This window comes from Lactuca sativa, chromosome 5 (assembly GCF_002870075.4).
Source record: "Lactuca sativa cultivar Salinas chromosome 5, Lsat_Salinas_v11, whole genome shotgun sequence".
In the NCBI taxonomy this organism is placed as follows: Eukaryota; Viridiplantae; Streptophyta; class Magnoliopsida; order Asterales; family Asteraceae; genus Lactuca; species Lactuca sativa.
This window is the reverse complement of record NC_056627.2, coordinates 320,318,337-320,390,425: the sequence shown is the minus strand read 5'-3', so window position 1 is coordinate 320,390,425 and position 72,089 is coordinate 320,318,337. Positions and strand designations below refer to the sequence as shown.

General features: G+C 38.3%; 1 protein-coding gene across 1 annotated transcript; it reads right to left on the bottom strand.

The window, feature by feature from the left end:
* Positions 1-31,392: 31,392 nt before the first annotated feature.
* On the bottom strand, positions 31,393-32,504 carry LOC111889453 (transcriptional regulator SUPERMAN). The gene has a single exon (XM_023885601.3). The coding sequence runs from the start codon at positions 32,422-32,424 to the stop codon at positions 31,891-31,893; it is 534 nt and encodes a 177-aa protein (XP_023741369.1). The 5' UTR covers positions 32,425-32,504; the 3' UTR covers positions 31,393-31,890.
* Between the last annotated feature and the right edge of the window lie 39,585 nt (positions 32,505-72,089).

The window sequence follows — 72,089 nt, the reverse complement described above, 5'->3', positions numbered from 1 at the left end:
ACTCCGGTTGAACCAATTGAAGAGTCCTTACCTCTTAGACGTTCCGAAAGAGTTAGAGTTCAACCCCAGTTTTATGGTTTTCATATTACTACCGAAGGGGACACGTATATTAGTGATGGTACACTAATAAATCTAGATGAACCTAATAGCTATAAGGAAGCCATGGCAGGCTCGGAGTCTGTAAAATGGAAGGAGGCAATGAACAGCGAGATCCAGTCCATGTATGACAACCAAGTTTGGAATTTGGTTGATAATGTGCCCGGACGTAAGACCGTTGTGTGCAAATGGATCTTCAAGAAGAAGACCGACGTGGATGGAAACGTACACACATATAAAGCGCGATTGTTTGCGAAGGGCTTTACTCAAACTCCCGGAGTTGACTATGATGAGACCTTCTCACCAGTTGCGAAGATAAAATCTATTAGAGTGATGCTAGCTATTGCCGCATTTCATGATTATGAGATCTGGCAAATGGATGTCAAAACCTCTTTCCTTAATGGAAAGTTGGCCGAGGATGTTCACATGGCTCAGCCAGAGGGTTTTGTCGATCCAAAGCATCCGAATAGAGTGTGTAAGTTTGAGAAGTCCATTTATGGACTTAAGCAAGCGTCTCGCAGATGGAATCTTTGCTTCGATAAGAAAGTCAAAGAGTTTGGATTTGTACGAAGCGAAGATGAATCGTGTGTATATGTCAAAGCCAGTGGGAGTATAGTAAGCTTCCTCGTTCTGTATGTCGACGACATACTACTCATAGGAAACGACGTCTTGACTCTGCAGGAGGTTAAGTCCTGGCTCGGGAAGTGCTTCGCTATGAAGGACCTCGAAGAGGCTTCCTATATTTTGGGAATAAGGATAGTAAGAGAGAGAATTAAGAGACTAATAGGACTTAGTCATAACACTTACTTAGATAAGGTACTAAAACGTTTTAGTATGGAAAACTCGAAGAAGGGAGAATTACCGATACAAAGTAATGCCAAGTTGAGTAAGACTCAAAGTCCGAGTACCAATGCTAAAATAGCAGAAATGAGCCGAGTACCATACGCTTCCGCAGTTGGCTCAATCATGTATGCTATGACTTGTACTCGCCCTGATGTAGCCTTTGCTTTGAGCATGGTTAGCAGATATCAAGGGAACCCTGGCAAAGCCCATTGGATTGCGGTTAAGAATATCCTTAAGTACCTTCGGAGGATGAAGGAATGGTTCTTAGTCCTCGGAGGGAGTGATGACTTGAAGGTGCGAGGGTATAGTGACGCCAGCTTTCAGACCGACAGGGACAATTATCGTTCGCAGTCGGGCTGGGTCTTTACACTGAATGGAGGAGCAGTGACTTGGAAAAGTTCCAAGCAGGAAACTATAGCTGATTCAACGTGCGAATCAGAGTACATTGCAGCGAGCGAAGCGTCGAAGGAGGCAATATGGTTAAAGAACTTCATCGGTGATCTTGGAGTTGTACCCGCCATAAAGGAGCCCATGGAGATTTTATGTGATAATGAAGGAGCGGTTGCCTTGACCAAGGAACCGAGGGATCATGGTAGATCTCGGCATACCGACAGAAAATATCACTTTATTAGACATCGTGTAGAAGAAGGACAACTTGTAGTAAAGAGGATATCATCAAAAGATAACCCAGCAGATCCACTTACGAAGGGACTGAGTAGGGTTAAGCACTTGCAGCATGCTAGGAGTATCGGGCTGAAGGATGATATTAGTATAGATTAGATAGTAGTAGAAACGTGTAATAGATAAATGTAATTAACATATGATGATTAAATAAAAGAGTATTATTTATGAGTAATGTTACTGTCTTATGTTAATTGTTTAACTATTGTTTCATTTTGCATGTTTTGACTTCCAGAATAATTGAATTTATTAAGAATAATCGAATTGTTCAAATTGTCCACAATCATTCATATGTTGGAAGTAGATATGAATGAAGATTGTCATGAATTGGTGTGTAGATTGTCTGAATGGTATTAGACATAGCAAAAGTTTGCTGCAACATTCATGAGTGCTTATGAACTAGTTTTGAGCATTGGAACAAACCCGCGCTTGCTGGAATCACCTTATGGAATATGATAAAAGGGTGATCGCAAGACGATAATATCATATAGTCTTAAAACCTAGATATATGGTTTGTTATTTGTTAATTGGTTGTACATTGATAATGCGAAACCGCATTAGTAACTTGATGTTATAAAACTCATTATTGTGTATAGTTGATTAATGAATAAGTAAATGCATATAAGTCGAAGTTTATCTATTACTTTTATCCCAAGAGGGTAAAAGCGATATCTCGGCCGCTTGATGATTTGATTTGACTTATGTGCCGGGCCCGGTCAGAACTGAATTGATGTGTTCGATTAAGTTCTATGTCAAATGAATCGGAGATTGAGAAACCAAATGCTAGACAAATTGTTCCATAGAATTGTCAGCATGATATCTAAACAGAGGACTGTACGATCCCTTATCTAAAGGACAAGATTGATTAGATCAGAGTTTGACAACGTCTTTGAGAGCTACGATTTCTAATCGGAATATACTTGTACATATAGTTACTAGACTTATCCAAGTGGGAGACTGTTGGAATGGTGTCTAAGGCTACAACTATATTAGGCAAGTATTTGACCCAGTTGAGAATGGTCCTTTTGGGTTGCCTTCACCATAGCAACTTGACAGGATGATTTATAATGAGGGAAGGAATATTATTAATATATTATAAGAATAATATAAGGAATAATAATATTGTTATTTGATTAATATAAGTCATAAATTAATTTGGAATTAATTTGGTGACTTGAGATTAATTAAATAAAGGGGTATAAACTGTCAATTGTTTGATAGTTGCACTTTGGGCTATAAATCCTTTAGGGATAAGGGGGGACGAATTCTAGGGCTTTGGATAGGCTTAGATTTCGTCCAAGGCTTATCATGGAAAGGATTTGGATTGCTTAGGGCTTAAGTTATCTAATTAGGGTTTAAGGGTGAAACCCTAGGAACCTTACTAGTATAAATAGACCCTATGGGTTGAGGGAATTCGACACACTTGTCTCTAAGGAAACCCTGGCCGAATTCTTCCTCCCCTCTCCTCTCACCTAAATCATCTTCTTGCTAGTTGGTGTTTGTAAGCCATTAGAGGAGTGACAATTGTGACTCTAAAGCCTCAAGGACAACAAGATCAAGCAAGTGATTCAAGGTAAACTTCTAATCTTTGATTTCATATTGTTATTAATGTATATTAGCCATTAGAAGTCTTGGATTCAATGTATGATCAATTAGAGAAACCTAGATCCAAGCATTAGGGTTGCATGTGCACATAGGGATGTTCATATGGCTAAAACCCATCATTAATTCATTAAGACAAAATACAAGATACCTGACTAGCGAATAAAACGCAAAACGAATACACCTTCAATACCAAATATCGTTATAAACGAATTGATTCGGTCTCGAATCAATACAAAACAACAAGCAACAATTTAAAAACACTTCAATAGATACGTGATGACTACAATGAGTATATCTACAAACTTTGGGCTTATGAGTTTCAAATCATGCTTGTTGGGCCTTGCAAGCCCACCAACATGATCTTTGGGCCCAAATGGATAACGCTTATATGTTATTGGGCCTTCAATGACCCAATATTTTATAAAAGGACTTTCAATAGCTTTTATGTGCTAGTGGGGCAAAGTGTCTCGTTAGAAAAGCTAGTAAGGTCACAGTAATCAAGTGCGGGTTGGACCATCATGTCTTTCGCATCCACGACAGTCTAAGGTACTTACGATTATAGTGGGACATAATACTCCCCTTTTCTTCGTTTGTTAAGGCTTACGAGAAATCAAAGTAGACAAATTTAGGACTATATATAATATGGATTAATCAATATTCATTCGTTAAGACCATACAAGAATCAGTAATTACGAATATATTTCAACATCGAAAAACATCGGGTTTTCCGGGGAATTCAATACTACTCGTTCGAACTTTGTAACTATATTACAAAATACCCTTCACACACACACACACACATATATATATATATATATATATATATACATATATATATATATATATATATATATATATATATATATATATGTTTTTTTTAAAATCATTCATGCATCAACTTATGGATCTTCACACTTTGATAAACAAAAGTCTTTTCAGAAAATATCGGATTTTTTGGGTTTTACAAAATACACCAATCATTTTATCACAACATTGCTTATGAACTCACCAACATTTCATATGTTGACGTTTTTCAAAAATAACTTGTATTCTCAGGTAACAGGTAAGCGGAAAAGTTAATAAGTAACGTTAGATGTTATGTTGTTAAATGTACTCAAACTATTTAGGTTATGAATGTGTAGTGTTAAAACAACGTACTTGATGTGAATAATCCCAGTTGTAATATATTGATGCATGGTGACGCTTATGTTATGATTCATGTATATTCATTGTGATGATATTCAATTAAAGTCACGCGAGCCCTCGGACGTTTCCGCCGTCTGGTTCGGGGGTGTGACAGGTTGGTATCAGAGCATTGTTTATAGTGAACTAGCATATCTAACCACACATTGATATGCAACTATAAACCAAAAAGGGACTAACCCAACTCTGAACAAAACAAAACAAATAAAAACACAACTATAAAAACATCTTTGCCTGTGTGAATTAGGAAACAAAATATAATACCAAACCAAACAAGACAATGCTATCATCTCGGGAAAGCCGAGACTGTTCACGGTTGTATCAAGGAGAGGATGTAGCCTGATCAACTACATTTCCTCCAAGGTACAACTATCACATGTCCCGAGGAAATTGTGATGGTAGGAAAAACCTAAAAGCATACCCCTTTAGCACCAAAAAGAGAACAACGACTCAATCTACACAATAATAGAAGCTTCATAGGAGTAACGATAGTTATTTGCATGCCTCTTCTTAGTCGACATGGAGGGAGAACACCAGGGCCTTTAGTATCACCAGGTCCTAGTAGCACACGGGATGATCGAGGATGAGCTAGAGGTAGATCAAGGAGGGGCACATGTGTAACAGCCCGAAATCTCAGGTATTATTAAATTATGTTTTGGGGTGATTTAAGAGGGGACTCGGCGAGTTGGAGCCTAGACTCGCCGAGTAGGATCGCAGAATTGGTCGCGGGTTCGCGACTGGACTCGACGAGTCCAGTTATGGACTCGGCGAGTCTACGCTGTTTAGCGAAAACCCTAACCGTTCAGGTTTGGGACGTATAAAGGAGACTTATTGGCCGTCATTATTCATTTTAGCCTTCTGAGAAGAACCCTAAATCGATTGTGTGCATCTGGAGCAAGAATCATAGGCCATTGTTGATTATAGAAGAGTGGTTGTGCAAGGAAGAGAAGAGATTGGCTAAAGGAGCAGCAAGGGGGTCACATTCTGAGGGTTGGGGACACAGAGAATACATCATCCAGGTAAGAATTCGTGTATGCTCTGCTTTATTGATGTATTTATGGATTTAGGGTTTATGGAACCCTTGTGTGATTAGATTGACTGTTACCCTAGTCCCCTAAACGAGTGTAACCCTATATTGAGACCTTTGGAGGTCCAGAATGTCCCATGTCTATGCATTTCGGGAATTGATGAAGGTTTTGGATTGGAATCCTTATGCCTTAGGTCAAAATGTAAATTATGAATCACATGGTGTATCATGAGCACTGAAATGAGGACTTCACGTGATGGATCATCCTAGGAAGGCCAGACCTAGGAATGGTCGAAGCAGTTCTGACCTTAGGATGCAGTTTGAGCGGTTGCATGGCATGGACTCGCCGAGTTCGATGAGCAGACTCGGCGAGTAGCTTGAAGATTAACTGGGACTCGTCGAGTTGTTCTTCAGACTCGGTGAGTTGAGTCGGGGTGGCCCCGCGATTCTTCCAGGAGTAACTCGTCGGGTCAAGGAGGATACTCGACGAGTAGATAGGGAACCCCAGAGAGTTGGAGGACGTCTAGACTCGCCGAGTCGCCATGGTACTCGCCAAGTCCGGTCGAGTTGACCGTTGACCGTTGACCAGAGTTGACCTAAGTCTGACTTCTTAGGGATAGTCACACTTAGAAGATATAAGTGTTAATGAGAGATATGTGATGTTATAGGGAGGTTGTAGCTCGTCGGACTGTGCACGAGTGATTTCAGGATTCGCTAGCTTTCAGCATTCACGAGGTGAGTCTTCTCACTATACTGTACCCGGAAGGGTTGACTGTGTGACCGGAAGGTCAGATATGATATGTGATATGTATGCTATGTGTGGTAAGCTGTTTGTTATATGTGCTATGTATGTTATGGGCCGGAAGGCGATTATGTTATGGGCCGGAAGGCGTTGTGTTGATGACCGGAAGGTCAGGGCCTGGAAAGGCGTATGTGCGTAAGTTGTATATTGGGGAACTCACTAAGCATTTATGCTTACAGTTGTCATGTATGTGTTTCAGGTACTAGCGAGGACCGTGGGAAGGCGCCGGCGTGATCGATACACACTGAAGGATGCTTTTATGATCTTGGGATTTATACAATTTGTATTTGATATGACACTTAATTTATTTATGTCTTGTTTTGAATGAAAATACTTTAATTTTAAAAATGAAAAATTTGTTTGAAAAATTTGCGTTGTTACAATTGGTATCAGAGCCTTGGTTTGAGGGATTCGGGTGCACCTTCGGGGGTAACTGAACTCAAACCGAGGATTTGAGGAAACTTTTTAAATAAGGGCATAAAGTTTTGTAAACGGTTTTGTGGTAAGCAAGAAAGAAGCAGTGTGTATGATCAGTCAGCGCCCGAACGGTAAAGATCCCCAAAATACCTTACAATATTATATGATATGAATTGTTATGCATGCTAGAAGACTAGGTATTCATGATAGGACTAGAGTGGCCTGATTTGTGATGCCTTAGTCTAGGGAAATTTGCCGATACGAGATGCTTTGTTAGTGTGCGAGTAGATAGTGCATAGCAGAAGTAGAGTACTCACTATCCGGGGTTTGGGGAGGAAGATTTGGGATGAATGCTGATGCGGTGTGGTCGGTAGTATTGGGCCCGTACTACCGAAGGCATCGGGTCAGTGGGAGGCCCAAGTAAGAATCCCTGGATATCGGAGACTGAGTAGGGTTGCGTTATCGAGTGCGATTACACTCGATGGAGTCTCTGATAGTTTTATGTTGTATTTCAGAGACATCATGGTTAGACCACGCCACGGAGCGAGTACGAGCGGTGTGAGTGACGAGGAGATTCGTCAGATGATTCACGAGGAGGTAGCGGCGGCGATCCGGGCTGAGATCCCGGAGATGTTTGGGTCTATTAAGACCACCCTGATGGAGACGTTTGATGAGCGGTACGCTGCATTGACTGAGGCTGCAACCGCTACAGCTACCGCAGCTGTGGCCGCTGCTAGGCCACAGGGGGGTGACTCGTTGCTGTTCCGAGAGTTCAGCAACACGAAGCCACCGGAGTTCGATGGGACGCAGGATCCGATTGCTGCGATGAGGTGGATCGCGGATATAGAGGGGTGCTTCTACACTTGTTCATGCCCGGAGCACCTGAGGGTACGGTTCGCTTTGAACCAGCTCCGTCTGGGAGCGAAGGACTGGTGGAAGTTCGTGACGGCGAACTTCACTTTGGCAGAAACTACAGCAGTGACATGGGAGGGGTTTACTGCCATGTTCAGGGATGAGTACGTTCCCCCGGTGGAGCGGGAACGATTGGTTCAGGAGTTCTTAACCCTCAAGCAGGGTACTGACTCGGTGGCGGCGATCACGCGGAAGTTTCATGAGAGGGCGATGTTTTGCCTCGAGCTGGTGTCCACAGAGCAGGCTCGGATGAGCCGATACTTGGGTGTCTTGAGGAGGGATATCCGGGAGTTCGTGTCAAACTCCACCTATCATACTTTTACTGAGCTTCAGGCGAATGCCAGGAAGCGTGAGATCGAGTTGGAGACTCAGGCCAGGGAGGAGGCCGAGTCTCAGCAGGCAGACCGGCGGCCGGCTTAGTCTCAGCCGGCAGCCAAGCGGATCAAGTCCGCCGATTCGAGGACGGGAGGTTCGAAGATCCGCACTTGCGGAAAGTGCGGCAAGGGTCACGATGGGGCGTGTCGAGCCGGTGCTTGCTACAAGTGCGGCAAGGAGGAGCACATTGCTAGGGAGTGCCCCAAGGGGTTTATGGTTTGCTTTCATTGCAACCAGACCGGCCATCGGAAGGCCGAGTGCCCTCAACTTCGTCAGGGATCTCCACCTACTGCCAGGACTACTGAGACTCGACCGGTGAAGGTCGAGGCCCCGAGGGCTCGTGGGAGAGCCTTTCAGCTGACTGCGGAGGAGGTCCGCGCTGCGCCCGATGTCGTGGCAGGTATGTTGTAATTCATGTATTTATTTAAATGTCGAGATGTTATGCTTATGTTGTTATATGCGTAGGTACTTTCCTTGTGAACTCTGTGCCTGCCTTAGTGTTATTTGACTCAGGTGCGAGTAGGTCCTTTGTATCTTTAGCCTTTAGTCAGCATATCAGCGTTAATCGTGAGTCATTGAGTCGACCCTTGAGAGTTTCTATAGCTGACGAGAAATCGATTTATGCCACGGAGGTTCTTCGGGGATGTGTGCTAGAGATTTTCGGGGTTGAGTTTCCGATTGACCTGATTCCTATTGCGATGGGTGACGTCTGTGTCATCGTGGGCATGGACTGGTTGAGCCGATTCGGCGCTGTCATTGACTGTGAGCGTCAGCTGGTGACTATACGAGACCATAGTGGGGAATTCTTTCGGTGTACGGCGAGGGTACCCGTTCGGGATCTGCTTTTTGTTCGGCCGCTAGGGCGAGGCAGTGTCTACAGCAGGGCTGTAAGGGTTTCGTGGCGTATGTGATGGATACGCGGGAGGTTTCTGAGAGACCGAAGTCAGTGGAGGAGGTCCCAGTGGTGCGTGAGTTTCCAGATGTTTTTCCCGAGGAGCTGCCGGGAGTACCTCCTGTGAGACAAGTAGAGTTTGGTATTGACCTGGTTCCGGGGGCCGCGCCTATTGCTAAGGTGCCTTATCGTCTTGCACCTCCAGAGATGCAAGAGTTGTCCTCGCAGCTCCAGGAGTTGTTGGGGAAGGGATTCATTCGGCCGAGCAGTTCACCGTGGGGAGCACCTATTCTGTTCGTCAAGAAGAAGGATGGTTCACACCGGATGTGTATTGATTACCGGGAGTTGAACAAGTTGACGGTCAAGAACCGTTATCCGTTACCAAGGATCGATGACTTATTCGATCAGTTGCAGGGAGCATCTTGGTTTTCCAAGATCGATCTGAGGTCAGGGTACCATCAGGTGAGAGTGCGGGATGAGGACGTCCAGAAGACAGCGTTTAGGACACGATATGGGCATTATGAGTTTGTGGTGATGCCTTTCGGGCTCACCAATGCCCCGGCTGTGTTCATGGATCTCATGAACAGGGTATGCAGGCCGATGTTGGATCGGTCAGTGATTGTATTTATCGACGACATTCTGGTGTATTCGAGATCTAGAGAGCAGCATGAGGAGCATTTGAGGGAGGTCCTTGAGGTATTGAGGTCGGAGAAGCTTTATGCAAAGTTCTCCAAATGTGACTTCTGGTTGCGGGAGGTCCAATTTCTAGGACATGTGGTTAATCAGAAAGGGATATTGGTCGATCCGGCCAAGGTTGAGGCGGTGATGAGTTGGGAGGTGCCGAAGTCACCCTCTGAGATCAAGAGTTTCCTTGGGTTGGCAGGGTATTATCGGAGATTCATTAGGGATTTCTCCAAGATCGCAGTGCCGCTCACCAGATTGACCCGGAAGGGTGTTGCATTCTCATGGGGGCCCGCGCAACAGACCTCCTTTGAGACACTTCGCCAAAGGTTGTGCGAAGCCCCGGTATTAGCTCTCCCGGAAGGGATGGAAGATTTTGTAGTATATTGTGACGCATCGATTTCGGGGCTGGGTGCAGTGTTGATGCAGAGGGGTCATGTGATAGCTTATGCGTCGAGGCAGCTGAAGCCTCATGAGGCGAGATATCCCACGCATGATTTAGAGTTGGGGGCAGTAGTGTTCGCTCTCAAGATTTGGCGTCACTACCTGTATGGGGTTCGATGTATGATATACACGGACCATAAAAGCTTGAAGTATTTGATGGATCAGCCCAACCTAAATATGCGTCAGAGGAGGTGGTTGGATGTAGTCAAGGATTATGATTGTGAGATCCTGTACCACCCGGGCAAGGCTAATGTGGTAGCGATGCATTGAGCCGCAGGGCGGAGAGCACTCCATTGCGAGGGGTATGTTTGAGACTGACGGTGATGACTCCAGTATTGGATGCTATTCGTGGGGCACAGGCCGAGGCTGTGCGGCCAGAAATGCAGAAGAAGGAGCGGGTTGTAGGGTTAATTTCAGAGTTCGTTAAGGATGGGCGAGGGCTTATGACGTTTCAGGGTCGGATCTGGGTACCCGTTCGTGGGCGGTACGCGTATTACTTTGATGGAAGAGGCTCATAGGTCGAAATTCTCGATCCATACCGGTGCTACAAAGATGTATTTGGATTTGAGGAAGGAGTATTGGTGGCCCTGTATGAAGAGGGACGTGGCATGGTTCGTTGAGAGGTGTTTGACCTGCCGTAGGGTTAAGGCCGAGCACCAGAGACCGCATGGCAAGTTACAGCCATTGGAGATTCCTGAGTGGAAGTGGGAACAAATCACTATGGACTTCATCACCAAATTGCCGAGAACTGCCAGGGGAGTTGATGCAATTTGGGTGATTGTGGATAGGTTGACGAAGAGTGCACACTTCCTTGCCATCAGCGAGAGTTCTTCAGCGGAGAAGTTGGTGGAGATATATGTGAGAGAAGTAGTATCTCGGCATGGAGTGCCGATCTCGATTGTTTCAGACCGTGATGTGCGCTTCACTTCCAGATTCTGGAAGAAATTCCATGAGGAGCTGGGTACTAAATTGCATTTTGGTACCGCATACCATCCCCAGACAGACGGTCAGAGCGAGCGGACGATTCAGACGCTGGAGGACATGCTTCGAGCGTGTGTGTTAGACTTCGGGGGTAGCTGGGATGCGTATTTACCCTTAGCAGAGTTTTCCTACAACAACAGCCATCATTCGAGCATTGGTATGCCGCCTTTCGAGCTGTTGTATGATAGGAGGTGTCGGACCCCCATTTGCTGGGGAGAGGTGGGACAGAGAGTGATGGGCAGCACAGAGCTCGTGCTTCAGACGACAGAGCAGATTCAGCAAGTTAGACAAAGGTTATTGACCGCCCAGAGCTGACAGAAGAGTTATGCAGATAGGCGCCGATCCGAGCTTGAGTTTCAAGTCGGCGACTTCGTTCTCCTGAAGGTCTCTCCTTGGAAGGGAGTGATTCGATTCAGGAAGAGGGGCAAGTTGGGGCCCCGGTATATTGGGCCATTTTGTGTGATTGCAAGGATAGGCCGGGTAGCCTATCGGTTGGAGTTGCCATCGGAGTTGGGACAGATCCACGACACCTTCCATGTGTCGCAATTGAGGAAGTGCATAGCCGATGAGTCGACAGTGGTTCCATTAGAGGACATTCAGGTGGATGCGAGCCTGAATTATGCCGAGAGACCAGTGGCCATCAGGGATCGGAAGATCAAGGTTCTGAGGAACAAAGAGGTACCTCTGGTGTTGGTTCAGTGGCAACACCGTAAGGGATCGGAAATGACTTGGGAGCCGGAACGTGAGATGCGGGAGCAGCATCCGAAACTATTTGCAGAGTGAGACTTCGAGGGCGAAGTCTAATCCTAGTGGGGGAGAGTTGTCACAGCCCGAAATCTCAGGTATTATTAAATTATGTTTTGGGGTGATTTAAGAGGGGACTTGGCGAGTTGGAGCCTAGACTCGCCGAGTAGGATCGCAGAATTGGTCGCTGGTTCGCGACTGGACTCGACGAGTCCAGTTATGGACTCGGCGAGTCTACGCTGTTTAGCGAAAACCCTAACCGTTCAGGTTTGGGACGTATAAAGGAGACTTATTGGCCGTCATTTCCTTCTGAGAAGAACCCTAAATCGATTGTGTGCATCTGGAGCAAGAATCATAGGCCATTGTTGATTATAGAAGAGTGGTTGTGCAAGGAAGAGAAGAGATTGGCTAAAGGAGCAGCAAGGGGGTCACATTCTGAGGGTTGGGGACACAGAGAATACATCATCCAGGTAAGAATTCGTGTATGCTCTGCTTTATTGATGTATTTATGGATTTAGGGTTTATGGAACCCTTGTGTGATTAGATTGACTGTTACCCTAGTCCCCTAAACGAGTGTAACCCTGTATTGAGACCTTTGGAGGTCCAGAATGTCCCATGTCTATGCATTTCGGGAATTGATGAAGGTTTTGGATTGGAATCCTTATGCCTTAGGTCAAAATGTAAATTATGAATCACATGGTGTATCATGAGCACTGAAATGAGGACTTCACGTGATGGATCATCCTAGGAAGGCCAGACCTAGGAATGGTCGAAGCAGTTCTGACCTTAGGATGCAGTTTGAGCGGTTGCATGGCATGGACTCGCCGAGTTCGATGAGCAGACTCGGCGAGTAGCTTGAAGATTAACTGGGACTCGTCGAGTTGTTCTTCAGACTCGGTGAGTTGAGTCGGGGTGGCCCCGCGATTCTTCCAGGAGTAACTCGTCGGGTCAAGGAGGATACTCGACGAGTAGATAGGGAACCCCAGAGAGTTGGAGGACGTCTAGACTCGCCGAGTCGCCATGGTACTCGCCGAGTCCGGTCGAGTTGACCGTTGACCGTTGACCGTTGACCAGAGTTGACCTAAGTCTGACTTCTTAGGGATAGTCACACTTAGAAGATATAAGTGTTAATGAGAGATATGTGATGTTATAGGGAGGTTGTAGCTCGTCGGACTGTGCACGAGTGATTTCAGGATTCGCTAGCTTTCAGCATTCACGAGGTGAGTCTTCTCACTATACTGTACCCGGAAGGGTTGACTGTGTGACCGGAAGGTCAGATATGATATGTGATATGTATGCTATGTGTGGTAAGCTGTTTGTTATATGTGCTATGTATGTTATGGGCCGGAAGGCGATTATGTTATGGGCCGGAAGGCGATTATGTTATGGGCCGGAAGGCGTTGTGTTGATGACCGGAAGGTCAGGGCCTGGAAAGGCGTATGTGCGTAAGTTGTATATTGGGGAACTCACTAAGCATTTATGCTTACAGTTGTCATGTATGTGTTTCAGGTACTAGCGAGGACCGTGGGAAGGCGCCGGCGTGATCGATACACACTGAAGGATGCTTTTATGATCTTGGGATTTATACAATTTGTATCTGATATGACACTTAATTTATTTATGCCTTGTTTTGAATGAAAATACTTTAATTTTAAAAATGAAAAATTTGTTTGAAAAATTTGCGTTGTTACAACATGACATTGGACCTGAAGAGGAACAGGACGAATACGTGATAGTTGATTTCGATTATGATGAGCTGGACCGGCAGCCAGACGAAGAAAAGGGCATAGCAGAGGCACGTAGTGGACCTTACCAGTCGGAAGCCCCGTCCAATTTCCGCATGTTTCAAGGGGTGGATACAGACTATATACGCTCTCTCGAGGAGGCAGTTATCAGCCTGAAGCTGCAACTCATCATGGCCAAGGAAAGGGTTGTGCGGGCCGAGCGAAAAGTAGAGATAATCACCCAAGAGGTGGATGAACTGGCTGAACTTCTGGTGCGTCACCTTGACGATTGAGCGTCATCGTCATCCTTACTAATAGGACCTGCTCTACTACCTGCTATATAGGACCCACCATGACTAGGAATAGTCATGCCCGTCTTTAGTACTATGTCACTAGGATCTATGCTATGTACCCCGACTCTATGTTTAAGTGATTACACTACTTATAGAGCTGTTATGCTGCTGAAATTGCACCACTTATGTATTGGCCTTCCGAGCAAAATTTTCATGTATCAAAAATGCGGATAACATTATTGAAAAGTTTTATGTGTTCCACTGTGATGTTGTAATCTGCTATGTGTTATATATATCCATGATTGTATGCAAAATTGTGGAATTACGTAAGTTCGTGTCACACACCTAGTCTATAGGATCACCATCTCACAAAACCATAAGCACTCAACATCTTTCCGTTCCATGACAGAAAGATGCATCGACGACCAACTCGCGGTAACCCTGGACCAACCCCTCCAGAGGTTGACTCAGCTGCATTCCAAGCAGCTATGTCTGCTGCGGTCACCGCAGCAATGGCGCATATTTACCAACGGAATAATGGAGGAGTCAACGGACAAGGGGCAGGAAGTTCGAACAACGGGATCAATCAAGGACTTACCAAAACATGCTCCTACAAGGATTTCACCAATGCCAAGCTGCGAACCTTTAATGGCACGGGTGGTGTGATAGCCCTGAAAAGGTGGATTGAGAAGGTGGAATCAGTGTTCGAAATATGTGAATGCCCCGAGGAATTGAAAGTGAAGTTTTCCGCGTGCACCTTGGTCGACCAGGTTCTCACCTGGTGGAATGGACATATAGAGGCCATGACTCTCCATGTAGCCAACTCGATGCCATGGATGGAGCTGAAGGAAATGTTGATGGCTGAGTACTGCCCTCGTGGCAAAATTCAGAAGATGGAGCAAGAGTTGTGGGATCTTACCATCCGAAACTCTGATATAGATGCATACATATCAAAGTTTAGCGGGCTGTCATTATTGTGCCCTGGCATGATTACGTCTGAAGGAAAGAAAATCAAACGATTCATCTAGGGGTTGACCTCCCCAATCCAAGGATATGTGATCGCTGCCAAACCTGAAACGTTCGACAGCGCCAAGAGATTGGCCAAGAAACTGTACGACCACAACAACAAAAAGGGCGAGAAGCCAGCGAAAATCGAGGGAAAGAAAGAGAATGACAACAAGAAAGGAAAGAACAACAAGAGAAAAGGGAAACAAGTGCTCCTAGGCAATATTCTGGGAATCTCCCAAAGTGCAACTACCACCATAACGGCGACTGCAGGGAAATGCATTGCACCAGTTGCAATCGGAAGGGTCACACTGCAAAGTATTGTAGGACCTATCCTCCCCGGAATCAACCACAAGGAAACAACAACAACAACAACAACAGCAACCGCAACAACAACAACAACAACAACAACAACAATAGCAACAATAACACGAGATCAAGCCCCACTTGCTACGGATGTGGAAGGACAGGGCATATCCGTCGGAGTTGTCCCAACACTAAAAACTCTGGGAACGCAGGAACAGGAAGGGTGCTAGCTATGGGTCAGGGAAAAGCGGTTCAGGATCCCACTGTTGTTACTGGTACGTTTCTCCTAAACCACACTTATGCATGCATCCTATTTCACACCGGAGCAGAACAGAGTTTTGTGAGTAATAAATTCAAACACTTGTTAAATCAGCAACCCAGAAGCTTCATGAAACCTTCACGGTGGAAATGGCTAATGGGAAGACAGAATCCACTGGGGAAATCTATATCGGATGTACCCTAGCCTTAAATCACCACGTATTTCAAATAAACTTAATGCCTGTTTCCATTAGGAGTTTTGATGTGATTATTGGCATGGATTGGTTAAGCCCCCACCATGCTGAAATTATGTGTCACGAAAAGGCCGTTCGCCTTCATCTTCCAAATCGCGAAACCCTAGTTGTTTACGGGGACAAACCCAACACGAACCTTCGTCTTATCTCGTGCATTAAGGCGCAGAAGCACCTACGAAAGAAGGACTTAACATTCATAGCTCACATAGTAGACAAATCCAAGAAAGAGGTCAACATTCAAGACATTCCAGTAGCTTGTGAATTCCCAGATGTTTTTCCTGATGATGTTCCGGGGATACCCCCAGAAAGACAAGTCGAGTTTCGAATTGACCTTGTACCAGGAGCTAACCCCATCGCCAAATCTCCCTACAGATTGGCTCCTACGGAGATGCAAGAGTTGTCCAGTCAACTCAGTGAGCTTTTGGATAAAGGATTCATCCGACCCAGTTTCTCACCTTGTGGAGCTCCAGTTCTCTTTGTCAAGAAGAAAGATAGTACATTCAGGATGTGTATCGACTACAGAGAACTTAACAAGCTTACTATCAAAAATCGATATCCACTTCCACAAATCGATGACCTATTCGATCAGCTCCAAGGAGCTAGTCACTTCTCAAAGATAGATCTGCGATCTGGATACCACCAACTCAAGGTCCGGGAGGAGGATATTCCAAAAATTGCCTTCCGAACTCGTTACGGACATTATGAATTTGTCGTGATGCCCTTCGTTCTAACGAATGCTCCTGCCGCATTCATGGACCTAATGAATCGAATATGCCGACCTTTTCTTGATAATTTCGTAATCATTTTCATTGATGATATCCTAGTATATTACCGAAGCGAAGAAGAACACGACCAACACATTCGACAAATCCTGGAAACCCTGTGAACCGAAAAGTTGTACACAAAACTCTCCAAATGCGAGTTTTGGCTCCGAAGCGTGAACGTTTTGGGACATGTTGCTAGCCAGGAAGGAATTCATGTGGATCCTTCTAAAATCCAAGCTATCGAAGGATGGGCAATCCCAACAACACCCACAGAAATTCGCCAGTTTCTGGGTCTCGCAGGCTATTACAGGAGATTCATCCAGAACTTCTCTAGGACGGCCAAACCGCTTACTATGCTTACGCAAAAGGGCGTACCCTTCGTATGGACGGACAAGCAGGAAGCTGCATTTCGATCACTAAAGCAAGCACTCTGTAGTGCGTCGGTGTTATCCCTACCCGAAGGAACGGATGACTTTATAGTCCACTGCGATGCATCAAGTCAGGGTTTAGGCTGTGTACTCATGCAGCGTGGAAAGGTGATAGCTTACGCGTCCTGGAAACTAAAGACGCACGAAGTGAAATATACGACCCACGATCTGGAGCTGGGAGCAGTGGTCTTCGCTCTGAAGATTTGGAGACACTACCTGTACGGTACCAAGTGCACTATCTTCACTGACCACAAGAGTCTTTAGCACATCTTGAATCAAAAGGAGCTAAACATGAGGCAACGAAGATGGGTCGAACTGCTAAACGACTACAAGTGCGAAATCAAGTATCATCCAGGCAAGGCTAACGTAGTAGCCGATGCCTTGAGACGGAAAGAATACTCAAGTCGTCGTGTGAAAACTCTCTCGATAACCATCCAATCCCACCTGACCACGCAAATCAGAACGGCCGAGTCAGATGCCATGAAGGTGGAAAACAAGACAAGTGAAGCGTTGCGTGGAATGGAGAAGAACTTGGAGGTGAAGGAAGATGGAGCATACTACTTCATGAACCGCATATGGGTCCCTAAACTTGGGGGATTCAGAGAGGTAGTCATGAGCGAGGCTCACAAGACACGATACTCCATCCATCCGGGTTCTGAAAAAATGTACTCGGGTGTTAAGCAACATTATTGGTGGCCAAATATGAAGGCAAAGATTGCCACTTATGTGAGCGAGTGCTTCACTTGTGCTAAAGTAAAGGTGGAATATCAGAAGCCCTCTGGATTACTACAGCAGCCAGTAATTCCCAAGTGGAAATAGGAAAGGATTACCATGGATTTTGTGACCAAACTACCCAAGTCGACGGACAGTTTGGACACAATCTGGGTAATAGTTGATAGACTAACGAAATCCGCCCATTTCCTGCCAATAAAAGAATCCTACAAGATGGAGCGCCTGACAAGAATCTACATCAAATAAATTGTGAGACTCCATGGAGTACCGGTGTCTATCATCTCAGATAGAGATAGTAGGTTTACCTCATGCTTTTGGCAATCGCTTCAGAAAGCTCTGGGAATACAACTCGACATGAGCACTGCCTACCACCCACAGACGGATGGCCAAAGTGAACGAACCATCCAAACGCTAGAAGATATGCTTCGCGCGTGCGTAATAGACTTTGGAAAATCGTGGGATACCCACTTGCCTTTGATCGAGTTCTCATATAACAACAGTTATCACCCGAGTATCAAAGTTGCTCCTTTCGAAGCATTATACAGTCGTAAATGTAGATCACCGTTGTGCTGGGCTGAGGTAGGAGATACCCAGCTAGTGAGAGGGCAAATGCCAAACAACGCCTTAACGGGACCGGAAATCATACATGAGACGACCGAGAAGATAATTCAGATCAGAGCACGGCTGCAAACGTCACGAGACATACATAAGAGCTACACAGATAAACGACGAAAGCCCTTGGAATTCGAAGTCGGAGATAGGGTGTTACTAAAAGTCTCTCCTTGGAAATGAGTGTTTCATTTTGGGAAGCGAGGCAAACTGAACCCTCGATACATTGGACCCTTCGAGATTCTTGCCCGGATCGGTCCAGTGGCTTATAGATTGCAACTACCCGCCGAGCTCAGTAGTGTACACCCTGTGTTCCACGTCTCCAACTTGAAGAATTGCTTATCCGACGAGACTCTCGTCATTCCATTAGAGGAAATCAAAATCAATGAGAACCTTCTGTTCATCGAAGAGTCGGTTGAAATCATGGACAAGGAGGTGAAGCGTACCAAGCAGAGCCGCATTCCGATCGTGAAAGTTCGATGGAACAAGAGACGCGGACCAGAATTCACATGGGAACGCGAAGATCAAATGAAGCGGAAGTACCCTCATCTATTCTCGCATTCTCAAATCTAGCTTTCAAAAGAATTTCGGGACGAAATTCCCTCTAACGGGGGGATGATGTCACAACTAGAAATTTTGGTGCGTTGTAACTACAACACTTATAACAAATATGAATCAATAACATGAAACCATGCATGATGTTTATTCTATAACAACAAAACTTCATCAAATACTTCATTCTAGCCCTACAAATGGTCAACAAAGAATTCGAAACCTTTGAAATTCCAATTTGAGTTCACTTTGGACTAGGATTTCCTTATTGGGCCTAATGGACTAATAAACTTTCAAATTATCCATCTTGAATCTAGAACTCTCTAATGGGCCCTAAATGGACCCATATACATGAAACATGATATTTTGGGCCTTAATGGGTCAACCCAAATTAATTTTGCCCTAATAGGTCATACAATTATACTTTGATTTATTTGGGTCAAGCGTCATCTAACTTAACCATAATATGGGCTTAGGGACAAAAATCCCAAAATCTTCTCTTTTCCCTCTCCATTCTCGGCCCAAGACCACCAAAAGGAAGAGTTGACTTTGTGTGTGTGCCACCTCATTTTTACATAGAGGTTTTCCATGCAACTCTCATGTTTTCATGCAAGTCCACTCATAGATCACTCTTCTCTCCTCTCTCTTCTTCTCTCGGCCGAACACAACACACACACCCACAAAAATTCATTCCATTCTCTCAAGCTCTCTCAAGAAAACTCTCTCCATTCCTCTCCAAATTTTCGAGATCTAGGAAGCTTTCAAAGAGATTTTTCCACAAAACTCATCATCTGAGGTAAGTTCATAATTGGATCTATGACTTAGACTCTTTGTTTTATCAAAAATCTCTTCTAAATCTATACCAACTTGTGATCTTGCACCTTAGAAGTCACTAAACTCGAGATCTACCAAGAAGACCTGCTAGGATCGAAATCTTCTTCTTTTCTCTCTTCAAAAACCGAAAACACAACTCAAGGTGAGCTTCATACCCCTCTTTTTCGGTTTTCATATATTTTATGGGGGAGAATACAAGAAAATGTGTAGATCTATGTGTATATGTATGCTATGTGTGATTTTATGCATGTATGTGTGTGATTTTATGTGTTTTTGTGATGAAAATGCAACCAAAAAGGGGTATTAACTCGAGATCTATGACATGAGAAAGGAAACAAACATAATATAAGTTATTTTACACTAATCTAGTCAAGAAAAATAGCTTATAAGGTTATGAGGAACATATTCTAACATAAAACCCATGTTAGGACTTAAATTGTCAAAAATACAAAACTTGGGTTAAAAACTGTAAATTCATGGTTTCGTGAGGGTCAAAAGAGCCAAAACAGTTTCTATAATCATTTTCCTGAATATTAGAATTTTCAAAGGACTTAAAATTTAAAGATTTAGCTTAATGGGCTAAATTTGGGCTTTTCGGCCCAATAAGCCCAAAAATTGCGAAATTTGGAGTTTTAAGGGGCTGAATTGTAACATTCTGTAAAACAGGGGATTTGAAGTGAAATAAAACTATTTCAAAGGTCAAAAATGCTTTTCAAATATAAAAAGGATAAAAAATGTAAACTTTTTTTATTTTGGGCCAAAACTGTAAAAGTTGCGAAATTTGGGGTTTTAACTGAGAAAACATCATTCTGGAAGGGCTAAAGCTGTTTACAAAATAAATTTTGGGTTAAAAATGTTTTTTCAACAAGTTTATGATACAAAAGTATCAAAAATATGTTTTAAGGACTAAAAATGAAATTCTTTTATATAAATGACTAAAAGTGTTATTTTTATAAAAGAAAGGTTGTGAAAAGGTAAAAATCTTACGTTTAAACAAATTAATTCATTAAGACAAAATACAAGATACCTGACTAGCGAATAAAACGCAAAACGAATACACCTTCAATACCAAATATCGTTATAAACGAATTGATTCGGTCTCGAATCAATACAAAACAACAAGCATCAATTTAAAAACACTTCAATAGATACGTGATGACTACAATGAGTAAATCTACAAACTTTGGGCTTATGAGTTTCAAATAATGCTTGTTGGGCCTTGCAAGCCCACCAACATGATCTTTGAGCGCAAAGGGATAACACTTATATGTTATTGGGCCTTCAATGACCCAATATTTTATAAAAGGACTTTCAATAGCTTTTATGTGCTAGTGGGCCAAAGTGTCCCGTTAGTAAAGCTAGTAAGGTCATAGTAATCAAGTGCGAGTTGGACCATCGTGTCTTTCGCATCCACGACAGCCTAAGGTACTTACGATAGTAGTGGGACATAATACTCCCCTTCTCTTCGTTTGTTAAGGCTTACGAGAAATCAAAGTAGACAAAATTAGGACTATATCTAATACGGATTAAACAATATTCATTCATTAAGACCATACAAGAATCAGTAATTACAAATATATTTCAACATCGAAAAATATCGGGTTTTCCGGGGAATTCAATACTACTCGTTCGAAACTTTATTACTATATTGCAAAATACCCTTCACATGTATATATATATATATATATATATATATATATATATATGTGTGTGTATGTGTGTGTGTGTGTGTTTTAAATCATTCATGCATCAACTTATGGATCTTCACACTTTGATAAACAAAAGTCTTTTCAGAAAATATCGGATTTTCTGGGTTTTACAAAATACACCAATCATTTTATCACATCATTGCTTAGGAACTCACTAACATTTCATATGTTGACGTTTTTCCAAAATAACTTGTATTCTTAGGTAACAGGTAAACAGAAGAGTTAAGAAGTAATGTTAGATGTTATGTTGTTAAATGTACTCAAACTATTTAGGTTATGAATGTGTAGTGTTAAAACTATGTACTTATTAAAGTCACGCGAGCCCTCGGACGTTTCCACCGTCTGGTTCGGGGGTGTGACACTAAGTTAACACCATCTCTGGAAAAAGCCTGTTGTTGACATGACTCTCTGTCGTCAAATGATAGGATCTCTCATGTATCTAATTGCTAGTAGACCGAACATTATGTTTTCTGTCTGTTATTGTGGTAGGTTTCAAGCTAATCCTAGAGAACCTCACATGGTGGCAGTGAAGAATATTTTTCACTATTTGAAGCGAACCTCGTCGCTCGGTCTCTAGTATCCAGCAAAATTTGGGTTCTTTGTTCAAGCCTTTTCTGATGCTGATCTGGGTGGATGTGGTCTAGACAGAAAGAGCACAACTGGAGGATGCCAGTTCCTTGATGGTAAACTTGTTAACTGGCAGTCGAAGAAGCAAACCTATGTGTCTCTCTCAATAGTCGAAGCTGAGTACAAAGTTGCTGCTTCGTGTACCTCACAAGTAGTTTGGATACAAAGTCAACTTAGAGACTATGGGTTGAGTATGAAGAAGATTCCTCTTTATTGTGACTCTGAAAGCGCGATAAGAATTTGTCACAATCCGATGTAGCACTCAAAGACAAAGCATATTGCACTTAGGTACCATTTCATCAAGGACCATGTTGAAGATGGAAACGTGGAAGTCCATTTTTCTAGGTCCTTAGATCAACTTGCTGACATTTTCACTAAAGCATTACCAGAAGCAAGCTTCAATAAAATTTTGCAAGGTTTGGGAATGATGGATGTAGAGTCGGTACCGAATCCCCAAACCTTTCTCTGAAAAATTAGGCAAGCAAAATAGAGCGAACGCTCGGTCTATTTTAGTTCCGAAATTTTAGGGAACCGAAATGAACCGATCGCTCGGTCTATTTCGGCTCCAGAATTTTAGGGAACCGAAATGAACCGAGCGCTCTGCTTATTTTGGCTCCTCCATTTTGGGGGACTGAAATGAACTGATCTCTCGGTTTATTTAGCTTCAATTATTTAAGGTTTAAGTTCGGCTGTACCTTTTTGTACACTTTCTTTCCGACTCTTTACTTACTTTATTTTTTTATCTTTATTTCTATCATCTTTAAAATTATTTATGCTTATTTTTGTTATTATTATTTTTTAGAAATTGCAAAAATCCAAAAATATCGTATGTTTAAATGTTTTTTATTTTTACAGGAAATTCGAAATTCCAAAAAGATTTTATGTTTTTGTTATCTCTTGTTATCTTCTCTATTGTTTCGGTTTTTGTTTTTCTTGTGTGTGTGGTTTGTTTGTCTCTTCTTCTTTAATAGGTATCAAGTACACAATCATAATATGAACTCGAGAAAGGACAAGTATGTGGATTTCAATATGAACTAGCTACGTGTCCCTAGAAGCATGATGTTGCATGTAGACCAAAGCCTCTTACAACTTTGAGTGAGGCCTTAATGATTCGATCAGTACCTATCGTCTATTCCCAATCAGGCCGCTACATTCACTCAAGTCACGAGCTACCCCACTCTTCTTAAATACGTCAAGAGTTTTCTGCTATGTCACTCTTTTAAAGCATGGGTACTTTCTGTTCTTTAACCACCTCCCAATATTCTCCATCTACTTTCGGATTATCAACGTAACCCTTGAGACTCTCAGAGATTACCACTGAGGTTTATGGTTACACAAACTCTGAGTTAATGATCTTAAATGCATACACCACGTGTTAAGTGAGACCCAAAATCATACACCACTACTGAATTAATGGTGAATATTTATATTCAAGAACTCACTTGTTACCAAATGAAGTCTCTTTTATTTTCTTACGTGATCTTTATGAAATTGTCTAACACCAAGGCATTTCTTCCCAAAAGATCCAGTTTAGTTTTTGTTTTTGAGATTTCTATTATAAATCATGTTACTTTAAAAATATCCAACCTACTTGTTCAACAGACCACATCGGTCTCACAAGTACTGCATCCAACATTCGGTCTTATATTAAGTATCAACGTTCGTTTGAAGATTAACCACCCACTGAAGCCTATGTTTAAAAAGAAGCGTTTCAATGTTTCTTAACAAACACTTGATTGTATTCTCACGGGAAACCACACAAGCACTTCAAGTCTCTCTTGGCTTTGAAGGAATAGATTCTTGCTCGGGATCCTCTGCGCTATGTCGTATTTGACATCACTCACATCCTATACACTTATTGCTTTATTTCTTATTCTTGGGCACCCTAATGCACGAAATCTTCATGATTTTCCAAAATTCTGGTACGTGACAATTATGAGTTGTTTTTTACTTTCGGCTCTAACCATTGAACAAATTTATGGAAGCGAAAGTGGTATTCTGTACCATGAATGAATAACGGATCGGGGTAGTTGAATGGATAAGAAGTTGAAACGGGTTGTTGGATAAGTTCAAGAATGGGCGCGTGAAGTTGAAACGGCTCCTAAACCTTTGTCGTATGACGTCTATCTGGGGAAACCAAGCTGTCAAATCCCGCTTTTCTAGGTGCTTTTTTAGAGATCTTCTCATCGTTATGGCAAATCCTTTCTCTCTCCTAGCAATCGTATATAAAGGAATTCTTGCACCACTGTACCTTCTCATAATTCTCCAATTCTCTCAAATACACTAGTGATATTAACTATTCATCTTCTTCACGAGTTTAACAATGGCGGAATCTTCATCACTTCAAGATCAAACTGCATCGTCGTCATTGCTCACGATCAAGCCCAATTAGAACATGATCATTCAGATAAATCCATTCCTGTATGATTCGTACATGCTTCAAGTCGTGGAATGTTTCAAATATTCTCCCCTAGTAATCGCTCTTACACAAGTAGAATCTGTTCCGATGTCGCTGCTATCCCAGGTGTATTCTACAACGACTTACGTCAAAACCAAGGAGAGAATCTACTTTCAGATTCTTACTCACAAGGCTTCCATCTCAAAAGGGCAACTTTTCTCATTACTAGGGCTTGCTGTAGACGCCTCAGTCATCTCTCCCGATTTCATCACTACGACTCAACTCTTTTCGATGTTTTATGAGATGGGCTACACCGAGGTGCTTACTACCTTCACCAAATTCAAGAAATCATGCTTTCCTCCTCAATGGAATGTGTTACTCACTCTTCCTCTTCTACACAAGGGGTTAGCTGAGCGGGTTGGTGGGTATGATGGTTCAAAAAATGTTTTATGACGATTCTGTATGGTCTTTACAACGGACTTAACCTGGACTATGGTTCGTTAATCTGGACCCAACTGGTGCAGAGCTTGAACTCTTCAACGAAGCATTCAGAAATCTCATGTGGTCATTTTTGGACTCTTGTCACACAAAGGGCTATAAAATCTCTTGAGATTCCGGTCATGAAGGATGATTTGCTTTCCTCTGTCTCAGCCTTTCATACAAAGAAGATCATAGTATCTGATCCAACCATGTTCTTTCACAACGGTTCTATTCCGGAGACTATGTACCGGTGTGTCTCTTCAAAGAGTAAAGCTATTTTAGAATACAAACTGCTTCCTCCCAAAAGTCCATGCAAATTAACTCCGAAGATGCAATCTGCTCTGGATGAGGTTGAGAAGCCAACTAAAAGAGGGAAGAAAGCCAATCCCAAGAAAGACGCAACCGAAGGTCCCTCCTCCAAACCGGCCAAGTCCATGAAAAGAAAAAGTGCAGCAGATGACTCTTCTACTCCAAAGAAAGTGAAGAAAATGGCACGACGAAAACAAACTCCTTTACTACAGTCCTCGATCTCTAACTCCAGAGAAGGTTGTTAATGATTCTATTCTCACTCCACCTCCATCTCCACCCAAGTCTACTGTTCAGTATTCGGTTCCACCTCCACATCCACCTACATCACAATCCACTTCTACAATTGCTCCACCACCGCCTGTCAGTTTTACTCCTATCACTACCGCTGCATTACCACCTCTTATTTTTTCCCAAGCAACTTTCACCACTACACCTATCATCACCTCTACCACCGATTCTTCGGTCAAAGTCAACACATCTGATGTGGGGGTTAAGACTGAAGATCCTCCTAAAGTCACTACCGAACCAATTTCCCCAACTCCCTCCAGTGATTCTAATCCAGTTCTTGGAGGAGCCTAAATTGAGTTTGATTCTACTTACTACAGTCCATACCGAATCCCAAGTGATGAGGATGAATCTGCTCCAGCGACCAAGCAGCAGATAGACAATGTTAATGAAAAGCTTGATGCACTGATCGAGTCATCTAAGAAGTGCAACGATGTTGTAATGAAAGCCTTTCTGGATAACGCTTTGCACCAATATCGTGAGTCCATAGACCAATGCACTGCTGTTGTGGATGATTCTACTTCTTTGTGCAAGAACGCTACAGCTGATGTCAAAAACCTCATTCATGATTCCAAGGTTTTCCTTGATTCTCTAAAGGTTGATGCTGAGACAAATGTTGCTAAGGTGAATACATCGGCTGCTTCCCTATCTCAGCCTCTTCAAGGAGAACAAGCCAAATTTGAGACTCTTCGGTCTAATGTTTTTATCGATAACAAGACCTTTCTGGCATTTTTTGACTCTCGGTTAGACAAGCTAAACCCTGATTTCCAGGTGGAAAGGAAACTACGAGATGATCTTGCTCAACAAATTGCTATCAATGAAGTGCAGAAGGCTGAATTTGCCAGAGCAGAAAAAGAGATTTCACTGTTAAAAACCGAGCGAGCAGTTTTTCGTAGCTGTGCTGGGGATGTTCTTACTCAGCTGCACAATGTGATTCAAGCTCATGACCCAATTCTTATGCTTACCATTTGCAATCATCTTACCTCCAAACTCCTTCTAGCTATTTAACTCTTACGGGAAATGAAGAGTGTTTCAGAGAGGCTGGCCACTCCGCAACAAGGGGGAGAAGGTACTGTGAAGATCCCTCCTGATGTTAAACCGAAGGTGACTGTAAAAACCGAACCGAAGGATAATGTAGCTTCGGGTTCTGGTAATAAAGAAAAGAAGAAACATGTCATTGGGGAAGATGATGATAGTGAAGAATATCAAGAAACTATTTCTGAGATCCTGAAGCGAAAGAAAAGGGATCAGGAGATAGATGAAAATCTTTGAATTGCAAAGGAAGAAGAAGAGAGAGAAAGAAAGAAGGAATAAGAGGATGATGCTCTTAGTTGCAAGAAGACGGTGTTCCCCCCTTGGACTAGGGAAACACTGATCAAAGAAGCTATAGAGTCTCCAAGCACATACTTGCTGGAACCTGTGACTTCGTTTGACTGTGATAATACGAGGGATTCACAGTTTGATATGCCTATAACATGAAAGGCATTCATTTTTCATTGTTTTGATTCGACTGTAGACGCTCCTTCACCTCATCCTCAAATCGATCGGGAACTTATAGATTTTTATCTTCAGTTCGGTCAGCCTCAGACCTGGAGCGCACAGAAAATTACAACGGTCAAGGTGCTGAAGCCTTTGCCTGCAGGGAAGTTCATTAATGTTCAATTCAAAATAACTCGAGGCTCAAATAACTCGGTGTCTTTGATTTCCCTGGCAGATCTTCCCAATTTAAATCCTCATGATTGGATCTTGTTGTTTAATATTTTGCTCTCTAATGCGAAAGAGTATGAGCCGATCCTGAATCATCTGAAGAGGATGTTGGCTTCCTACATCCATGAAGTTGCCAAGATGGATCAGGAAGTAGCTTCTATTTTAAGGAAGAAACCGACAGTGAAGCCTACTACAAAGCCAGGAGATGTCAACAAAATGCGTCTTGGTCAGATTGATTCTGCTCACCTCACTGTTATGTTCACAAGAGCTAAAGGTGAAAAGTTTCTGTTTGCTCTTGTTGACAAGCACCTGTTCTCCACCGATTGCTTGGAATTCGTTATCAATCTTGTTCATCGGTGTAATGAGAATTCTGCTTCAGATAAGAAGAACTTCACAGACATGCTTCGGTGGTACATCACATTCAGGCAAACTCTTTTGGCCATCATACCGAGCGTGTTCAAGACTATAAAGAAGTATGTTGTAGCTCAACCGAACTGAGCTCTCGGCTCCATTGACACAAAAGGGGGAGATTGTTGGGTATTATGTGTTGCATCATGGGCCATTCTTTTGTATATCCGGTTTGGGCCTGTCCAACCGATATTATAGATTTGGGTTACGTTATATAAATAGTGCATGCATGTATGCCTTAGAAGACACGATAGTCATTTATTATCTCTATTGCATTGTAACCCTAAACACCTCTACAGTCGAAGTTCTTAATCGAGCTCTTCTGAGGTGTTCAAGTTAATCACTCGACATCAGTTAAACCATTCTTGTGTTCATCAATTCTTTATCTTTATTTTTCTGCTTGAATCTAACGATCTTTAAGAAGTTATTATTCCAACAGTATGGAACATTCACTGCATATCTTCTTCAAAATGGTTATAAGCGTGGAGCAATCGACAACACCCTAGTCATCAAGAAATCATGGTCGAACCTTATAATCTGACGAGTCAAACACATTTCACCCTGATCATCAGACACCATCTCACACACTGTAAATATCTCGTCAGCGCCAACATGAAGATTTCTTAGGCACTACGTTTAGCAAATCTAATATCTTTGTGATTATGATATTATCTTTTATAGTTTTGTTTAAATCATTGATTTATAGGAATTTCCATATTTTGTGTATTTCATAGTATATATGTAGTGCTAGGGTTCATTGTAAAAGTTATGTCCCTTTTGAATTCACTCATTGTGACAATTATTAATCTAAATTGGTTTTTGATTGTTCTTGATTTTTATTGCTTGATTTTATCTTTACGATCCTTTGTAATTGGTTAATAGCATTTTCCCCATTTTGACAATGTTAGTCGCTTATCACTAAATGTTATAACTTTAATACTTAACCTTCTTAAACTTTATTTATTATTATGATCTATTTTTCTATTTCCCTTTATTAACCCATTAATTTGTTCATTTGTTATTTTAAATTTATTTCAATAACAATTTAAATTACTTAAAAAAATTCCCCAAAAACCAAGTGTTACAAGTCTAAACAATTTATCTCAACTACATACTAGAAAAATAGGCAGCTGTTGATTGTAAAGAAGATGACTAAAAAAAGGAAAAAATGTGTCTGAAATTGTAGGTGATATTGCGTAAGTATGAATATCTTGGTCATATATATTGTATATCCTAGAGTTGCTCAACATAGTTCGCCACTAACTTTAAAAAAAACGATAAATCATTTCATCCGAGTGACAAACATAAACCCATCTGAAACACACACAGGAGGTCAATAATGGAGCACTAACAATATTCCATGCGTTCTCCTATCGCGGAGGCATGCTCCCATCATGGAGGCCAAAAATACACCATCGAGCTGTCAAAAAGGGGTGCAACATGAAGACTTCTCAAGGATCACTCGTCTTAGCATTATTATATATCTCCCATGCATGAATAATTGTTGAGTTACAATGGAATGATGTGTATTTGGTTATGTGAACTTATCATTTATAAAAATTCATGTACTATATAGTAGTTTGGGTATGGACTCACTAATAGATATTACATACTTTCTTAGTGTCACTTATTGTGCGAGAAATATTGGATTAGGTCCATTTTGTTAAAAGGTGAGATGTGTTCTTCGGTGTAACATCCCATTTTCACAAACAAAATTTTCTTTTCAAATGAAGGTAAAACACCATTTTCATAAAACCCAAGTTAAGAAAACTCATTTGTTCCAAAATACAATTGTTTGAAAATCAGAGTAGTATAACAAATATGGAATCTACAATGTTGCTGATGAGTGTGTACAGCCACGTCTTCGCATTCCCATGATCACCAATGGTACCTGAAAAAATATTTAATCCACAATTGTAAGCCAAAGATTAGTGATTTCCCCTAAAATATCACACACCACAACACACATACAATGTATGCACGTACGAGCCTTTAGTCTATCTGGCCCGCCTTACAAGGCCTATTACATGTCTGGACCGCTCTCTTGGGCATCTAGTGATCGGACCTCCTCGCAAGGCCGAAAAGACACATGCTCCATTCTCCCACATCATACAATTAATCCGCACCTACCTATAGCATACCATCCCCTCCGGAATGGGGGTATTTTGTCCTACTGTACAAAGTAGGACTGCCTCAACCCAATATCCGATATGTCGACAAATATATCAAACAAGAACATAAACATAGGCAACTATCTACACTAGTCTACTCATCTACATCTCACTACAACACATCGAGCCTCATACAGTACTATACGTCACCACTGGAAGATCACCGATGAATGAATAGCTATATGTAATTTGAGGTGATATAGACAGTCGAACAGCTGATCCCATTTTAAAGCCACAACCAAACATGGAACACACAAGAAAGCCTAGATCAAGAGTTCTGAAGCTATCCTACATGACTGTATACAACCCTTAGGGCACTCAAGTAGATGATCACCGACCCCTGGTATTCTAACCATCATACCACTAATCCTATATCCTAACATACAACGATATATACTATCACACATAGTATATTGAGGAAACTTGCATGAATTGAAGACCCAGGGAACACATCAACACAATCATTCCTTGCTCTGATCGCTCCCGTGAACTGACTAGCACCAAACAAAGATAAATCCTTAATCAATAACCCAATTCCTTCAAGTTTAACCCAAAGTCAAACTGGTCAAAAGTAAAAAGTCAACGGTCAACAAAAGTCAACGTCAACTAAGCCAACACTCACAACGATGTGGAGACCTCTTTGCCACGTCGTGTGCATGCAAGGAAAAGATAGCGTGATGTAGAGTATGACCACGTCGTGGCAACCCCTTTGCTTAATCCTATAAGCCATTGATTCATACTTTCCAGGAGTCTTTCTAACACGCAAATACATCATAAAAGTCATTGCTTTGTGGACATGCATGCCCAATGCATGTCATTACTAAAATAGGTCAATAATGAAAAAAATGAGCTCCAAAAATCTTGCTTGAGACCAATGACTTCATAGATCATTAGATCTAGAACATATAACAATAAAGGGACCTCAAGGATCCATAAAGTTGCCAACTTTATGGAGTCCATCCACTCAAACCACCTTTAATCATGAAGAACAAGCTTATAAGCCTAGATCTAGAAGAATATCACATAAAAGTAGGAACTTGGGGGACTTACAAAGGTTCATAGGGTGTGCAAGAAGGTGGTAAGGAGGTTTGCTTGTTGGATCTTGCTTAAAGGGCACATTCTTCTTCTTCAAGTTGTAATCCAAGGCTTAATACTTAAAGAACACCACAACCACACTAAGAACACTCAAATGAGGATAGGGTTTTCGAGATAAGAGGGTGAAGGATGAAGAGAATGACCTAACCCTAGAGTTAAGGTCCATAAATAAGAAAAAAAACCCTAAAAATCGTGGGCTTGGGCTGCATCAGCTGTCTCATCGTGACTTTCCTCTTAACGCGTTGTGGCACTACATTCACCACGTCGTGACACAAGTTTTTTTTCTCAAAAACTATACTTTTGATCCATCAAATCATCATGTGATCTATCTTGAAGGGTGTTACATTTGGTCTTCGTATATATTTTAATTTCATATTGTAATTTACTATGCGTTCAAAGAAATTATAGTAAAACCATCTCTTATACATTGATTGGAACGGTTTAGAACTTTAAGTTTTCCGAATTGATTGTATACACCCCTCCCTCCAAACCATTATTCAACGATCATATTTTAGTGATTAATTTCTTATTCCTCCGATCTCCATTTGGGACATTTAGTAAACCAAAACAAAGGCACTATGAAAGACAATATAAACCCATAAATATCTATCCATTTCGAGCTTGGAAAAGACTTAATAATTATGGTTCAAAATAGGTAAAATCCATCTTTTTTTCAACACGTATATATGTTCGATTTTAACTACAAAACTTTACCCATTAGTTCCTACAAGTATTAACACTTGTATATATACACATAACAACGAACCCTAAGGACGTTAGATGAATCAATAATATGTTTAACAAATAACTTTAAGACACTCGTAGTTCACACTCAAAAGTTGTTGTGGTATAGGATATTGCAAACATATATTATCTTTGGCCAAAATGAATTTTAGTACACATGCAACATTTTTGGAAGATTGCATATACACACATACCCCCAAAATGAAGGTCGTGTTTCAATTGATCAATGGACTAACAATTTGAATCTAGTCCTATCAAAAAGGATATATAAAGAATATCTATGATTATGTTCATAGTCATGATGAACATACAAGAGGCAATGAAACAAGAAAGCAAATATATGATGGTGGCAGATAAGTAATGAGTTATTACAAAATAGTGAGTATAGAAGCATATTCGTTAAAGAAAGCATGTAGGTTAACTAGAAAGCATTTTTATCAAGAGCTAAACCTGTTTGGTTTTTTCTCATATCATCATGAAGACATGATTCTCTAGCTAGTCTCTTATAAAACAGTCTCTTGGTGTCGATTCAGATTCCATCCCTAGCCGAAGCTCCAGGTCCACTTCTGTTGATGATGATGCTAAAGAAGAAATTTTATCTGAGCTGAGGCAAGAATCACTTGTAGACGATGACTCAATACACAAAGATAGTTGCAGTGCTGCTTTTTTCAAATGAACAGCGTGATCTTTCTTTCTGGAGCTTCCAGGACTATTTGGTTCCGTGAAAGTCCATGGCCTCTTAGGTACGCTGTCACTCTTCTCATCGCTTGACAACTGCGCTTCGCCTTGATTCATGGATTTCATACCCTTTGTGGTTTCTGTCGTAATTAGAGTCTCCTGGATTGATTCTTGTAACCTTGCTCTATCCTTTCTGTGGACATTCATGTGACCACCAAGTGCCTGTGCATTCGAGAAGCCCCGTTTGCAGAAAGCACAAGTGTAAGATCTACTTTCCTGCCCAAATTCGCCATTACTGGTGCATACTAAATCTAGGGTAAGTCCTGTACTTCCAGGGTTTTTAATCTCCATACCAACTTACTTTACAAACGATGAGAGAGAGAGAGAGAGAGAGAGAGGGGAGGTTCAAATTGTTGAAGAGGAGGACTTATACGTCGTCCATATTCTCTGAATCCAAGTGCTATCTGTTTTTCTTCACAAAAAAAATGGTGGACTTTTCGTTATAAAAATCCAAGGGACATAGTAGTTACAGATGTCTGCTATCAGGGGCACTTGCATGCGCGAGGTTTCATCACTTCGGTGTGTATTAATATTAAAATAACACCCTAAATTCTTTTTAGACAATGGCTCAATATTGTAGAGTGTCTATATCTAAGATAACGATAGATTACGTATTTGTTGTTGCTGGATCGATCCTTTCAACTTGTTGTAAGTCATGGCGACGTAAATTTGTATCTTATTTAGACTGTCTACCGATTAATTAGCTGTTGTGATATAAAAGTCATCCGCATGATAAAAACCCGAACTACCTGTTTTAAACATGATGCCACCAGAAGCATGAATATATTTTTTATTCCTCCTATATTTACCCGACGAACGAAAGCTGCCAAGAATTTCTGGGAGGTGATTTTATTGTCTTATAACAATCAAATCTTACACTTGTTAATAATATCTTGTAACTGTATGTTATGTCGGCTAATTAATTAAGAAACCTAATACACAGATCAAGGGTCACGTTAAAAGGAGTTTTTATATTGATTTCGTAGATCTAGAGTTAGCGCTTCTAATTAAATTTCTTCTCTTTAAAGCGAGGAGAAAATATATTAGAACTAGAGATAAAGCTATGGAGAGAGAGATCGTACCAATTAATCAAAACTTTTTCGCTTAGAATTAACACCAATTTTACCAAAACAACTTGCTATAAAAAACTTCTTTAGTTTCTTCCTAGACCAAACTGAATTATGAATTTGGTTTTTGGTTCGAGTTTTAGTCTCCTGAAGTTTAAACCAAACCGAATCGAATACCAAATTTCATAAATTAATTAATAAAAAAAAATTATATATTATAAATAAAAATATTAGTTATAAAGTAATTAAAAATCGTTTTCCCCATTTACTATTTTATCAATGTAGTTTTTTACTTGAATGACTTGATGACTTTTCATAGTTCAATCTCTCACGAAAATCCGATTGTCGATATTCGATTCCTCATGTGCAACACTATTTTTTAAGTTATAATTTAGTTTCCTCGGTTTTCAAACCGAACCAAACCGAATTAGAATTCGGTTTCCAATTTGGTCTAAAGAACTTGAATTCGATTTGGTTCGGTTTTCGAATTGGACCAAAAAAATTCAAAACAAGGAAACCGATTCGAGGATACCAAAGAACACATAAATCGAATAGATTCTTACCCCTACGTGGTAGCGGGGTCCAAAGGGTGGCAACCCCTGCTTGGCTACAAGGGCAAAGCTTTTTGGCTGGGGTCGACCCTAGTTTTAGACCCATATTTGAACCTAAATTAGACCTGGTTTTTAGAACAGTTGAATGGTGGTTTTCTAATTGCAATATGAGAGTTTTTGGTAGTTAATTCCCATTTTTTGGTTATTTTTCCGGTACACAAAAAGATCATAACCTTTTTCATTTTTTTGTTCTTTCAAATACTGAGGTTTATCCTGTTTGAATTTTAATTGTATCATAAAAATATTTCAATTTGAAAGTATATCATGACTTTCAGTGAATTCAAGCTATCGAAACAGCTAGATTTCAAACAAAATTATCTATAAATTAAAAACCTTCTGCTTAGCATCTACTATCAAAGAGCAAGACACAACCTCATGGTATGACCTTAAAGTTAATGATATGTCGATACTAGAAAAAATATATATAGTAAAGAGTTTATATAAAATGACGTTTGGTTTAATTAGAAGCTAAGTGTAAAAAATAAAAATGCTTACTATTATTGTTATCTTTATCAAGTTGGAGAAATTAATATATGTTGAATCATAAATAACAATACATTTACCTTTTTACTTAAAAAATGATTTTTATATTTATTTTCGAGCACCATATGTTAAATTATAATTATAATATTATACAGTGTAAGGCAAATGTAATGCCGAAGTGGAGCTTATATGGAGCACCATCACTATGTGAACATTACCTCTCTCACCATTATAAGCAGGGGAGAAGTAAGAATTTTAGATTAGCGAGGGCTAAGACGTACGTCGTAAAAATATAGAGGGGGGATTTAATTGATAATACACTAATAGCAATGGAGTTAGGGGGACAAAACACCCTCTAGCCCCCCTACTGGCTCCACCCCTGATTACAAGGTGAAATATAGCATCGTGACCCTTTTTAGTGAAGATAAAATTGATACAGAACATAATGAAAGAAGAGATTTAAGATCAATAATGTTTTTAGAAGAGATTTAAGATCAATAATGTTTTTTTGTATATGTACAATAAGGAGAAGACACTAGTTATAGATACAACATTGTAGGGATAAGAAAGGAATGAGAGGAAAATTAGGCTACATCACTGGGATACTCCTAATATTAGAATTATACAGCTATTTTTCCATATATTCAACACCCCCCCCCCCCCCTCCAACCCTCAGGAAGGAGCATATATATCAATAATGCCAAAATGATCCATTTCTTGGTTGAATATTCATCCATACATGCCTTTTGTAAGTGTATTTGCAAGTTGATCTTCAGACTTCACAAATAGAAAACAATATACCCTTTGTCAATATTTTCTCTTATAAAGAACCGGTAAACTTCCACATGTTTCATACGATCATGTTGAATTACGTTATGCCAAATCATTATCGCTGCTTTATTATCACAATGTAGAACATAGCTTTCATGATGTTAAAGCTGAGGTCCTTCGTTATTTTTTGTATCAATAAAAGTTGAAAAACTCTGTGTACCACACCCTGAAATTTAGATTTTGCACTTGACTTGGCAACGACCTTTTGCTTTTTTGATCTAAATGTTATGAAATTCTTGTTGGATTAGGTGTCTAAGCAAATAACTAAATTATTATATACTTGAATTAAATACAAAGTCATTCTTTAGTTGCCCTCAAAACTAGTAATTGACTAGAATGATTTTTAAGAGAGATACAGATTTATTGAGTTACTATATGATTAATAACTAGCAATAAATAAATTTTTTAATATATTATTAGATTAATATATTAAATAGAAATAATATTATTTAATTAATATTTAATCATAAATTAATTGGAATTAATTTTGGGATTAATTTGATTAATTAAAAGTGTAGAAACTTAAGTTGTAACTGTTCAATAGTTGAACAAGAGAGGTTCCAGAACCTTCCATGGGTTATGGACGGTTTTTAGGAATTCTTTAAGGATTTTAGATTAATCCTTAAAGATAAGTAAGGATTTAGATAATTACCAAATTTTAAATAATAGTATTATATTCAAATTTAGGTTTCCAAGGCTCCTTGTATCAGCTATAAATAGAGCACATTGGCACCTTATTTTCGGCCACCACCTCTACCAAAGGAATATAAGAAAATCATATTCCCTATCCTCTCTCCTTAAGTCTTCTTATTTGCTAGTGTTTGGGTACAAACCACCAAAGGCATTAGATTTCTAGTGCTTGTTTTCTAAGACCTTTTTGAAGAAGGATTTGGTTGATTATTTGCATTAATAATCAAAAGGTATGTAAACCCTAATCCTTTGTAATTTTTATTATAATAGGGTTTTCTTTAGGGGTATTGATGTTCAAAGATTGTTGCTATCAATAGAGAAAATTTAGATCAAAATAGGTTGCTTGAGAACTTAAATGGTTAAGTTTTTCCATCACATGTTTTAGTTATAACCTATAAACCAATCAATGGTATCGAAGCCACAGTTTTCTATTTGATTGTGCATAATAGTGAACATATCAAAATTAGAGTTTATAGTAAATAACCTGATAAACACAATCCTAATTTTCAAAAATTAAAAGGGTTTGAAAAAAAATTAAATTTGAATTATTTTATTAACTGTATAATAGTAAATAACTATTTAATCCATAAATTATTTAATTTAATTTAATTAATAATTAAATAAAAGATAAAGATTAAATCATAATTGGTTTAAATTTAATTGAATTAAAAATTTTAATTTAGATAATTAAAAGTTTAAACCTTGTATTTTGAAATGTTTTAAAATACACCTTATATATATATATATATATATATATATATATATATATATATATATATATATATATATATACACACACACACACACACATATATATATATATATATATATATATATATATATATAATTAAAACTTAATTACTATATGTATAAAAAAAGTCAATCAAATTAATAATAGGCCCCATTTACAAAACCATGCTATAAAGATGGTATAAGGAAGTTGCCTTTAAAATGGCCATTGAATGAGTGTCCACTATCACCCACTACTCTTCTTTGTGGTGGAGGGTCATTATCCGAACATGTTTAATTAGGAAGTAATATCATTAAAAGTATAATGATATAAAAGTAGCTAAACTTTCTAAAAAATTCTCACGCTAGTTATTTTAGGAAAAATGTGAAAAGTAATAAAGACTTTAAAGAGAAATGATGGACATCTTGGAAATTATCATTGTTAATGGAGCGTGTGTGGTTAACTGAGACATTAATTAGAGATGATAAATGAAATCAAGGTTGCCAAGCTTGTTTACATGGTTATTTACATCTTGTTTGTGATCCTCGACATCCCAATCACAAATAGAAGAGCATAATCTGATATTAAACATGTCATTGATAAGATTCAATAAATCTCAAAAGATCTAGGACTTTCATAGATTGAAATTGGTGAATTGTTTTACCTACCTTCATAAATTCACAATAACATTACGACATCCCTCTTCTTATTTGTGAATTCTTATATTGGATCCTAGCCTTGAATATTTACAATGGGTTAAAATTGTAACACCCAAAGTCAGGAAGGCCAAGAAAGGAAAGGAAACCATAAGTTTAAGGGACGACTCGTCGAGTCCAAGGAAGAACTCGGCGAGTCCGAGCGGGATCCGGGTCAAGGAGTAAGTGACCGACTCGGCGAATCGGCCAACGTGACTCGACGAGTCTGGTCTGGACGAGGAAAACCCTAAATCCGGGACTTGGAGCCTATTTAAGCGCGTCATTCTCTTCCCTAGGGTTCCTCTACTCCCTCTCTAACCCAGAACACTAAACCCTAGCCGCCATATCCATTTTTGAGCTCGTTATTGCCTTGAATAGTGCATTAAAGCTTGGAGAAGGAAGAAGAATCTTGGAGGTGCAAGAAGGGGGCTATAGATCCGGGATTGGGAAGACATTTCTGAGCATTTGGAGGTAATAAACTAGTTCTTGGACTCCTTTGCACCTAGATCTATGTGTGTGTTTTGGGCATTCTTGGCATGAATGTAACCATTTCGAGTTAGAAGTTCAGATCTGAGGTTGCGTCCTCAGATCCATGCTTGTTTTGGTCTAGAATCCCATAAAGCATCAGCTCTTGGTATGTTGGTGAAGCATGGTTGCCTTAAACCCTAGTTTATGGTGTATTTAGCCTAGATCTCCATATCTACACGTAAAGTTTGCCACTTTACGTGAGGAACAGGCCTTGGAAGTATGGATCTATGTGTTGGAGCCCCTGCTTGGCTCAAAGAGCCACTGCATAGATTAAGAGCTGGAGTGACTCGGCAAGTCACATGGGTAGACTCGGTGAGTCGGATGAAGTCGGGTAGGAACTCGGCGAGTTGGAAGAACAACTCGGCGAGTCTGTTGAAGGTTGTCTTGGACTCGGCGAGTCTGTTCTTGGACTCGGCGAGTCAAGACGCGAAACCCCAAACACTTCAAGTTGAGACTCGAATCAGTGAGTCGAGTGGAGACTCGGTGAGTTGGACAGGTCAGGACTCGGAAATCGATAGACTAGGTGAGTCATGGACTGACTCGGCGAGTTGAGTCGCGAATGGAAGGAATCTGAGCATATGAACTCGGCGAGTTAGTAGTCAGACTCGGCGAGTAGGGTTGACCTGGAAGGTTGACTTTGACCAGGACTTTGACCTTGACCAGAGCTGACTTAGTTGACTTTTGGGGGGCAGTTAGACTAAGTGTTGCATTGATATTGGTAGCTCGGGGAGCTAGTGGAGAAGGAGTTCAGAGAGTTTCCGGGCAGCAGCTACAGGGGTTATCAGCAAGTTCAGCAAGTGTATGTGAGTTTCCCTTTTATGTGAATGGGTCTACGGCCACAATGTCGGCCCATGTAGTTATGAGTAGAAGACCCAGGGGTTAGCCCTAGGCACAGTATGCTAGTATGATATCCAGGACGAGGTCCAATGATAACGGGCGGGTGCCTAAGGAATGGTTTATGTGATAGTTTATACTTGTTGTCTGTGTGATACTTGTATGTGCCTGGTAGGGAGGTGAGTATGGGCGAGGTCCCGTAACTCACCAATAGAAGAGTGTGGATGGTGTTCCACATCTCATTAGCAGCAGATCAGGGGAGAGGCCCAAGTTAGGGAAGGAGTGAGGGTGGGCTGGGCCCGTACCTCACTATCAGCAGGAATATGGACGGGGTTCCATGACTCATCAGTAGCAGGACAAGGGCGAGGCCCAGAGACAGGCGAGGCCTTAGGACAAGATCCGTTAGTATGTGCTTATCTTATGTGATGTGATATGTTTATGTGCTATTATATGTTAGCGGGCGAGGCCCTGTGACATGCGAGGCCTAAGTGAAACAGATATGTATCCGAGCGGGGCTCGAAGCCAGGCGGGGCCTGGAGCGGCGGGGCCGTTGTAGCGAGCGAGGCCCGAGGTAGGGGCGAGGCCCGGGATAGCGGGCGTGGCCCAGTATGTGTAGTATGTGGTTATGCATGGTATGTGGTAGGGTGGGGAACTCACTAAGCTTCGTGCTTACGGTTTTCAGTTTTGGTTTCAGGTACTTCCGGTAGCAGAGGGAAGAGCTAGGGGTGATCGCATGGCACACACCATAGAATTGACACCCTGGGAATGTTTACTCTGATAACAAACATGTGTTTTGAAAATTAATACTCTGATGATGTTTTGGATTGATGACTTTGCTTTAAGTAATGTTTTATTAAAAGAAATTTTTAGTCTTGAATTTTGGGACGTTACAAAAATATTAAGGAATTTCTATCAACTAACTAAAACTTTTCGTATCCTATAGATGTCTACTTCCAATGATGATGTTTTTGCTTCTCAAACCTCAACCAACAACAACTTCACTCTACTATAAATCCTCTCCAAAGAGAAATCAGTTGGTCCAAACTACATGGACTGGATGCGAAATCTTAAGACGACTCTTCGATATGAGGTAAAAGAATATGTCCTCAGAAAACCTCTTCTTGAAATGGATAAGGTAACTGCTATTCCTGAAGATCTTGCCACATATAAAAAAAAACTATGAAGATGCAACAAAGCTTGCTTGCATCATGGTTGCAACCATGGTACCTGAGTTGAAAAGGTCATATGAGGAATACTATCCATACAATATGTTCTTGGATCTTACAAAAAAGTTTCAAAAGAAAGCACATCAAGAAATGTATGAGATCGTCAAGGCGTTGATGGCATGAAAGGTAAAGGAAGTAGACTCTATGTGCACCAATGTATAGAGAATGCAGAGATATGGGGAACATTTAGAAAAGCTCAATGTGTCCTTTGACAAGGAGTTGGCCATAGAAATGGTCCTAAACTCCTTTCCTCCCAGTTATGATCAGTTTATCTTAACTTATCATTTGAACAACACATTGACCCAACTCCACAACTTGTTACAGACAACTGAATCATGGATGAAGAAAAACAGGTCCCTTCTGCTACAAGTGCTCATGTCCTTGCCATTAAGCGAAACAGAGGAAAAAGAGTAAGGCTAATCCTTAATCGAACTGGAAAGACAAGGTCAATGTTGGATTGTCTAAAAATGGGTCCAAGGAAAAGCCCAATTCAAATATTCATGCTGTTAGTGACCCCAACGAGGCCACTTGATACTATTGCGATGAAAAGGGCATCGGAAAAGAAGTTGTTCTAAATACTTGCAAGGCGTCAAGGATGGCAAGATCAACCCATCTTCGGCAGGTATATACATTATTTAATTAAATAACTCACAACTTACTCATTCTTGGGTCCTTGATATAGGATATTGTTTTCACATTTGTTCTGATTTGCAGGGGCTATGAAAAAGTGGGGAGGTGGAGCGTGTAAGAATAAATTTGATCATAGGGAATAGGCAATATTCACCTGTTATAAAGATTAGAACTTATGGGCTTGTGCTCGGTGGTGATGTTAGAATAGATTTGATTAATTTGTGCTATTCGTCAGCAATGACGCAAAATATTATTTTATTTTCATGCATTGTTTAGATAAGGTTTTCGATAATCATTTGATGATGTGAATGGTTCGATTTTAGTCTATAAAAATGGTGTTTTTATGTTTAAAGCTTTGCCTTGTAATGGTGTGTATGAAACTATGATTTGTGTTGATAGCTTAGGAAATAGTGTATGTCATATTGATTCATCTAATGGTATAGACAAAACGTGCTTGTGGCATTGACGTATTGGACACATTAACAAGAAGTGCATCGCCCAACTCAGAAAGGATGTAGTGTTGGAATCATTTGAATTGAGGTCAAATGATGAATGGGAGTCTTTTCTTTTGGGTAAGATAACAAAATCACCTTTCACTCGGTCTTATGAAAGAGGTGAAGGTTTGTTGGATCTCATACATACATATGTGTGTGGACCCTTCAAGTCTACCACAAGGGATTCTAATTAGTTTTACGTGACGTTTACGGATGATTATAGCAGATATGGGTATATCTACTTAATTAAACATACATCAAAATCCTTTAAAAAGTGCAAAGAGTTTAAATACGAGGTCAAGAATCAATTGGGCAGGAAGATAAATATGCTCTGATCGGACAGAGGCAGAGAGTATCTTAGTATCGAGTTCCACGACTATCTAAAGGAATGTGGAATAGTTACATATTTGACTCCTCCTAGGACACCACAACTTAATGGTGTGGCTGAGAGACATAATAGAACCTTGTTAGAGATGGTTTGTTCCATGACGAGTCTATCTTCCCTTCTTGTTTCTTTCTGGGGGTATGCCTTAGAGACAACCGCCATATCCTTAATCTTGTCCATACTAAGAAGTTTGCGAAAACACCTCATGAGATGTGGAAAGAGAAAGTTCCCTCGCTAGCCCACATCAAGGTTTGGGGTTGTGAAGCTTTAGTTAGACGAGAGATTCGTGACAAGCTAGAACCTAGAAGTTAGAGGTGTATTTTCATTGGTTACCCACATAAGTCTTTTGCATACTTCTTCTACAGAACTAGTGAGAACGTGGTATTTATAGCTCGAAGGGGAGTCTTTCGCGAGAGAGAACTCATATTCAAAGAGGATAGTGGGAGTGTAATTGACCTTGAAGAGATTTAGGAGTTAACCAGTGAAGGAACCTTAAAAGATACTAGCTCTCAACCATAGGATGAGACTCTTGTTGAGCCATTGATAATTTTTTACCTCTTCATCGATCCAGTAGGTTTAGCATGTCACCTACATTCTATGGTTTCCATATAACATCATATGGTCACACATTTATCAATGACGGTACACTGGTATATTTAGATGAGCTAGCTCACTACAAGGAAGCGATGGCGAGCCCTAAGGCTTCCAAATAGAAATAGGAAAAGGAGAACGAGATTCGGTCTATATGTGACAACCAAGTTTAGAATTTGGTTGATCCTGAACATGGTTGAAAGACAGTAGATTGCAAACGGATCTTCAAGAAGAAGACCAGCATAGATGGGAAGGTACACACATTCAAAGCCCGACTAGTTGCAAAGGGCTTTACTCAAACCTTTGGTGTTGACTATGATAAGACCTTTTCATCAGTGGCTAAGATAAAATCTACTAGGATAATGCTTGACATAGCTGCCTTTCATGATTATGAAATATGGTAGATGGATGTCAGAACTGCTTTCCTTAATGGGAAGTTGGTTAAGGATGTTTACATGAGCTAGCTGGAGGGTTTTGTACGTGCAAAGTTTGATAATAGAGTGTGTAAGCATAAGAACTCCATTTATGGATTGAAAGAAACATCTCGCAGCTGGAATCTTTGCTTCCATGAGAATGTCAAAGAATTTGGTTTCTCTAGGAGCGAGGATGAGTCCTGTGTGTATGTAAAATCTAGTGGGAGTATAGTAACTTTCCTCATATTTTATGTTGATGACATAATCCTTATGGGAAATGACATTCTGATCTTGCAAGAAGTGAAATCTTGGCTTGGGAAGTGTTTCGTCGTGAAGGATCTAGGGGAAGCAGCATATATTCTTGGGATAAGGATTCCGAGGGATAAAAAGAAAAGACTTATTGGTCTTATTCAGAGTATATACTTGGACAAGGTACTAAAACGTTTTAGTATGGAAAATTACAAGAAATGGGAACTTTCAGTCTAATGCTAAGTTGAGTAAGACTCAAAGACCTAGTATATATGAAGAAATAGCTGACATGAGTCGAGTCCTATATGCTTCAGCTATCAATTTGATGATGTATGATATGCCATGTACTCTCCCGTATGTGTGTTATGCTTTGAGCATGGTCAATCACTTTCAGGGAAATCATGACAGAGCTTATTGGCTTGCAGTAAAGAAGATTCTTAAGTATTTACAAAGGAAAAAGGAAATGTTTCTAGTCCTTAGTGATAGTAAGACATTGAGAGTGACTGGATATAGTGACGCCAACTTTCAAACAGATCGAGACAACTTCTATTCTCAGTCGAGCTAGGTGTTTTATTAAACGTGGAGTGGTTACTTGGAAGAGTTCTAAATAGGAAACAGTGGCTGATTCTACTTGTGAATCAGAGTACATCACAACGATTGAGGCATCAAAGGATATGGCTTGGTTGAAGAACTTTATCGGTTGATCTTGTAGTAGTCCTGACCATTCAAGAGCCATTGGAACTTTTATGTGATAATGAAGGCACGATTTCTTTGACCAAAGAACCCAAGGATCATGGTAGATCCAATAATATCGATAGAAAGTACCATTACAATAGACATAAGGTTGAATAAGGTTATCTCGTGGTTAAGAGAGTATCCTTAGAAAATAATCATATAGATCCTTTCATGAAGGCTTTGAGTAGGGTTAAGCATAATCAGGATGATAAGAGCATCGAATTAAGAGATGATATTAGTTTTAATAGTTAGTTGGAAACTTGTAACAAAATAAATGTAATTGATTTTGGTGATTAAAGAATATAGATAATTTATGAGTATGGTTACTGCCTTTTCAATTGTTTATTCTTGTGTTTTGTTATGTATGTTTTACTTCCTGGATGATTTGATTATTCGAAACTCCACATTCGTTTATAGTTCTTGGAAGTAAGTGGTGAATCAAGTGTTGGCTTAGGTGTCTTAGACAATAACTAAATTGGGATATAGTTGTACTATTACCAATGTCCTTTTGGGTTGCCCTCAAACCTAGTAATTGAATAGGATGACTTTTAGAGAAAGAGACTGATTTATTGATTTGTTATATGATTAATAAAAAGAAATAAATGTTTTATTATTATGAGAATAATATATTAAGTAGAAATAGTATTATTTAATTAACAATTAATCAGAAATTAATTAAAATTAATTTGATTAATTAAAAGTGCAAGGACCTAAGTTGTAATTGTTCAATAGTTGAACAAAAGGGATTTTAGAACCTTCCACAGGTGGTGGACGAGTTTGAGGAGTATTCTAGGATTTCTAGAATATCCCTTGATGATAATTAGGGAATAAGGATATTTACCTAATTTGAAATAATAGTATTATATTCGAATTAGGGTTATCGAGGATTTTCCTATAAGCTACAAATAAGACCCTTAGGCTACCCATTTTTGGCCATCACTTCTCGTAAAAGGATAGCCAAAAATATACATCCCCTCTTCACTCTCTTCAAGTTTCCTAGTTTCTAGGGTTTGGGTATGAACCATCAGAGGCATGAGATTTTAGGTGCTTGCTTCCAAGAGCTAATGAAGAAGGATTTGATTAGTTATTTACAACAACAACAACTAAAAGGTATGTAAACCCTAAGCTTTTAAGTTTTTCAAAAATATCTACGGTTTCCATAGGGCTATTTTTATGTTCATTGTTTATAGCTTTCAATAGTGAAAACATAGATCCAATTAAGTTGCATGTGAACTTAAGGTTTATGTTATTTTCCACCACATGATTTTTTTGTAACCTATAAAACCTATCAGTAGTATCAGAGCCAAATATTTTGACTTGAATATGCATAATAGTTTAATAAATCAAATTAGGCTTTATTGAAATTAAACCCTAAGGGATATAAATTCCGACTTGGGTTAAGACTCTTGAAACCCTAACTTCCTCCCTAAGTATCAAAAATATGGCAGGGATATTAGGGTTTCTTTATTTGATAATTATTATTTTAATTGGTTAAAATAGAATAATTAAAATTGGATAATCCTTGTAGCCTTTAATTTCCGAAAAGCTAGTAGGCTATGGATTAGGAATAAATTCAAATTATTTAATCAATAGTTTAATAGTAAATAATTATTTAATCCTTATATGACTTAGGGGGTGTTTGGATTAGCTTTTTAGCTTATTGCTTATAACTTATTTGTGGTGGGAATAAGCAATAAGCAATAAGCATGGGGAAGAATGCTTATTAAAATTAGCTTATTTAGCTTAATAAGCTGGATTTTATCCAAACACTTAAATTAGCTTATTGTGGGAATAAGCAATAAGCACCTCTTTTTTCCTATCCAAACACCCCCCTTAAATTCATTTAATTAATAGTTAACCAAAAGATAAAGATTAAAACATAATTGTTTTTTTTAATTAAATATTTTTTTTTTAATTTTGAAAATTTAAAATTAAACCTACTATTTAAAAAAATACACCTTATACTATATATAATTAAAAGATTAAAATATTATATGTATACAACAAGTCAGTCAAATCGCTAGTACGCCTCATTCACGAAACCATACTATAATGGAAGTTTAAGGAAGCGGCCTATAAAATGATCATTATTGGGTATCCACTCTTATCCAACGCTCTCATTAATAAGTATAATGATATAAAGTAACTAAACTATTTTTTTTTCAATTCCATTCTTAGTTACTTTAGGAAAAATTTGAAAAGTATGCTAATCCACAAAATTGCACATTATGATTTATATGTAGTTAGTGGTGTATGTGTGGTTAACCGACACACTAATAATAACTATAAAGACTAATAATGGGCATCTCGAAAATTATCATTGTTAATGGAGCATGTGTGATTGACTGGCACATTAATTGGAGATGATAAATGACGTTGAGAGTGTCAAGCATATTTGTATGGTTATTTACATCTTGTTTGTGTTCCTCGGCATCCCAACAACAAATAGAAGAGAATAATCTAAGATTAACATGTCATTGATAAGATTCAATGAATCTCAAAAGATCTAGGAATTTCATAGTTTGAAATTGGTGAATTTCTTTGACCTACCTTTCTTAAATTCACAATAATATTATGGCATCCCTCTTATTTGTTATAAATTATTATACCGGATCCTAGGCTTACATATTAATTATGGGTTAAAACATTAAGGATTATTGTCATCTAACTAAAACTTCTTTTTCTCTATAGATGTCTACTTCTGGTGATGCTTCTGCATCTCAAAACTCCACCCACAACTTCTCACATCTCTCGATCGTGTCCAATATGATATTGGATGGCACCAACTAGAATGATTGGATGCATAACATCAAGATGGCTCTTCAATACGAAGGAAAAGAGTATGTCCTTGAGAAATAACTCATTGAGATCGATGAGACCATTGCTATTCCTGAAGAAATAACATCCTACAAGAAACAGTATGACGACACGACTAAGGTTGCTTGTATCATGGTTGCCACCATGATTCCTGAGTTGAAAAGGTTATATGAGGACTACTAGCCATACGAGATGAAATTAGATCTCGTGGAAAAGTTTTACAAGAGAGCTCTTCAATAAAAGTATGAGATCGTCAAGGCTTTAATGGCTTGCAAGTTGAATGAAGGAGAGTCAGTTTACAATCATGTGCAAAGTATGCAGAGATATGTGGAGCGCCTTGAAAAGCTAAATGTGAATTTCAACGAGGAGTTGACCATAGACATGGTCCTTAACTCCTTGAAGTCAAGAACCAGTTAGGCAGGAAGATAAAGATGTTCCAATCTAACAGAGACGAAGGGTATCTTAGTATTGAGTTCCATGACAATCTCAAGGAATGTGGAAGTGTTTCACAATTGACTCCTCCTAGGACACCACAACTTAATGGTGTGGCTGACAGGTGCAATCAGACCTTTTGATACATGGTTCGTTACCTGATGAATCGAGCTTCTCTTCCAATTTCTTTCTGGCGGTATGCCTTAGAGACATCCTCCCATATCCTTAATTTTGTCCCTACCAAGAAGGTCGCAAAAACACATCATGAGATGTGGATAGGGAAAGTTCCCTCGTTAGCACATATCAATGAATGGGTTGTGAAGCTTTCGTTAGACGAGAGACTCATGAAAAGCTAGAACTTACAAACCTAGTAAGAATGTGATCTTTATAAAACGAAGAGGATTATTTCATGATAGAGAGCTCATATGAAAAGTGGACAATGGGAGTAACATTTCCTTGAAGAGATTTAAGAGTCAACCAATAAAGGAACCTTGGAAGACACTAGCACTCAAACATAGGAAGAGACTCTTGTTGAGCCTATTGACAATTCATTACCTCTTAGACGTTCTAGAGTTAGTATGCTACCTGAGTTCTATGGTTTCCATATAACTACAGATGGTGACACGTTTGTCTGTGATCGTATATTGGTAACTTTAGATGAGCCAGTTAACTACAAGGAAACGATAGAAGGATCAAGTCCATGTATGATATCTAAGTTTGGAATTTGGTTGATCAAGAATCTGGTCGAAAGACAATAGGTTGCATATAGATCTTCAAGAAGAAGACCGACATGGATGGAAAGTTACACACCTTCAAGGAACGACTAGTTGCGAAGGGATTTACTCAAACCAAAGGGATTAACTATGATGAAACCTTCTCACAAGTGGTGAAGATAAAGTCTTTTAGGATTATGTTTTCCATAGCTACCTTTCATGATTATGAAATATAGCAGATGGACGTCAAAACCGCCTTCCTTAATGGGAAGTTGGCTGAGGATGTTTACATAAGTCATCCAGAGGGTTTTGAATATGCAAAGTTTCCTAATAGAGTGTGTAAGCTTGAGAAATCCACTCATGGATTGAAACAAGCGTCTCGCAGCTGAAATCTTTGTTTCCATGAGAAATTCAAAAAAAATTGTGTCTCTAGGAGTGAAGATGAGTCATGTGTGTATATCAAGGCTAGTGGGAGTATAGTAATATTTTCTAGTATTGTATGTTGATGACATATTCCTTATAGGAAACGACATTGCAACTTTGCAAGAAGTAAACTCTTTGCTTGTAATGTTCTTTGCTATGAAGGATCTAGCAAAGGCAACCTATATTATTGGGATAAGAATCTTAAGGGATAGAAAGAAAATACTAATTGGTCTTAGCTAAAGTACATACTTGGATAAAGTACTAAAATGGTCTAGTACGGAAAACTCCAAGAAAGGAGATCTACCTATTCAAAGTGATGCCAAGTTGAGTAAGACTCAAATCCCAACAACAGATGGAGAGATAGCAGAAATGGTTTGAGTCCCATATGCTTTGACTGTAGGATCGATCATGTACGTTATGACATGTACTCGCCTTGATGTGTTGTTTTCTTTAAGAATGGTTAGTCGCTTTTAGGGAAATCTTGGCAGATCTCATTGGATGGCATTGAAAAATATTTTCAAGTATCTGTGAAGGACAAAGGACCCGATTCTAGTCCTTAGTGGCAGTGATACGTTGAGAGTGAGTAGGTATAGTGATGCCAACTTTCAAATAGATAGAGACAACTTTCATTCTCAATCTGGTTGGGTGTTCCTATTAAATAGAGGAGTGATCACTTAGAAAAGTTCCAAGCAGGAAACATTATATGATTCTACTTGTAAATCAGATTACATAGCAGCAAGTGAATCATCAAAGGAAGCGGCTTGGCTAAAGAACTTCATGAGCGATCTCGGAGTAGTTTCGACCATTTAGGAGCCAATGGAACTTTTTTGTGATGATGAAGTAGTGGTTGCTTTGACCAAAGAACCGAGAGATCATGGTAAATCATGACATATCGATAGAAAGTAACATTATATTAGACATGGAGTTAAAGAAGGTCATCTCATAATAAAGAGAGTTTCATCAGAATATAATCCTACAGATCCTTTCATAAAGGCTCTGAGTAGGGTCAAACATAGTCACCATGCTAGGAGCATTACTTTGAGAGATGAAATTAGTTTTAGTAGTTAGATGATTAGTTTGAAACTTGTAACAGAATAAATGTAATTTATTTTGGTGATTCAATAATAGAGATTACTTATGAGTTTTTTTACTACCTTTGTCAATTATTTATTTTTGTGTTTCGTTTTACATGTTTTAATTCCTAAATATTTTGAATATTCGAAACTCCACAGTCGCTCATACTTTAGGAAGTAAGTAGTGAATAAAGAACGTCAAGAATTGGATTATAGATTGCTAAGGAGATTAGACATAGCAATTGTGTTGCTGCAACGTTCATGAGTACATAGAAAATGGAGATTTGAGTATCGGATAAACCCACGCTCATAGAATTACTTCATGGATTCTGTCACGAGTAATTATGAGATGATAATATCATATATTCTTAAATAGAGATATATGAGTTGTAATTTACAAGTTGGTTGTGAATTGGTGTTATGTAAACAAATCAGCATTTGATGTTATAAAACTTAGTGTCATGCATGATTTGGTGAGTAAAGGATATAAGCATATGAGTAAAAGTTATTCGTTCCTTATGCCTTGATAGGAAAAGCAATATCTTTGGGACCCTCGACGAATTGGTGTTGACTCGTAGTAATGGTCCCAGCCAGGACTAAATTGATGTGTTCAATTAGTAAGTCTTATGAGGTCATTACAAATCAGGAAATCAGGAACCAACATTTTTGACAATGAGATTGATTTTAATCCATGTCTCGTGTCCATACGATATCTTGTAGAACGAAGGAACATTTTATCACTTATCTTAGCACTGATTTTTTATCAGATCAGAGACTAGAGTTGCTCTCAGAAGCACCGTTTTCTGTTAGTTTATAAGTTATACTGGTAATTATAGTTATAGAGTTATCCAAGTGGGAGACTGTTGGATGAGGTGTCTAAGTGAATAACTAAACTGTTATATATATATATATATATATATATATATATATATATATATATATATATATATACATATATATCTATATATATATATATATATATATATATATATATATATATATATATATATATATGCTTAGGTTATTCTATTCAAAGTAATTATTGTGTTATTGTATGCATAAATATGGGCCAATCAAATTTACTTATTTTAAGAAAGTGATTAATATATATTATTGAATTAAATATAATTGAAAAATATCATCTTAATTAATTACAAGGGTAATTTAGTCAATTAATATAGATTTAATAAAGGAAAATTGCATTTTTAAGGGATCATAGATTCTGTTACTTTTAAAAATCTGATTTTATGAATTATAATTCTTATAATTTAGACATTCTGACAAAGTATGTTTATGAGTATACTCAAAAATAAAAATATTCTTGAACCATAAATAATAAAAATATTCTTGAACTTATTTCTTGATCATAACTTTAAATACTTCTTGTAGAATAACTAATTCTTGAACAATCAATTGGAGAATAAAAACAAAAAATACACTATTTCTTATAGAATACGGGTTACAATTGTTAAGAATTACATTTATTGTTATAGAATAAAACTAAAAAAACTTTCAAAACAGGAAAGAAAACATCAAAGTCTAACAACGACACTAATACATTCTAAAGAATAATATTGCTTAGAATCACTTTCAATTTTGTGGTCCGTTCTTCAAACATCAACTTCTGTGATTCCAACAGAATTGGAATTCGTGATTCCATTCCAACAGAATTGGAATTCGTTATTCCATTCCAATAGAATTGGAATCTCACCAATATCATCCATTGAATAATCTACATAAACAAATTGATTTTTATCATATAAGAAGAAGTAAAATTGATATGAAAATAGTGACAAACTACCTTCACTTTCAATATGACTATCCACCTCAGTCCCTTCCTGTGTTGATGACCAAGCCCCAATCCAAACACCCAATTGATATCAATCAAAACCAAGAGGAGAATAAAAACTTATGCCATTATTCTCCTTCAATTTCCGTTAAAAATCAAAGAAAAGAAAGAGAAACCTTTACCTGTTGCTTCTCGTTCATTTTTCTATTGAAGAAAAACCAACCAAACACCCCTTTAATTCGTCATTGTTGTTTCTAGCATCTCCCTGCCCTCTTTGCGTTTGGCTGTCAGACAGAAGAAGGGAAAGCCAAGAACCGATCGGAGCAGAAACCCCTATCTGTTACCTGCAATCGTCGGAGGGCCGTAATCCTTTTCCCTTTTCTCGTATGTTACTAACTTAGATCAAACACCACAGAACAAATCTCTTATCGTCTTATTTCGATCGATTCTTCTCCCCCTTGATTCGTGATCACTGGTGACGAAGTAGATGGACCAAGGAGGAGTCCTCCGAAGATCGATTGCCTATCCCTCTCTACTTGCGGTTTCTTAGCTAAGACCGATGCTTCTCCCCCCACTCCTTGCGACAGATCGACAAACGGACCAAAAGAATTCCATGCCTTCATGCCTCCTTCTTGTATGTCGACCGCCACTGCCATTGTTGCTTTTGGGGCTACCGACGATGGGAGAAGGATCACAAAGAGTCACCGAGCCAAACACCCCTTTAATTACTCATTGTGGTTTTAAAAAGCAGACAACAGATGGAGAAAACCTAGGTAGCTAAAGTCAATGGTTACCAAAATTATAGAATATTATTTGTCGAAACTAATTATCAAATTACCTATTTACCCTTATTTATTTATATTATTATTTACTTTTATTTTAAATTTTGATTGGCCCACATTTATGCATACAATAACACAATAATTACTTTAAACACCTGAACCTAGCTCTGTGTGTGTGTGTGTGTGTGTGTATATATATATATATATATATATATATATAGAGAGAGAGAGAGAGAGAGCTAGGTTCAAATGCTTTTAGCAACTATTGTGTGCCTAAATGCACCAATCAGAAAATTGCAAATAATTAAATAATTAATTAAATAGAAAAGGGTATTTTCAGTTTTTTGCACTAGCAATTAATGAGATCATTTAAATAAATCCCTACAATTAAGGGAACAAAACAAATACCTAATATATTTTTTTTACAAACGTGGACATCAATTTTTTCCCTTTATTATCTCTTCTCCCTCTCTTTCTCTAATCCTACCTTTGCATCTTCATAACCCTAACCAAATTGTCGGCCATCCCATTGCTGCCGTTCACACACATTTTTCTATCGATTTTTGTGGTTTCCCCCTATCACCTCTCATTTTTTTCACGATTGTTCCTTTTGGTCAGGTTCGATTTGCCTTTGAGTTACCTGTCGATCTTCACCTTTCTCTATCCCTCTCGCCCCACGTCGCTGATTTCGACCGGAGATGGAAAAGAGAAGCAGCAACAACGAAGATGCCTCCTTCAAGCAGCAGGTAATTAGAGGGTGTCCACTCAATCAACAGTTGTGTCTATCCTCTCTCTGATTCCTGCAATACTAGACGATTTGAAGGTGATGTCGATTTAAGGGTCACCACATCACCGTTTGTGGATGATAGATTGATTAGGAGAGAGGCAAAGACCAGCCCACCAAGGTACGCTGTGATTTTCTAGAAATATGTTTTGTTATTGATTTGGAATATGAATTTGTAGGATACAAAATTGCTGCAAGCATTTATCTGTATAAATGTGTGTTTATATTATATGAAATCTTTGACTAATGAGTAACAACTGATACAATTTGTGATGATACAGTGTGTACCTAAAAGGTGTTCGATGAAATGTCGATTAGAATAAATTACAATTGTTTGATGTCTACTACATTCTATCAGAATTTACAGTTGTTATTCTTTTAGAATGCTCCAAATTTGTTAATATTTGAAAGTTGATTGTCTTTTTTTTGTGGATTTAGGGTTTGAAGAGACTGAATTCGATAGAATTCTATTTCAATCTCTCCTTATTTGTCAAGATAGGAAAAGTAAAAAACATTGCAAGATAGGAAAAATGAAATACATTCTGTTAGAATCTGGTCATGTGGTATGTATTATGTCAAAACTCTTAGAATGTCTATTATTCTGGCAGAATTCGATTTCAATCTCCTTATTTGTCAAGATAGGAAAAGTAAAAACAATTGCAAGATATGAAAAATAAAATACATTCTGTTAGAATATGCTATCATTCTATAATATATAGTTCTTATAAAATAATTAATGCTTGTATTTTGTCAGAATTTATTTGTAGAAATACATTCTGTTAGAATGTCTTTTGAGAATGTTTGTTAACAACAAGTACATTAGCTTCATTGGTAATACTAATGAATAATGCATTTTATTCTTTCAGAATGGCTTTGAAGAAAGAATTCAATATTGATCATACAAGAGAAAGATTTGGAATCGAGGTCAACAACAAATATATTTTGCGAAGAATTACATTCTTACGATACTATATCACATTTTCATCATAGTTTGAATCAAGTGCATTATTTGGACCTTTGATGAAGAGCATGTGTATTTGCTTAATAATTGTATATTTAAGAATGTTATTTATTAATATTTTTATGCATGTTTGATGATATTCTGTTAGAATATGTATAACTATATTAAATTGTATAAGACTATTAGTTTGTAAGAATATGTATGATTTTGTATTCATGTTCGAATGTATATGAAGAATATATGTTGAATTATTAAATCATGTTAATTATCAAAAATATATGCATTGGAAATATATTCCACAAGAATAAAATCGAAAATATCTTTACTAATTAATGTTTGACATTCTAACAGAATAAATCAGATTTAAATTTGGATTATTTTAAAATATTCAGATTTTAAATAAATAAAGGAATTCATTATCCCTAAAAATCCGAAAATTTCCTTTTTTAATATGGGTTGATTGACTAAAATGCCCTTATGCTGGAATTTGTGTGATTATATGGTACATGTTACCCTATTGTGATATCATAGACCATCAGATTATGATCTTTGATTCTATTCCATCCGGTGGTCCAGATTTGTGCATTCTGGCACATAGTAGTTAGTAAAAACAAAATAAACTAACCCTATATATATATATATATATATATATATATATATATATATATATATATATATATATATATATATATAGGGATAGGGAATATACATTACAGCCTCACCTAAGCTTAGGTACTAAACGTCGAAACTATGTCGTTTTAACTTAGTAAATATACTCGGTTCGGTTTTCACTTGGGAAATATATCATCCCATATAATATTTTTGTCTTCCATTATCATTTAACCATCTCCATTTTCTTTCCTCTATTATCACTTATTATTTCACTTTGTACCCAAAAATGAATAATGAGAAGAAAATCTTTTGGAAAAATAATTGTTTCCATGAAATCATGTTGTGTTTTATTAAGGATATGATTTGTTAGGAAATCACTTGGTATTTTTTTTGTTTAGGAAAATAATTTGTTAATAAAACGATATAGTTTCATGAGGTTTAGTACCTAAGTTTAGATGAGGCTGTAATGTATATTCACTTTTCTCTCTCTCTCTCTCTCTATATATATATATATATATATATATATATATATATATATATGTGTGTGTGTGTGTGTGTGTGTATATATATATATATATATATATGTATATATATATATATATATATATATATATATATATATATATATATGTATGATCTATTAGTAAAGTTCTTTTGAGTTGCCCTCAAACCTAGTAACTGAATAAGATGACTTTTACAAAGAGAGACTGGTTTATTGATTGATTATATGATTAATAAGTAGTAATAAATATTTTGTTAATATATCATGAGAATAATATATTAATTATAAATAGCATTACTTAATTAAGAGTTAATCAGAAATTAATTAGAATTACTTTTGGGATTAATTGGATTAATTAAAAGTGGAATGACCTAAGTTGTAATTGTTCAATAGTTGAACAAAAGGGATTTCAGAACCTTCCACAAGTGGTGGATAGTTTTGAGGAGTATTCTTGGGTTTCTAGAATATCCCTTGAAGATAATTGGGGAATAAGGATAATTACCTAACTTGAAATAATAGTATTATATTTAAATTAGGGTTATACAGGGTTTTCTTATCAGTTATAAATAAGGCCCTTAGGCTTCCCATATTGGGCCATCACTTCTCCTGAAACGGTAACCAAGAATATACCTCCCCTCTTATCTCTCTTCAAGTTTCCTAGTTGCTAGGGTTTGGGTGTGAACCATCAGAGGCACGAGATTTTTGGTAGTTGCTTCCAATAGCTATTGAACAAGGATTTGATTAGTTTTTTGCAACAATAACTAAAAAGTATGTAAACTCTAACTTTTTATGTTTTCGGAAATATCTAGGGTTTCCATAGGGGTCTTTTTGGTGTTTATAGTTTATAGTTTTCAATAGTGAAAACATGGATCCAATTAGGTTGCATGTGAACTTAAGGGTAAGTTATTTTCCGCCACATGATTTTTTTGTAACCTATAAAACCTATCATCAAGGATGTCATGAATTGAATTGTAGATTTTCTATAGGAGTTAGACATTACAATAAGATTTGCTACGATGTCCATGAGTACTTAGAAAATGAGATTTTGAGTATTTGATAAACTCACGCTCAAAGAATTACTTCATGGATTATATCACGAGTGATTCTGAGATGATAATATATTTATTATTAAAACAGATATATGTGAGTTGTAATTTACAGGTCGGTTGCACATTAGTGTTACTAAACGCACAAGTAACATGATGTTATAAAACGTAACCTCATGCATGATTTGGTGAGTAAAAGATATAAGTGTATAAGTCGAAGTGTATTCGTTCCTTTCCCACTAACAGGAAAAGCGATACTTTTGGGCCTCTTGGTGATTTGGTGTTGACATTATAGTGTTGGGCCTAGCCAGTACCGAATTGATATGTTTAGTTAGTAGTCTAATTAGGTCTTTACAAATCAAGAAATTTGGAAACATTTGGACAAGAAATTGATTGTAATCCATGTCTCATGTCCATACAATATCTTGAAGAATTGAGGAATATTTGATCAATTATCTCAAGGTCGATGTCTGATCAGATCAAAGACTAGTAGTTTCTTTGAAAAGCACACTTTGCTGTTTAATTTAGAAGAACGGAGGAATATTTGATCACTTATAGACTTATCCAAGTGGGAGACTGTTGGATTAGGCGTCTAAGCCAAGAACTTAATTGGTATATACTTGAATTAAATTTAAAGTCTTTTTGGTTTGCCCTCATAACTAGTAATTAACTCGAATGACTTTTGGAGAGAAAGACTGATTTATTGATTTATTATATGATTAATAAATAAAAATAAATAATTTTTCTAGTATATTATGAGATTAATATATGAATTGGAAATGGTATTATTTAATTAATAATAACCAGAAATTAATTGGAATTAATTTTGGGATTAATTGGATTAATTAAAAGTTCAAGGACTTAAGCTGTAATTATTCAGTAGTTGAACAAAAGAGGTTCTGGAACCTTCCATGGGTTATGGAGGGTTTTTCGGAGTTCTTTAAGGATTTTAGATTAATCCTTAAAGATAAGTAAGGAGTTGGATAATTACCAAATTTGAAATAATAGTATTATATTCAAATTAGGGTTTCAAAGTTTTCTTATTTTCTAAGGTTTGTGTACAAAGGATCAGGGGAATTATATTTTTTGTGCTTGCTTTCCAAGAGCTTTTTGAAGAAGGATTTGGTTGATTACTTTCATCAATAATGTAAAGGTATGTAAACCCTAATCCCTTGTAATTTTCGATTATAGTATGGTTTCCTTTATGGTTCTTGATGTTCATAGATTATTGCTATCAATAGAGAAAAGTTAGATCCAAATAGGTTGCATGTGAACTTAATGGTTAAGTTTTTCCGCTATATGTTTTAATTATAACCTATAAAACACATCAATTCCCACATATAAACATAAAAGTGACCCGATATTGATTTCATGTTCATCTCATTTCCTGCCCAACTTGCATATGTATGCCCCATTACTTCCATATTATCGCCTTTTTGAATAATAGATCTTTTTCAAGAGATTTCTTTAAGTACCTTAGGATTCGGAAGACAATATTCATATGATCTTCACTAAGATTATGCATGAACTGGATCACAAGACTAATACCGTATGAAATGTTGGGTCGGGTATGGGAAAGGAAAATTAATTTTCCCACCAAATGTTGGCACCTTCCTTTGTCACATGGGATTTGATCAGGGGACATAACCAAATGATGGTTTGCTTCAATTGGTGTATCTATTAGTTTGCAATCAAGCATCTCGGTTTCCACAAGGAGATCCCATGTATACTTTCGTTAGGACATGGAAAGACCTTGGCTTGATCTTGCAACTTCAATTTCGAGGAAGTATTTCAAATGTCATAAATACATCATTTCAAATTCCTATTAAAAATGATTATTTAAGGCTTCTATCTCTTCCACATCATTTCTGGTAACCACCATATCATCAACATAAACAATGAGAGCGATAAGTTTTCCTGCCATTCATTTTATAAATAATGCATGTCCCACTAACTTTGTCTATATCCAGAAACTTTCATGCTCTTCATGAATTGTTGAAACCAGGCTCATGGTGACTGTTTTAGTTCGTACAATGCCTTTTTTAGCTTGCATACTTTCCCTTTTTCAAAATCCATGACTCCAGGTGGAAGTCCCATGTATAGTTCTTCTTCAAGATTTTCATTTACAGATGCATTTTTTTAAGTCAAACTGATGCAATGGCCACTCTTGATTAGGTGCAAGGGAAATGAGTATACAAATAGTGTTTATCTTTGCAACAGGAGTAAACGTCTCATCATAGTCTATCTCGTACATTTGTGTATACCCTTTAGCGACTAGTTTGCTTTATATTTGTCAATGTTGCCATCAAAATTCATTTATGTAGTGAAGACACACCGACATCCAATTATACGATATCCATGTAGTTTATCTACCAACTCGAAGTGGAGTTCATAATCTATCCCATACGATCCCCCCACCAAACACATGTATTCTTTTCAACTCTTTTTTCTTTTACTTATCTTTCTGGTTTTTTAAATATTATTAAATCATTTTGTTATTATTATTAATACTCTCATGAAATTACAAATATGAATTTTTATTGAAAACAATTATATAATACTCTTATGTAGCCTATCTTTTGTTTGGTTTTTGATTAATTCTATTTTTTTTAGAGTAATACTTGGATTTAGTTGTGTAATTAAGCTTTCAGGTTTTTGAAGTTGAAAATGATTAAAAAAATCAATTTGTTAATTTACATTAATTTAATGGCTAAGCTTGCAAATTAGACAATTTGAAAGTAAAAAAAGTATAAAATAAATTTTTTTCAAACATGATTAAAAGAATATACAGTGTTATAGATTCTCATGATTCGTTTTATCTATTGGAATTTAAATAATATAAACACATCATGTTGTTTGTCGTGGAATGAATTAGAAACCTTTGTGGCATTTTCCATCACATCGATCTCCAAACAACAATTTTTTAACTGTTGTCAGTTATGTAACTAATTAATTTAAAAATTCAAATATTGAACGTGTGATCAATAAAATTTTAAATGTGTAACCATAATTTTTCTTCTTGAAATCTAAAAAAAAGTGAAAAGAAAAAAATAGCATAAACTCAAAAACCAATAAAGGAATCCAAACAACATGCACTCTCTCTAAATCCAAATTAATGATACCAATCTGTAGTTTTTTTTGATATCTTTCATTATCCAGCTCTTTTTTTAGAGATTGTACACTATGGTGACTCTTTTTCTCCACCCACAATCTTGAGATCTTGGCTCAATGTATATGTAATAAAATACATATACACACATTTTCCCTTCTTATTTTCCCTATCTCTCATATTAATATTTTTCTATTGAACATGTATGGCTATATAAACATTCTTTTCCATTTTCATGTATTCTTGATAACAATAGCAAAAACAAAAGAGAGAAAAATATGGATAACAAATGTAACATTCGAAAATTTCACAAAATTTTAAACTTTTTAAACAACCCAAAATCCATTCATTGTTTACAAACTGTTTTCAAAATAATCCAATATTAGAGTTTTCCCAGAAACCACAACATGAAAAAACGAGGAGGTGCACGATCAAGCCTTCGCCTTCCCACGATCATCCGATGTTCCTGAAAGAAAATCCACAACTGTAAGCCCGAAGCTTAGTGAGTTCCCCGAAAATACCAATGTCATACAAATAGAACAATACCATAAACAAATTGTATGCATATAGAGTCTTCAGCATGACTGGACCGCCTCACCGAGCCTTCAGTCTATCTGGCCCACTCTCAGAACTTTCAGCATGTCTGGACCCCCTCACTGGGCCTTCAGCCTGTCTGGACCGTTCTACGGGCCTTCGGCCTGACTTGTACGCCCCAATGGGCCTTAAGTCTATCCAGGCTGCCCTGGGTCTATTAGCCTTGAGCACAAAGCAAGATCGCCTAAACCCACCTGCAATCACACAATCATCACATAGATTTTAAACGCTAGCTAGCACATACACTAATCATACAGACCTAACAGAGCCTCGATCATAACATCATCCTATACACTAGGATACAAATCTAACATATCACTACACATAGCATCATACGATAACCAGGATAATAATCCAAAAAGGGTCGGCCTTGATGCGTTAGACCTTGTTAGTATAGTGAGGAAAACTCACCTCAGAAGTAGCACTGATAGACAAGATCCAACTCTCGAATCACAGCTCTGAACTCAACCGCCTACAACCACCATGTGACTAACTCCATCAAAATCCCGAATTCTGAAAAATACCCTTAAAGTCAAACTTGGTCAACCATGGTCAAAGTCAAAGTCAACAGTCAAGGTCAACAGTCCATGTTAACCCAACTCTTCAAGTGCCTCTACTGACTCGTCCAGTTCCTTCAGAACTCAGAATACCAAAAAAACCCGAGTGAAGTCACCGAGTCGTCAAGAAAACTCGCCGAGTTCATACAGTGTCCAAAAGATCTGGGAAACCCCGAGCCAACTCGTCGAGTTGGCAGGGCAAATCGTCGAGTTTTCCTTGTCTTAACACATTCAGCTACCTTCCAAGCGAGTCTAATGCTCCAAACTATAGATCTGGTCCCCTAGGACTGAGATACCACGTAAAGTTGTTAACTTTGCGTCCATGCATTGTATCAAGGGGCTAAAACACTCAATTAAAGCTTATTAATGGACTTAGGGCATGCAGGAGGGCCAATACTTGATAAAGCTTGAAACTTTAGGCTCAAAGAGCCACAAAACATCCAGATCTGAAGTGGCAACTTCAGGTAATGCATCATCCCAATAATGACTCCAATATGAACCAAGAATGACAATATGTTTCCACAGAAGAAGATCTAAGCAATAAAATGCCAACGTATCGACTGTATACCTCGAAATGCTTGCTACAATAGAGTAGACACCAGATCTATAGCCTCTCCCTTCAACTTTGCACCACCCACCTCATGCTTTTCAAATAAACACCAAATAGGCACTCTTTAAGCTCTCACACACTCAAAATGAGAAGAAATGCGTGAACTAGGGTTTTTATGGATAAAGAGGTGAGAAGAAAGGCCAACAATGGCCTTTAAATAGGATGCAAACCCTAAAAATCAAGGTTATCATGTTCAGCTTTCAACTCGTCGAGTTGGGGCCTTCCAACTCATCGAGTAGACCTGGAAAGATACGCGTCCATTAAAACTCTACACGACGAGTTAGTGCCTTCCAACTCGTCGAGTTGCACTGAAAATACAAATATATAAAGCTTTAAATTCATACCTGAAGATTGGGATGTTACAACTCTCCCCCACTTGGACTAGGATTTGTCCTCGAAGCCTGCTGTGGAGAACAGATCCGGATAACGCTCCCGCATCTCAGCCTCCGGCTCCCAAGTCCATTCGGATTCCCTCTGATGCTGCAATTGTACCTTTACCAAAGGTATCTGCTTGTTACGCAGGACTTTTATCTTACTTTCCAAGACAACAACCGGCTTCTCGACATAATTTAGACGGTCATCAACCTGAATGTCATCCAACGATACCATCGTATCCTCGTCCAATATGCACTTCCACAACTGCGAAACATGGAAAGTGCTATGAATCTAACGGAGCTCCTCCGGAAGATCCAGTCTATACGCCACCTTGCCAACCCTGGAAAATATCCGAAACGGTCCAATATAGCGGGGACCCAACTTTTCCTTCTTCCTGAACTGGATCACACCCTTCTAGGGTGAGACCTTCAGCAACACCATGTCTCCAACGTAGAACTCCAGCTCACATCGGCGCCGGTCGGCATAACTCTCTGTTGACTCTGAGTAGTCTACAATCTCTGCCTGATCTGCTGAATCATCTCCATGGTCTGCAGAACCACCTCGGTCCGACCCATAACCCAGTAACCAATCTCGCCCCAACAGACTAGGGTATGACATCTCCGCCCATACAACAGCTCGAAAGTTGGAGCATCAATGCTGGAATGAAAGTTGTTGTTGTAGGAGAACTCTGCAATGGGTAGGTAGGAGTCCCATCTCCCACCAAAACTAATAACACAGGCCCGCAACATATCTTCGAGGGTCTGAATGGTCTGCTTGCTCTGGCCGTCGGTCTGAGGATGATAAGTTGTGCTGAAATACAGTCTCGTGCCCAATTCCTCATGGAACTTCTGTCAGAAATAGGAGGTGAACCGAACATCACGGTCTAAAACAATAGAGACCGTCACCCCATGGCGAGCAACACTCTCGCGGATATACACATCGACCAACTTCACGGCCGACGAACTCTCCCAAATTGCCAGAAAATGGATAGTCTTGGTCAATCGATCCATGATGACCCATATAGCATCGAAAACTTTTGTCGTTCTCGACAACTTGGTGATAAAGTCTATCGCGATCTTCTCCCATTTCCACATGCGAACCTCCAGAGGCTGTAGATTTCCATGCGGCCTCTGATGTTCGGCCTTGACATGCAAGCCTCTCAACATACAAGGCGATCTCTCTCTTCATGTACGTCCATCGATAACTCAAACTCAGATCCTGATACGTCTTGATGGCTCCTGGGTGAATAGAGAAACAAAACTTATGAGCCTCCTCCAGTACAATATGCCTAACCCATTCCGACATCAGAACCCACACTCGACCACAACGGGTCAACAACCTACGACTGTCCTGAAAAAATCTGGTGATCTCCCCCTTGATCCTCTCAATCTTCCAATTTTCCTCTCACACTCCCTCAGCCTGAGCCTCTCTAATCAATCCCACAAGTGGAGAGTCCACGAAAATCCTCATACATGATGTCGGAACAGAAGATCCAGCCAACTTGCGGCTCAGGGCGTCCGCCACAACATTCGCTTTACCCGGATGGTAAAGGATCTCGCAGTCAAAATCCTTGACTACGTCAAGCCACTTGCGCTACCTCATGTTCAGGTTTGGTTGATCCATAATATGTCTCAAGCTCTTGTGATCCGTATATATGGTACAGCGGACCCCATAGAGGTAATGCCTCCAGATATTGAGAGCGAACACCACCGCTCCCAACTCAAGATCATGAATGGGATATCTCGTCTCATACGGATTCAACTACCATGACACATACGCTATTACCCGTCCTCACTTCATGAGGACTGTTCCCAATCTGGTGATGGATGCATCATAGAAAACCACAAAATCCTCCACTCCCTCCGGGAGGGTCAAGACTGGAGCCTCGCACAGTCACTGCCGAAGGGTCTCAAATGTTGTCTGCTGCTCAGGGACCCACCAGAAATTTACCCCCTTCCTTGTCAGACGAGTGAGGAGTACTGTAATTTTGGAGAAATCCTGAATAAATCTCTGATAGTACCCTGCCAAACCCAAAAAACTCTTGATATCCGAGGGAGATTCTGGAACCTCCAACTGCATCACCGCCTTGATTTTGGACGGTTAACGAGAACCTTTCGCAACCAAAACTCACATTTCGAGAACTTGGCATAAAGTCGTTCACACTTCAAAACTACCAGAAGCTCACGGAGATGCTCCTCATGTTGATCTCTGGTCATGAAATACACCAATATATCATCGATGAATACAATAACTGAGCGATAGAGCATCGGCCTGCATACTCGATTCATCAAATCCATGAACACTATCGGCGCATTGGTGAGCCCAAACGGCATCACCACACACTCGTAATGTCCGTAACGAATCCATAGCATGGTCTTCTCCATGTCCTCCTCCCTCACCCTAACCTAATGGTACCCTGACCTTAGATCTATCTTGGAGAACCAAGACGCTCCATGCAACTGATCGAAGAGATCATCAATCCATGGAAGAGGGTAATGATTCTTCACCGTTAACTTGTTCAACTCCCGTTAATCAATGCATATCCGGTGTGAACGATCCTTCTTTTTGATGAAAAGAATAAGCGCTCCCCACGGAGAACTGCTCAGACAGATGAATTGCTTGCCTAGCAGCTCCTACGGCTGAGATGACAGATCCTGCATATCAGGTAGTGTCTATCGGTATGGTGCCTTGGCAATAGGGGCTGCACCTGGCACAAGGTCGATCCTGAACTCGACCTGCCTCTCAGGAGACACTCCAGGTAGCACCATGTTGAATATACTGTCGAGCCGTGGCTGCTGAGCAAAACCCTGAACCTAATCCCATGCCCTCTCCATAGATAACCAGTTCTCCCCCACATTGGGTTCGAACTACCACACGTCGACCCTCGCAGTCGATCATGGCATCAAAACAACTCAGCCAATCCATACCCACTATCTCGCAAACATCCCCCATGGGAATCGAGATCAAGTAAATCAGAAAAGACACCCTGAATACCTTTAGAACGCAACCCCAATAGACTGAAGAAGCAGAAACCCCATGTTCATTGGCGATGGAAACCCGCAACGGACACTCTAGCTCTCCTAAAGCTAAAACAGACTCCCTACTAAAAGATCGAGAGACAAAAGACCGACTCGATCTCGATTCAAACAGTACAAGAGTTCACTAAGAACGTACCTAGCATAGGTACAAACACATGAGCATACAGAAAACATAATCAATGCGATAAATGATAGAAACATACCAGCCACCACATATGGTGCAATCCTAGCCTCCTCGGTGGCGAGCTGGAGAGCGACCTCAAACCCTCGGGGGCTCCGCCCTGCGTTGACCCCCGTCAGTGATCCTCAACATAGTTGGCTTGAGGGCCTACATTGGCTTAGCAGCGAGCAACAGACAGTTGGTCTTCACATGACCAATGTGATCATAATGGTAACAATTCCTCATATCCTGAACCAGGTCTAACTGGTGGCAATCCCTTGCGAAGTGCCCCTCCCTGCCACACTTGTGGCACACACCACTAGATCGACAAGCTTCGTCATGAACCTTCCCGCACTTCCCACAGGTGAGGCCAAGTTGACCTTCAGACCTACAATTAGCGGCATTGAACCGCTTTGGCACTGGTTGCGCCTGTGTCGGGACTTGCTGCTGCTCCCTCAACTAAATCTTTATCTCAAGTTCACACCGTCTGGCGGCCTCCTGCAACTCCAACAAGGTATCACACCTCTAAGTAGAAACAAACTGTCTGATATCCGTCTTGAGGATGCTCAAATAACGAGTTATCTGAGCCTGCTCAGAAGCAAACTCAGGGCAAAACATTGCCTGCTCAGTAAACATCAGGGTGATCTTAGCCACCGACTCCAATCCCTGTCTCAAATCCAAAAACTCCTGAGCCAACCTCTCACGCTCAACCCGAGGAATGTAGCGAGTGTGGAACATCTCCCTGAACGGATCCCATGATACCACCGCACTTTGCTTATCAAAATATGATCTCGTAACAAGTCTCCATTAATCCTTCGCTCCGAACCTTAGCAAGTTCAGAGCACACCACCCTCTGGTTAGCAGGGCATGAACACGTGAAAAAGCATCCCTCAACGTCAGATAGCCACCTCATGGCTATGATCGGGTCCTATAATCCATATAAAGTCTGGGGCTTCGTGTTATCGATATCCCAATATTGAAAAGCCTGACCAGCCCCACTACCTGTAGCTGCTACGGCTATGGAGGAAGCAACGACAACCATCTCAGCAATGGCTGCATAGCGCTCATCAAAGTACTCCACCATAGTGGTCTTAATAGACCCAAACATCTCCGAAAATTATGCTCAGAAAAGTGAAACAACCTCCTCATGCATGATCTCCCGAATCCTGGCATCCAACTCATCTAGTCTCATCTGACCAATGGTCCCCGACAATGTGGCCCGCCCTGACTGCCAGCTCCTGATCCCGACTCGGATCTGGTCTCAAATTGCCTCGTAACCACCATACTGCCAATACACCAGGAAGATATCAGATAATCCACATAAGTAATAGGGAACCAACTCCCAACGAGACCCTAGGGGTTGTAACTTCCTTGTTACGTATACGGGTCTTGTGCTTTCAGTACTACGAGACCATACTACCTTCCACACCTACCGTATTTGTCCCATGGATCATCACAATGCCCTAACAATACTTACAAGAATAGGCGAGCGCTCAATCCTCACTCCTTGAGGAAGGATAACTAACTCATAACTGGTTGACTAACCCCACATAATCCATCCTACCATCAAGTGCCACACGACCCTCCATTGGTGCCAGATAGCTATTGCATGAACACCATCACATACCACATGACTTAAACATCCCTAAAATAAAAGATTCCATCCCACAACTTTCGACTCAGACTAGAGCTACACAGCAAGAACAAATCCTCTAACCTAAGACCATTTAACCCATGCAGTATGTGGCTTAACGCATTCATCCAATAACTACTTCACACACAAAAGAGTCACACAACAATCAATGAGGTACTCTACAAAAGATAATGCATCAAATATCAGGCAAATTCTGTCATACGATTCCTGAGGATCCCTATCCTATTACTAGCATATTGTTCTAACATATCATGATATCAAATAATAACATGGTATTTTGGGGTCTACTTACTGGCTTCGGCTGATCGTACACTTCACATCCTCCTTTAGTATTTTGAAAACCATTTGAAAATCATTTGCTTAGTTTGAGACTGGATTCACATGAGTGTTCCTCGAATTCACTCAAACCAATGCCTTGATACCAACTTGTAACATTCGAAAATTTCACAAAATTTTAAACTTTTTAAACAACCCAAAACCCCTTCTTTGTTTACAAATTGTTTTCAAAATAATCTAATAACAGAGTTTTCCTAGAAATCACAACATGAAAAACGAGAAGGTGCACAATCAAGCCTTTTCCTTCCCGCGATCATCCGAAGTACCTAAAACAAAATCCACAACTGTAAACCTGAAGCTTATTGAGTTTCCCCAAAATACCAAGGCCATACAAACAGAACAATATCGTAAAAAAAATAGTATGCATATAGAGTCTTCAGCATTACTAGATCGCCTCACTGGGCCTTCAGCCTGTCTGGACCGTTCTCTAGGCCTTTAGCTCTACTGGTACGCCCCGATGGGCCTTCAGTCTATCCGGGCCACCCTGGGTCTGTTGGCCATGAGCACAAAGCAGGACCGCCTCAACCCACCTGTAATCACAAAATCATCACATAGATATCAAACACTAGCTAGCACATACAATAATCATACAGGCCTAACAGAGCATCGATCATAGCATCATCCTATACACTAGGATATAGATCTAACAGATCACTGCACATAGCATCATATGATAACAAGGATAACAATCCAAAAAGGGCCGGCCTTGGTGCCTTAGACCCTGTTAGTATAGTGAGGAAAACTCACCTCACAAGTAGCACTGACTGACAAGATCCAACTCTCGAATCACAGCTCCGAACTCAACCGCCTACAACCACCATGTGACTAACTCCATCAAAATCCCGACTTCCCAAAAATACCCTCAATGTCAAACTTGGTCAACCATGGTCAAAGTCAATAGTCAATAGTCAAGGTCAACAGTCCATGTTGACCCAACTCGTCGAGTGCATCTACTGACTCGTCGAGTTCCTTCAGAACTCAGAAACCCACGAAAACCCGAGTCAACTTGCCGAGTCGTCAAGACAACTCGTCGAGTTCTTATAGTGTCCAGAAGATCTACGAAACCCCAAGCCAACTCGTCGAGTTGGCAGGGCAAATCGTCAAGTTTTCCTTGTCTTAACACATTCAGCTACCTTCCAAGCGAGTCTAATGCTCCAAACTATAGATCTGGTCCCCTAGGACTGAGATACCACGTAAAGTTGCTAACTTTACGTCTATGCATTGTATCAAGGGGCTAAAACACTAAATCAAAGCTTATTAACGGACTTAGGGCATCAAAGAGGGCCAATACTTGATAAAGCTTGAAACTTTAGGCTCAAGGAGCCACAAAACATCCAGATCTGAAGTGGCAACTTCAAGTAATGCATCATCCCAATAATGACTCCAATATGAACCAAGAATGACAATATATTTCCATAAAAGAATATCTAAGCAATAAAGGGCCAAGGTATTGACTTATACCTCGAAATGTTTGCCACAGCAGAGTAAACACCGGATCTACAACCTCTCCGTTCAGCTAGGCACCACCCACCTCAAGTTTCTTCAAATAAACACCAAAAAGGCACTCTTTAAGCTCTCACACACTCAAAATGAGAAGAATTGTGTGAACTAGGGTTTCTCTGGACAAGGAGGCGATAACGGAGGCCAACAATGAGAGTTAAGGCCTTTAAATGTGGTGCAATCCCTAAAATTAGGGTTTTCATGTTTAGCCTTCAAATAGTCGAGTTAGGGCCTTCCAACTCGTCGAGTTACCTAGAAAGATACGTAACCATTAAAACTCTACACGACGAGTTGGAGTCTTCCAACTCGTCGAGTTGCACTAAAAATACAAATATATAAAGCTTTGAATTCATAACTGAAAATTGGGATGTTACAACAAAAGCATCAAAATAAGGTTTTTGTATAGACAAAACATTTCAATTAACCAAACATTTAAGTATGATAAACTAAAAATTTTTAAGAATTTCAAATAAATATGATTCAAAATAATGGTCTATTTTAAGATACATTGATTTTAATTGACCTCTTTTATATGATTTATATAAATATAAATATATAAATATAGATTGTTATATCCCTTATTTATAAAAGTAACTAAATTTTAGCCTTTTATTATCTATATTTTAAGACTAGGTTATATATTATAGTTTGTAAATCAATAACAATGGATTAACACAAATAAACAGTATTAAACATTTAAAACTTATCTAGTTTGTATTCTTAATTTTGTTTAGTTCTCTAAGATAGTTGACATATTTTTTGTTATATATTCTAGATTATAATAGAAGTATTATATATGAAAAGAAAAGATTGAGTCATTTGCTCGGTGCTCTATCTCTACAATATATTATTCATTGTGTGTTCTGTTTTATATAACAGCAGCAGCAGAAATATATTATTTTTAACTTATTGTTATGTTATTTTTATAAAATATTAGAATAAAAATTCAAAAAGAACATTTCTAACGGTTACCAATATACTTGATTTATTATCAAATTATATATATATATATATATATATATATATATATATATATATATATATATATATATATATATATATATATATATATCAAACTGTGACCACTTGATCGGTCAATCTGGTTACCTGCTGACGTGGCATAATGACGGGTCAATTTTTGAAGACGTGACATGCTGACATGACATGTAGACGTGTCAAAATTAAAGGTTTCTTTTTTCCACAATAGACACTAAGTTTTCATTTTTTTCGATTTTGACACTAAGTTTAATTTTTTCTTTCAATTTTGACATTCTATTTTTTTGTTCAAAAATGAACATCATTTTTTTTCAATTTTGTTCAATGTTGACCATTTTCAATTTGAAGCGATATAAATATTTTTTGTAATACATTTTAAACCGTATAAATACGTTTTTTCATTTAAAAACCATATTTTTATATAAAAATACAATGTTTTTTGTTACATTCAAACCATAATTTAATGTATAAATATGTATTAGTATATAAAAACCGTATTTATATTAAATACACAATTTTAAAATGAGTTTGGACGTTGTATTTATATAAAAAAAGTGGTTTTTAAACGAAAAAAATGTATTTATACGGTTTAAAATGTAATAAAAAATTATTTAATTGTTTATACGATTTCAAATGGAAAATTGTCAATATCGAAAAAAATTGGAAAAAATGAGGTTTGATTTGAAATAAATAAATTGAATGTCACAATTGAAAGAAAAAATTAAATTTAATGTCAAAATCAAAATAAAAAAAAAATGAAAACTTAGTGTCTTTTTTGGGAAAAGGTTCAATTTTGACACGTCAGCATGTCATGTCAGTATGTCATGTCATCAAAATTAGCATGTCATTATGCCACGTCAGCAGGTAACCTGGTTGATCGATCAAATGGTTAGAATCGTAAAAATTTTAAAAACACAGTGTTAAATTGAAGACAAAAAAAAAACAAACTATCAAATTAGAATTTTTATGTAAACTTATTGTGTTTTGTGTTATTCACATAAAATAGAATAAAATATGTAATATGAACATTGTTTATAACAAGTAAATGAAATACCGCGGAAATAATGCTATAAAAAATAAAAAGTTCAACATCATTTATTTCAATTCGTTATGTCATTACATATTAAAAATAATAAATAAATATAGATAATAAGATGCTAGCATTTAATTACTATAAATGGCAAGTTTGTAAAACATTGTATGTGGTATTGAGTCGGTCGACTGGAGTTTGAGGACTAATTGGTTTAGATGATGATTAATTGGGGATCTTAAACTACAAAAGACTTAATGAATTAGTAATGATATCTACTAAAAACAATATACTAGAAACTATAGATTATGAAAAGCTAGAACAACTTAGTTTTCAATAATGTTATGAAAGTCTCTCGATTCATATAGCTATAAAAAATTATCAATTGTGTTGTTCTTTTCGTCTGATTATTGTTATAATAAATATAATATTATTAATTAATTTTGGTTATAAGTAGAAAATTTATATTTAGTGGTCAATTTCTTAGTTTTCATACTAGGCCCCAAAATCAAAGAACCGGCTCAAGATGGTTATAATATAGGTTGAAAAAATGAATGAATGATTAAACAAGAAAATGATATGATATCGACCTGTCATAAAATATAGAAGGTGAACGAAAAATATAACAAGTAAGGAGGCTAGATATGGTATCATTTTTTGTAAATAGTTTAGAAGGATAGTCATAAATGGTAGAATATAGGCAGCTCCTCTCGTTTGTAGGGTTAAAAAATTATGTTTTCCCAAAATAGAATAGTATTGCTCTCTATTCTCCATGGTAGTTTATATTTTTTTTAGTGATATTGACTTGAAAGGATAACAAACTTTCAGGTTCATTCAATTTTATTTATTTTTAGTCACTAATTTTTTTCATGATTAATTTACCAATGAATTATTTGAAATTGTTCAAATTTTACCTTAATGATTGTCTGTAGACGATCATAAGGGTAAATGTAAACAATTTCCAATTATTCATGGGTAATCAATCACGAAAAATAGTCCAGTGGCTAAATGTGATCGAAGTTAAAATTTTCTTATCTTTTCAAGTCGTCAGACTATTCTCTATATAATACTCAATGTGAATACACATCAATGTAAATATTATATCGATAATATGTTTGCATGTATTATACTGATAAGATTTCCTAAACCTAGAATGCATTAGAATATAATTTAAAAACTAAGACATGTTATGAGTATATGGTGGTCTAGTATTGGAATAGTGAATTTATTGGCATTACACCAACTGAATCTCTTTATAGACAAAACTGCATAACTCTGTTTTTTCCTGCTTGAAGAGATGTCCAGCCAAGTTCTAATTGGGAGACAATGTATGCTTACGATATCACTTTAGAAAAAGACTAATTAGATTTGGGAAGCATGGGACACTAAGTCCCTATTTTTAGGGACCATTTTAACGTGTTAGAATAATTCGATCACCAACATACCGGTCAGATCTGTCACTTTGAGTTATAAGGTATTCATGATACACTTCATGTAAATTATTTGTGTATATGCTTAGCATGAGAAGAAAATGTAAGACATTCATATTGATAATAATGTTCAATATATAGAAGAAACTGTAGCTATATTAGATAGAATTATCAAAAGGTTGCATAGAAAAAATAGTCAAACCCCATACATAACCTCACCATAATTACTATCACATGTCATATCCCACAATCTTAGAAAAAGAACTTACAAAAGATTTTGCAAATACAACTTTTGAGGTGCTTATACATGATCGTAAGACCATAAAATGATCTACTAAAACGTTAACTGAATATGTAGAAAAGGAATACATGATAGCCGTCTTCTAGATGATCTCCAAGTTAACTTCGTATAGGTCATGGTATTGATCTGAGCTATATATATATATATATATATATATATATATATATATATATATATATATATATATATATATATATATATATATATATATATATATATATATATATATATATATATATTGGGGTTTTAGGTCATAAATCACATGTACTCGTGGAATTTCACTTAAACACATATGAACACATACAACCTAAACGGATGTATGACTTTTCACTATTAATAGCAACATACTTTATGAAACAAAACTAACTTCCTATGATAATCGAAATCATGAGTAGGAAACCATACATTTGCTTAATTTGCTCTTGAAGTATCCTTGGAAAACCTAGCTCCAAATATGTGGTGGCCTCTAATGCGTCACACCCAAAACCCTAGGAAATTATCACACCCCCGAACCGGATGGCGGAAACGTCTGGGGGTGGGACGAGAATAACAATATCACAATAATTGTATACATTGAAACACAAGTACATAGACAACCATCATATCATATGATTAAATCAGTTACATGACACAAATGTTACTAGTATCAAAATATATTACAAGATTTGCATGTTATCAAATAAAGTAGGTCCCGTAATGATATTAGGCGTCTTGTCCTCAAAAGTAGCTCCACTGGTCCGAGCTTAATTTTTTCCTGAGATTAAATGTCGTTTTAAAGTCAACGTAAAGTTTGTGAGTTCATAAGAGCTCAGTTGTATAAAAATCCGATATTTTTCCGTATGTGAAAATCGTATCTTTGACTTGTAAAACATTTTGTATTTGTACGCGTTCAGCGTAAAAGAAGAATGTATGTGTGTAGTATGTATCCAAAAGCAGTTATAAAATAAAAGATCCCATAACTTCTAAACTTATAAAAAGTGTGACTGGTCATGTGATTTTTATTACCCAAAAATCAATTATATAAGTAAATAACCATACTTCTAAATGTAGTGTATAAGTAAATAACCATACTTATAAATGTAGCGTATAAGTAAATAACCATACTTATACTTATGTTTTGCACTAGAATTTTACTATTCG

What these genes read in the sequence shown, in the direction of transcription:
- LOC111889453 (XM_023885601.3), bottom strand. Translation starts at nt 32,424, where the DNA reads ATGGAGATTAAAAACCCTGGAAGTACAGGACTTACCCTAGATTTAGTA.